This window comes from Quercus robur, chromosome 7, assembly GCF_932294415.1.
Source record: "Quercus robur chromosome 7, dhQueRobu3.1, whole genome shotgun sequence".
Taxonomy (NCBI): Eukaryota; Viridiplantae; Streptophyta; class Magnoliopsida; order Fagales; family Fagaceae; genus Quercus; species Quercus robur.
The window spans coordinates 7,009,884-7,081,972 of NC_065540.1; the positions used below are offsets into that span (position 1 = coordinate 7,009,884).

Sequence of the window (72,089 nt, forward strand, 5' to 3'; positions counted from 1 at the left end):
CATTTTCGACCCAATTTTTCTATCCCTATTTTTCATCCTCCCTGTTTTCATCCTAACCAAACATACCTTAAGGGTCCATTTGGTTGGAGGAGTGGAAAAGTGAAAAGATAGAAAATTAATAGGAGGATGGAAAAGTGGGAGGATAAAAAAGATTTAGTTTTCCCTCATGTGTGTTTGGTTAGAGAGGTGGAAAAGCAGGAGGTGGAAAACTCTTTTGTTTAGTTGAAAAGAAAAATGAGAGGATAGAAAATGTAGTTTATATAAATTGACTATTATACCATTGTTACATAATATGTAAGAAATAGATTTATTTGTTCTCATTAAATAATATAAAATTTACCGCATCATACATATAAATTTATACTATTATTTTTATTATTATAATGTAAAAATTACAATAGTGTACAACTGGCAAAAGATTTTTAATCAGGGTATTCTTAAAATGTGTGCAACAACTAAGCTAAGCAATTCAACTGAGCAAAACTTATAAATCAAAACTTGCACTAATATTGATAATGTGTTAAAATTACTCTAAGAACTCTTGATCTTAATCCTTCCATGGTTAAATTTTACATTTTTAAATTATAACAATATACTTTTGGCCGAAGGAGAAGAAACGGTACCTACTACATTCCAAGATTAGATGCCTTATGAATTGGCTCCATCTATAGCCCAACGACCCGTAAATATCTCCAACCACCTCAAGTTCAAAGCATCAAACCATTCCCATGTTGAAATCAGACAAATTAGTTTTGGCACAACCTACAGTTTGGATAGGACTGTCTTAAAATGGGGAGGAAAAAGTACTGAATGATGTACTTTACACAAATATCTTCACTTTATTCATCTCACCTACTCCTCACTTTATTCATCTCACCTATGACTTGATTACTTTGCTCACCACGTTTTTGTTGCCCACCTTTTTGTTTCCCAGTTGCCCAGTTAAGTTATTAGTGCAAGATTTGATTTATACAAGTTTTAGTGCAAGTTGATTTGCCTAGATGCCTAATTAAATTATTAGTGCAAGTTTTGATTTATAAGTTTTGACCATTTGAATTGCTAAACTTATTTGTTGCCCACGTTATAGGAATACCATGGTTACAAAATCTTTTGCTCATTTAAATTTATATGTACACTATTGTAATTTTTATATTATAATAATATAAATTTATATGTATGATGTGGTAAATTTTATATTATTTAATGAGTACAAATAAATCTACTTTTTATATATTATGTAACATGGGTATTGTAAGGACACGATTCGTAACGAACCGTAACAGTATGGGCTCGCACGTAAAAAGGCCCAAACAATATCATTTGTATAGCGTGGGTTTGAAAGGCTAGGCCTTAGTCACCAGGCGGTGAGTATTTTCGTGGTGTTCATACATGGCTATGTCATTTTCGCCCTAGGAGTCTTTCTCCTGGAGGCGGGATGCGAGACTCTGGTTTTTGACCATTTTTCCCAGCCACCGCTATGAATTACTTACTTTCCCTTTTATACTAGCCTGTGTTTTTTTATCCTTCGTCCACGTGTAGGATCGACATTCCAAGACTGATACTTGTCCCATCAGCCCGTACCCGGAGTGGTTGGGGGTGGTTGAAAAAGCTGGAGAGTATGGCTCTGTCATGTGCAGAGTATTGAATAGCAGTGAGAGTAGCTTTTCTCGGTCGTTACACTTTCCAACATACCCTTTTCTATTGGCACAGATATTTTAGATTTTTTCCTAAGTTGTTTCTATACCATTTTTGCCCTTTCTTCTTGTGAGACCTCAGACATGCCGAGGACTGAGTCGTCCTCGGCTGTGTCTCAAGGCTATTTTATACTTGTATTGCCGAACCCAGGCCATCACCTTCCTCGGCTTAGGCCTTTGGACCCCAACGAATAAATGGGCCTGGCCCACAAATTATTGGGCCCCACAATAGCCCCTCAAAACCCTACTGTCCAACCTCTTGGTTGGAGAGGAGGATTTTGGTAATGCCAAGCCTTTACTATAGCTCGTTTAACTCAGCCCTTTATTAATGTTTGGCGCCTCCTCATCTGCCTAGGAAATGTACCGGTCTACGAGACATTCCTCCGAATTTATTCACAACGCGTTCATGCCGTTTGGTTATCCAAAACGTGCTTTTAATAGTTTCCCTTTACGAGACCATTCAAATTTAACGGTTATTGATGGTGTGGGGAAGTGGAGCGGGCATTTTTTCGTTTATAGATTTTCTTGGAGGTCTGAATATATTAAATACCTTCCGTTTCGTCCCTCATATAAAAAGAAAAAGCAAGAGGTTATTTCTCCTGTACATGAACCCTTTTAATCCTCTCGAAATTTGAAACCCATAGATTCCTCCAGAGTCTGCTTTTACCCACTGGTTATACTTTAAGTTGTAATTTGTTCAAAACAGGAGCAAGTAATGAAGGAGCCATTCCCTTCTCAGAAATTCTATGTTCTTATGAAGCTAAAGATGGCTCGGTCGGGGCAGGGATGGCAGAGACTCAAAATACTTCTCACCCTCCTTTCAGCCAAAATCCGAAGTAGGGGCTCGTCGCGTCAAAATTTCGGCGCGACTGAGTTGGGGTCACCCATTATCAGTACTAGCCGCTCTCTTACGAGCATAGCTAACATGGCACCAGTGTGTTAGGAGTCAGGACTGACGCAGGGACTAAGTGCCCCTGCTTCTTCCTCTCTTCGTTCATTGATGCCTCCTTTTACCTCTCTTTCTTCTTCTTTCCACCGCCAGATCCATCCTAGCGCTTTTCCTTCTTCTTCTTCTTCTCCTCCTTCTTTCCCTTCATCTCCTCCATCTTCTTCTCCTCCTTCTTTCCCTTCATCTCCTCCCTCTTCTTCTGAAGAAGTTCCTCCTCTCAATATGGGCGCTACTGGGGCAGAGTTTGGAAGGATTTCGGAGACGAGTTTTAAAAAGACATCGGACTGTTCATTTGTTATATTGTTGTTGTTGTTGTTGTTGTTGTTGTTTTTTTTTTTTTTTTTTTTTTTTTTTTTTTTTATTGTTTTTGTAGCTTGTTTTTTATGTAGGCTTGTTTAATCCCTTCATTGTATGCTGTAACACATCTTCATATTAATAAAAGACGTCTTTGCTTTATTTCATATACCCTATCTTTCTTTTTTTTTTGAAATGGTTGTGCCATGAATAGATGTACTATCCTGGGACTTCTTTTTTGTTTTTATACTATAAATGATGCTTAGGGCCGAAATCCTAGTTTAATAAAAGGATCTTGCTCTGTGCTTGTTGGAATTATCTAGCATGATAGTGCCGTCTTGAACAAATGGTACTTAGGGCAGAAACCTTTACTGAGACAATAATGTTTATAATGAACTTAATAAAATTGTTCGGCAGAGTAATGCCGACCTGGAAAAGAAATACTTAGGGCCAAAATCCGAGTTAGTAAAAGGATCTTGCTTTGTGCTTATTGGAATTATCTAGCAAGATAGCGCCGCCTTGAACAAATGGTACTTAGGGCAGAAACCTTTACTGAGACAATAATGTTTATAATGAACTTAATAAAATTGTTTGGCACGGTAATGCCGACCTGGAAAAGAAATACTTAGGGCCAAAATCCCTTACCAAGATAAAAGATACTATTATGAACTTATGAGAGACGTTTGGCACAATAATGCCAATTTGAACAAATGACACTTAGGGTTGAAACCCTTGCTAAGGAAATCATATTATTATGAATTTAATAGAGTTGTTCAGCACTATAATGCCGACCTGGAAAAGAAATACTTACCCCAGGAATAGCCGAGATGACAGCTGAATACTCGGGGAGGTGTAGTAGGTAGTCATCCGAGGACATATAACCAAAGAATGAACAGCCTCTATAGGTTGCCGAGTAGGAAGGCGTTTCACCATTTGCCTAACAACTTTAATAGCTTTAACCTTTTATGGAAACTGAGCCGAGGATTGAGTAACTTAAAATTTTTGTTAAGTAGCTGACCTTACGAAACTCAGTTTTTCTTCCAAAACTCAGTTTTTCATCTAAATAGTTGGTTTCCCCATAGGTTTGAGTCCGAGAACCATACAATAACTTGATTCTGTCCAAAACTCAGTTTTCTCATCTAAGTAGTTGGTTTCCCCATAGGTTTGAGTCCGAGGACCATACAATACCTTGGTTTTGTCCAAAACTCAGTTTTCTCATCTAAGTAGTTGGTTTCCCCATAGGTTTGAGTCCGAAGACCATACAATACCTTGGTTTTGTCCAAAACTCAGTTTTCTCATCTAAGTAGTTGGTTTCCCCATAGGTTTGAGTTCGAGGACCATACAATACATTAGTTTTGTCCAAAACTCAGTTTTCTCATCTAAGTAGTTGGTTTCCCCATAGGTTTGAGTCCGAGGACCATACAATACCTTAGTTTTGTCCAAAACTCAGTTTTCTCATCTAAGTAGTTGGTTTCCCCATAGGTTTGAGTCCGAGGACCATACAATACCTTGGTTTTGTCCAAAACTCAGTTTTCTCATCTAAGTAGTTGGTTTCCCCATAGGTTTGAGTTCGAGCACCATACAATAACTTGATTCTGTCCAAAACTCAGTTTTCTCATCTAAGTAGTTGGTTTCCCCATAGGTTTGAGTCCGAGGACCATACAATACCTTGGTTTTGTCCAAAACTCAGTTTTCTCATCTAAGTAGTTGGTTTCCCCATAGGTTTGAGTCCGAGGACCATACAATACCTTGGTTCTGTCCAAAACTCAGTTTTCTCATCTAAGTAGTTGGTTTCCCCATAGGTTTGAGTCCGAGGACCATACAATACCTTGGTTCTGTTCAAAACTCAGTTTTCTCATCTAAGTAGTTGGTTTCCCCATAGGTTTGAGTCCGAGGACCATACAATACCTTGGTTCTGTCCAAAACTCAGTTTTCTCATCTAAGTAGTTGGTTTCCTAATAGGTTTGAGTCTGAGGACCATACAATACCTTGGTTCTGTCCAAAACTCAGTTTTCTCATCTAAGTAGTTGGTTTCCCCATAGGTTTGAGTCCGAGGACCATACAATACCTTGGTTCTGTCCAAAACTCAGTTTTCTCATCTAAGTAGTTGGTTTCCCCATAGGTTTGAGTCTGAGGACCATACAATAACTTGATTCTGTCTAAAACTCAGTTTTCTCATCTAAGTAGTTGGTTTCCCCATAGGTTTGAGTCCGAGGACCATACAATACCTTGGTTTTGTCCAAAACTCAGTTTTCTCATCTAAGTAGTTGGTTTCCCCATAGGTTTGAGTCCGAGAACTATACAATACCTTGGTTCTATCCAAAACTCAGTTTTCTCATCTAAGTAGTTGGTTTCCCCATAGGTTTGAGTCCGATGACCATACAATACCTTGGTTCTGTCCAAAACTCAGTTTTTTTTTTTTTTTTTTTTTTTTTTTTTTTTTTTTTTTTTTTTTTTTTTTTTTTTTTTCTTTTGGCGCGGGACCTTGGCTTTAGGGGAATTAGCTCCTCGGCTAAGCCCTTAGAACCATCCATGCGATTGACGCTACCAAGCGTAGCCCCTAGTCAACAGTCATAGCCCCTAGCGGAACTTTACACTAGAACTCTATAACCAGCTGTTAGAAATGACAAGGGAACTCTCTCGACCTACCGCCTATGCCAACACACAAGTCTTTCCCACAGACGGCGCCAATTGTAAGGACACGATTCGTAACGAACCGTAACAGTATGGGCTCGCACGTAAAAAGGCCCAAACAATATCATTTGTAGAGCATGGGTTTGAAAGGTTAGGCATTGGTCACCAAGCGGTGAGTATTTTCGTGGTGTTCATACATGGCTATATCATTTTCGCCCTAGGAGTCTTTCTCCTGGAGGCGGGCTGGAAGGCTCTAGTTTTTGGCCATTTTTCCCAGCCACCGCTATGAATTACTTACTTTCCCTTTTATACTAGACTGTGTTTTTTTTTATCCTTCATCCACGTGTAGGATCTACATTCCAAGACTGATACTTGTCCCATCAGCCCGTACCCGGAGTGGTTGGGGTGGTTGAAAAAGCTAGAGAGTATGACTCTGTCATGTGCAGAGTATTGAATAGCAGTGAGGGCAGCTTTTCCCAGTCGTTACACTTTCCAACATACCCTTTTCTATTGGCACAGATATTTTAGATTTTTTCCCAAGTTGTTTCTATACCATTTTTGCCCTTTCTTCTTGTGAGACCTCGGACATGCCGAGGACTGAGTCGTCCTCGACTGTGTCTCAAGGCTATTTTATACTTGTATTGCCAAACCCGGGCCATCACCTTCCTCGGGTTAGGCCTTTGGACCCCAACGAAGAAATGGGTCTGGCCCACAAATTATTGGGCCCCACAGGTATAATACTCAATTTATATAAACTACATTTTTTATCTTCCCATTTTTATTTTTAACCAAACAAAATAGTTTTCCACCTTCTCACTTTTTCACCTTTTCAACCAAACACACACAAGGGAAAACTAAATATTTTCTATCCTTCAACTTTTCCATCCTCCCATTAATTTTCTATCATTTTACTTTTTTACTCTTCCAATCAAATGTACCCATTTATAGTTATTCTTTTTTTTTTTTTTTTTGGGTTCATATATAGTTATTCAATATATGAACAACAAAAATGTTTTACCGTTGAAATTATCTGCAGAACTCTCATAAGCATTTCCGGCTGCCTCGGGTTCAAAATTCAAAGTCCAAACCGTGCACGGAAAGTCATGTTGAAATCAGACAAATTAGTATAGCATAACTTACACGTAAACTTAAGTCATTAGAGAACTAGACTACCACTACTCGCCTCAACCTCCCACGTTGTCAAATTGAATACAAAACAAAGTCTACCGAACATAACAATATTAATTAGTCATTCTAGACAACCCGATGTTGTAAAATATACGAAGTTCCTCAGCTGCATGCTTCTCCTACTTAACAAATAATGACACAGTCGCAGTAATGGCGACCTGACTTCGTACGAAAGAGTTAACGACCACCAGTAGGCCAATAATAATTCCCATTGAAAAGTCCGAGCTTTCTCTCAACAAAAAAAGGAAAAATAATACTAATAATAATAATAAAGAAGAAGAAGAAGAAGAAAAATCTTAGTCTAGTTTCCCCGCATGGACCGCCTTGAATTCCGCAACTGCATGCGTATAAAAGCCTATATATAGCCAACCAAGTTCTTCAGAGTATCACCATTCACCACCATACCACGTACACTCAAATTCATCATACTTGTTAGTTCTTATATACCACCAATTTAAAGTAACGATATCATACAATGATGAAAACTTTGGCACTCGGCCTCACCTTGGCCTTCTTTTTCCTATCTGGTATGCCTCCTCACTAATCAATATTTACAGCATCACTCTCTCTCTCACTCTCTCTCTCTCTCTTTCTCTCTTTAAATCCTCTAAAAGTGTTTAGGTTACGTTTGGTATCGACTGAAAAAGTCAACTTTTTTTTATTATTTAACATATTTTTGCTTCCAACTTTTAACTTTATTTATCATACTTTCAACAAAAAATTTCAAATTTCAATTAAATATGTTGTTCCTAAATAGACACTTACTATACACCAAAAGAATCACACGTTAGTTTTGCCCCATTCTTCTTCATATGGGAAGTGCAAAATAAAGTCATGAAACCTCACAAAGGCATAGAGTTCACACACATTCTTTTTATCACGACTCTTATTTATTTACTTTCGATAGTTAAAAAATAATATGGTAGTTCCTATAATTGTAGCCGTCGAATTATTATTAACCATGCATCATTATTGTTAGAAATACTGAATAATTGTATTGTATTTCTCAAGTAATAGAATCTACATAAGTGCCTTTATATAGGAGGCAGAGTATGTAGTACAAGTAAGTGTGCTATACAAGTAAACAAGGCGGGCCTAAAGCCCACATACCCTAATACACGTTAACAGCCCCCCTCAAACTCAGGGTGGATGTGAGACCAACTTGAGGTTGTCAACCAAAGTGCGAAGACGTCCCTTAGGATGTGACTTGGTGAAGATATCTGCAAGTTGATCTTTAGAAGAAACTGAGATCAGCTTGAGAGCACCATGGACAAGATGATAACAGATAAAATGACAATCAATCTTGATGTGTTTAGTCCGTTCATGGAAGACATCATTGTGAGCAATATGAATGACACTCTGGTTATCACAATAAAGAGGAGTAGCAGAGGATATGGATATACCTAAGTCTTTGAGAAGCCACTGTAGCCAAAGGAGCACAGATGTGGTATCAGTAAGGGCACGATATTCTGCTTCAGTACTGGAGCGGGCCACATGAGTTTGTTTCTTGCTTCGCCAAGAAATCAGAGAAGAACCAAGAAGAAAGCAATAACCAGTGGTGGACCTGCAATCAGTGGGATCTCCTGCCCAATCAGCATCAGAAAATGCACGGAGTACAAGAGGAGACTGAGCAGAGTAGAAAAGATCATAGAAGAGAGTGCCCTTTAGGTATCGAAGAATGCGCAGAACAGTAGCATAGTGAGTCGATCGTGGAGCAGACAGATACTGACTCACCTGGTGAACAGCATAGGAAATGTCTGGACAAGTGACAGTGAGATAAACTAGGCTGCCAACTAAGCGTCTGTAAAGAGAGGGATTAGACAACGGTTTCCCCCCTGACGGAGTTAGATGTGCATTAAGCTCAACTGGAGTGTCAACAGTCTTGCTATCAGTGAGTCCAGCTCGAGACAAGAGTTCAGAGGCATACTTGGCTTGAGTAATATAAAGTCCATCTGTAGAATGAGTGATTTCAAGACCCAAGAAGTAGCTGAGATATCCAAGATCTTTCATCTCAAATTGCTGACTGAGATCCTTGAGTTCTTGAATGCCACTGAGGTCATCACCAGTTATGATCATATCATCCACATACAGGAGAAGTAAAATAGTGCCTTTGTCAGTGTGACGAAGAAATAAGGTAGAATCATAATGACTGGCCATGTAACCTAAGCGAGAGATGGTAGAGCTGAATTTGGCAAACCAAGCTCGTGGAGCTTGTTTAAGGCCATAAAGAGCACGTCGAAGGTAACAAACCTTATTTGATTCAATAGAGAGACCAGGAGGAGGTTGCATATAAACTTCTTCACTTAAATCCCCATTAAGGAATGCATTTTTGACATCCATCTGAAAAAGGTCCCATTTTCTGGCAGCAGCAACAGCTAAGAGAGCTTGAACAGATGAGATACGAGCAACCGGAGTAAAGGTCTCTTCATAATCAATCTCATACTCCTGTGTAAAACTTTTTGCAACAAGACGAGCTTTGTAGCGTTCAATGGACCCATCAGAGCGAGTCTTAATCTTGTAGATCCATTTACAACCAACCACAGATTTCCTAGTGGGGAGAGTCACCAAATCCCAACTATGGTTTTTAGATAATGCATCAAGTTCCTCTTTCATTGCAATCTGCCATAAAGGGTCAGTGGAAGCCTCACGATAGGTGTGAGGCTCATGCAGTGTAGTAAGGGTAGTGTAACAATGATAATCAAGTAAATGTGTAGGAATGGATCTTACCCGAGTTGAGTGACGAGGTGGAATGTCTTGTGCAAGATCTTCAGGCGGAGCAGGAGCAGGGGACCCAAGCTTAGGGTTGGGTAGCTCGTCTTCAACCTGTGCATCTTCCACCTGTTCATTAAAGGGTGAACTAGGAAAGGGATCAAAGGTATCTAGTGGTTGGATAGAGAAGTCTATAGGAGGATCAGGAGCAACTATAGGAGGATCAGGAGCAGTTACAGAAGGAATATGTGCCTCATCTGGAAAAAGATCTAAAACAGAGGAGGAAGATAGGGAGGCACGGAAGTGAGAGAGCTCGACAAAGGAGCGATGTTCCCAAAAGACAACATTGCGGGAGATACGAAGATGATGAGAGACAGGATCATAACACTGATACCCCTTTTGAGTTTCGCCATAGCCAAGAAAACAACAAAGCCTTGACCTAGGCTCAAGTTTGTTATGCTCATGTGGCTGAAGAAGAACAAAACAAGCAGAACCGAAGGAGCGAATGCGGTGATAGTCTGGAGGTGACCCAAAAAGACGCTCATATGGAGTTTGATTTTGAATAACAGGACTTGGAATGCGATTAATAGTATGAACAGCATGAAGGGCAGCTTCATCCCAAAAAGGAGCAGGAACTTTGGCAGAGAGAAGAAGAGCACGAACAGTGTCAAGAATATGACGAAGTTTTCGTTCGGCTCTACCATTTTGCTGAGAGGTACCTGGACAAGTTAGTTGATGAACAGTGCCATAGGAATGCAAAACAGCTTGGAAAGTATATTGAGTGTACTCAAAAGCATTATCAGATCGAAAAATTTTGATACGTTTGGAAAATTGAGTTTCAACCATTTTTGCAAAATTAGAACATACTTGCAATAACTCAGAACGGTGTTTCATATTAAAAATCCAGCTATAGCGAGAGTAATTATCAACAAAGACAACAAAATATCGAGACCCACCAATATTAAAGACAGAGGAAGGCCCCCAAACATCAAAATGAATAAGGTCAAAGATATCAGTGGATATTGATTCACTAGAATTGAAAGACAAAGCTGGTTGTTTTCCTAACTGACATGAAACACAATCAAAATTTTCTGTAGACACTGAACCTAACAAACCTCTAGAAGCTAATTGTTGTACACGAGAGGAAGATGCGTGACCAAGTCGAGTATGCCAAAGTGCAAGGGAATGAGTAGAAGAAATTGTAGTAGCTGCAATAACAGAAACAGGAGCAACAAGTGAAAGACGAAGGTTGTCCACGGGAAACATACGCCCAACTCTAGGACAGGTCCCAAGCTCCTGTCCTGTCCTTGGATCCTGCACAATGCACCCAGAATAATCAAAGATAATGCGATAACCTAACTCAGCTAATTGTCCCACAGAAAATAAATTGTAAGAAAGGTCAGGAACATTAAATACACCAGGAACCGAGAGACTAGAGGTTGAAACGGAACCTATATTATGACCAGACATAGTGGAACCATTTGCTGTGTGAATATTAAGAGGGTGTGGTGCAGGTTTAAGTTCAGAAAATAAGGACGAGTGAGGAGTCATGTGATTGTAACAAGCAGAATCCATAAGCCAAGAGGAAGGAGACATACCAGATAAAGCTGAGAGAGAAGAGGAATAAGATGCATTACCAACCATACGAATGACATTGACGATGATATTTTTAAGGTCATTTGTGGACATGGTGAAAGTGCGTCCTGAAGACTTAGACTATGCAGAGATGGGAGCCATTGGTTGGACACTCTCAGTGTTAGCAACAGTAGCAGCGGAAATTGACACAGCTGATTTGTTGCAATGATAGCAAGTCTCAATATTGTGGCCAAAACGTTTGCAAAAACTGCAAAAAACGTTTGCTGAATTGTTGGCGACGATTATTGCAACAAGAAGAAGACCTGTCCTTATTTCTCATTTGGAAGCAAAATATGCAAAAATGGACTGTAAAAATGAAATCTACGCGAAAAACTGGGTAAGGAGTACCTGGACTGCAAAAAGTCAACTCTGGTCAAAAGTCAACGGTCAACCTGGTTAAAGTCAACAGGATGACGTCAGCAGGCTGACAGGGGATGACATCAGCAGATGATGAAGCACTGTCGTAAGTAGGTGACGTCAGTTAGGGCTGACGTAAGCAGGCGACGTCAGCTAGGGCTAACGTGGCAGGGATGACGTCAGCAAATAAGCCAGTGGCACGTGCAGCGCGTGAGGCGCGTGGACCAGCTTCACCGAAGATTCTATCGGTGCGTGACCTGTCCGATGATGCCGTTTCTTCTCCGATGATGTAGATCGAAGAAGGACGATTCTTATGGTGTCGACGACAACAAGATCGGAGATACCCTGGTGGCGTGTGAGGCGCGTGGATCAACTTCGCAGAAACTTTGACCGGCGCGTGGCGGCGCGTGGATCGTCAGATGTGGATGTTTTTGGCGGCGGTATGTAGATCGATTGAATATCTACACGATGATAGGTCTTATGTCCTAATCGGAGGTCAGAGGTGACAAATCCGATGATGGCAGTGGTTTTGGCGGCGAGGAAGAGCTTCTGGCGGTGGAGATTCAACCCTGAGGACCTCTAACTGCGGCGGAGCAGTTGGGAGATGGCACTGAAAGGGTTTACTGACCACAGAAGATGAGGCAGCGGAAAATACCGGCAAAACAAGACTACAAGACACAAGAAAATTAGAGCAGTGGCTTTGATACCATGTTAGAAATACTGAATGATTGTATTGTATTTCTCAAGTAATAGAATATACATAAGTGCCTTTATATAGGAGGCAGAGTATGTAGTACAAGTAAGTGTACTATACAAATAAACAAGGTGGGCCTAAAGCTCACATACCCTAATACACGTTAATAATCATGATACGTATGTGTATCTACGAACGTTGCATCACTTACTTCTATTTGCCACTTACAATATGGGTTAGGTTTTTCATGTTCGAAATAGTGACACAGATTTTGGTTTATATATGTTGCATGCAGGTGCCCACTCTGCTAGAATAGCTTTCACAAACAACTGTCCATATACCGTCTGGCCAGGAACCTTAACTTCAGATCAAAAACCTCAATTATCAACTACTGGGTTTTAGTTAGCATCTACAGCATCCTCAGCAATAGATGTTCAAGCTCCATGGAAGGGCCGGTTTTGGGCCCGAACCCTATGCTCCACAGACAGCTCGGGAAGGTTCAGTTGCGCTACTGCAGAATGTAGCTCTGGTCAGGTTTCATGCAATGGTAACGGTGCAGTTCCACCAGCGTCTTTGGTAGAAATCAACATAGCCGCCAACGGTGGAATGGACTTTTATGATGTTAGCCTTGTAGATGGGTTCAACTTGTCTGTTTTAGTAACCACACAAGGTGGAACCGGCGAATGTAAGGCCTCGAGCTGTCCAGCCAATGTTAACGCGGCTTGCCCAGCAGAGCTGCAAGTGAAAGGGTCTGATGGGAGCGTTATTGCTTGCAAGAGTGCTTGTACAGCTTTCAATCAGCCACAGTATTGTTGCACTGGTGCAAATAACACTCCACAAACTTGCCCACCCACAGACTATTCTCGGTTCTTTGAGAACCAATGTCCTCAAGCTTATAGCTATGCTTATGATGATCAGAACAGCACATTTACTTGCTCTGGTGCACCCAACTACGTTATCACTTTCTGTCCATAAATTAAGGAGAGGAATTATGCATTCCTTTCTCCTCAAATAGTAATAAGAAGCTGATAAGTTTCATGTACTAAGGCACATGTATGTATGTGTCAATGAAATAATTATTTGAATAAAACGTTACAAATGAATACTGCAAGAGAATTTTTATCTTTTTTTAGGAGCAGTGTGGTTGTGCTTATGAGTTATATAAACCGTGACTAGGAAACTTTTCCGTGCCACTCACTTGCTTTTCATGTTGTACACATTGAGATCAAGTCTGAATCTTTAACATGATGCCACTCACTTGCTTTTTATGTTGCCTTATTTTAAATTAAGAGTTAATAATCATAAAGATAAGAATCTTATTAGTAAGTAGCTAAAAAGTGGCTTTTAAACTCGCAATTATCCTTTAAAAAAATCAGAAAATCAAGCTAAGATTGCGCGAGCTACATAATTGGAGCCAAAATTTCCAAGGACACTAGTGTCGATTGTGCCTAGCATCATGTCAAATTCGGCTTTTGGCATATCATATCAACTCAAAATTAACTCAGTAACATGCATGAGGATTAAAACAAGTTAAGTGGGAAATTTAAGCCATACAATCCATTCACCCCTATAAATAGCGCCTCATCAAATGATAGTGGCTTTTATTTAGATTTTAGGATTTGCCCTTCGGATTTTCAGAATAACAAGGTGCTGTGGAAATTTCTAGAAAGCTTGGGTTAGACATTAGGTTGCTTTATGCAAAATCACTCCCCTTAAAATCCCAACAATCTTATCCTTCATTCCCCACCACATACACAATCACCATTATCACATGCACAATCGTCATATCTACAATCATCGTCTCAAATCCTACACACTATAACCTCATACATATTCAACACACGCAATTTCTTCCAACAATCAAGCGAAATATGTGGAATTTGAAAGAGGATGTGCATGCAGATTTATTTTTTATTCTATTTATTTTTCTTGGATGAACGTGAATACCGTATTTGATTGCTGATGATATGGTGATCAACATTGTGGTGCAAATAACTATATAGTCATGCATGAGATTAGGTATTAATTTCTGTAAATATCACATGATTAGCATATTTAAATTCATTTCTTTTATGTATAATTACATGTTGGATGAAATAGTGCATAACATAACATAGACCAATCTACGGATTGAATGGAATGGGTGTCTAACACCTTTCCATCTTTGTAATCTAGCATCTGGATTCAAATCTCGAGTTCATAGATTGAGTTCTTATCATTTTTTATTTCTTTTCTTAGATTGTAATTAGGAAACAAAAAAATGTATTCTTTTCTTCTTCCTTTTTTTCCTTTTCTTTAGAACGTAATTAGGACCAAATCAGATAGTTTTTATCTTTTTCTTTGATTCTTTGATGTAATCATATTATTTGTCATTCTAAGGTACACAAAATTATGTACCATATGTGTCTAATCTGAACCGTCTATTTATTACTAAAAAAACATATATTAAATAAGGCAATATCCCATATTAATGGTTTAAGTTAGGTAAATATCTTTCTCACAAAAAAAGGCGAAACTACAATATTGGTCCCTTAAATTTACCCTGTGTGCGCAATTGATCTCTCAAGTTTGAAGCGTGCGCAATTGGTTCCCTAAATTTTCAAAATGAGCAATATAGGTCCTTTTACTAACTGCCATTAATGGTGATATTTATGTGGCAAACGGAACAATGACTTGGCATTTTGTTTTAATGATGTGGCATATTTTTAATTAAAAAATTACAAACTAAAATTACACATGAGAAACATTATTTACCAAATTAAAAAACTATTTTCTACCAATTGTAAACACCCATGGATGACCTCAAATCTGCATTCACCTTCTGCAATTCCTCAGAACTGCTCTTTCCATCCCAGAACGATTCCAATGCAAACTTTAGCTCTTTCTTCAGGTCCATGCAAGGGTATCCAACAATATGTGATGCCATTGTTCGTTCTAAAATCAAATTAAAAAAATTAAAATTTTTTTTAAATGCTTAGTACTGCAATTCCTGGATCTGTTTAAGAAGAAACTAATCAATTCAATTCTTTCATATCTATATCTAACACATTGGTTGGTTTCAATTTCAATTATGTATGTTTTGCCCAGATCTAAATCTAATATCTGAAATCCAGGTCAGATCTAATGTGAATAGCAAAGACCAATTCTAGATTTGGAGGATAAATATGGATTCTCAAAGAGTTGAAAAATCATTTGGTAGAATTTTTTGCCAACTTTCACAACTCGTTAATTTATGTACAACTTTTGAAGTTGTAAGGTAAGCCAATCAAGGAAGTCAATACCGTACCAGAGAAATATATCATATCGGCCATTAAACAGGTACCGTTACTCTTACAAAATGTACCAGAAAAAATACTAGGTTGTAACGGCTTATTTCAGGTGTATCGATTGGTATTGGCGTTTCAGCCGATACAATAAAAAATATAAAAAATTGAAAAAAAAATTATTAAAAAACATCTTATTTAATCTAATATATAGGTTAATGTACTTAAACTAATATGTAGGCTTATAAAAAATATGTGAATTTTAACTTTTATGTTGATAAACATAAAATTTTATAAATTCAACTGGTATCAATTGGTACTGAAATATTTCGTTTTCCTGACCAAACTGAAACAATCTATGGTATGAGATTGACTCCCTTGAAACCAATACAAATTAGCTCTCCTCAACAAGAACTATAGAAAGAGTGATTTGGCTTAGATTTGGTAAGTAATAACTTTGACCACTTCAACATGATAGTAACACATGTGGAATTAATTTAGGTTGAGACTAGGTAGGATTAAGAATTTATAATATATATATATATATATATTTCACTAGAATTTTAATGCATCATATTTTCTTTGAAGGGTAGAGTATATAGTTCCATATGCAAATACAATTATAATAAATGCTTAATGGTAGAATATATAATTTTACCCAATTATAATAATCGCATATTAATAACTATCATAATTTTCGTATTTCATATTTTTGACAAAAATAAAATTCATATTATATAAAACTTTCATGTGCATTGCACAGGTTACCAAGAAGGTTTTTTTTTTTTTTTTTTCCCCAAAATTTCAAGGTAATTCTACTAGGAATTTTATTAAAAATCTTATAAATTTTGAAATGTGTAAATTGGATTTTGCAACCTCATCAATAATTTAAGATATAAAACAATTGCAATAGTCAAGATTTTTTTTTTTTTTGGGAACATTTTAATTATAAAATATTTAATAAATTAATCTGTTGAATTAAATGATAAAAGTGGAAGATTCGTGTGGTTAATGAGTCAAAATTGAGGAGATAATGTTTTATAGAAATCCTTAATAATTAGTGTTTATGAACTTTATGGAAGTGTTATCTTAAAAACTCTAAAGAATCTGAATTCTCAAGTGAACTCTTCCTTGATAGTAATAATGTTACGAACTTACAGTAGTTATGAACTATATAATATATGTGTCAAATTTTTTTAATGATATATTGGTTGGTATGCATAAATTTTTTTTTTTTTTGAGTAAAGGTATGCATAAATTTAAGATGATTGCTTTGTTTGTTTGTTTGTTTTTTTTTTTTTTTTAATTTTTTTTATTACAATATTTATGAACAAATTAAATTTATTTCTTAAAAAAATAAAAAATTAATTATTTTTGAATATACCTTTAATCTATGCATATTCTTGGATTCTAATAGGAAATGGTTAGTTAAGTTATATTTAATGCTTTATTAATGTTAAATAATATATTTAGGAAAAAAAATTAACTGATGTGTTAAGATATTGGTTTAAGAAATATTTTTTAAAAACATTTTTTATGATAAAAGAATAAAGTCAAAACTATACATATATTCAAAAAACCACACATAACCATCGTGTACCCTTGGTGCGGTAGTCACTCAATAAATATAAATGTTTATGGGGTGTGAGGGGTGAGGGCCGGGATCCAAGCCTCCAGGAGGAAGCTTCACACACATATATACTTAGATTAGGTTAGAGTAGAAATTTTATTTTGTATTAAAAAAAAACCACACATTGCAGTTGTGAGTATTTGAAAAATGTGTTTGTAAGTCAAGAAAATATAATCAGCGCACATGAAAGTTTGAAAATAGAGTCAAGAAGTTTGAAATAATCAATCACATAGATATTGATTGGTAACCCATAATGAAAGTTTGACTGATTATTGATCATCAATCTTGTGAAAAATGTGCATTACAACTCATAATTGAGCATTTAATAGAGTCAAGAAATTATTATCATGCCAATTATCAACTTATCAATAAATTATGGATTATAATCATCGTGCACCCTTGGTGCGGTAGTTACTCTACAAGTATAAATACTTGTGTGGTGTGGGGGGCAAAGGTCAGGATTCAAGTCTCTAGGAGGAGAAATTATAAGATCTACATGGTGGACAAGCGATATGGTCCACCATTCCATTAAAAAACTTCCACCTGTTTAAAATTATTAGTTAGAAAATTTTTTTAAACAAAAATTAATTACTGAGGCAGTAATTTTAAACAAGTGGAAATTTTTTAGTGGAATGATGGACAAGTGACGTGGTCCACTAGAGGACTCTATAATTTCTTCTCCAAGAGGGAGTTTCACATATATATAAACTTAGATTAGGTTAGAGTAGAAATTCTATTTTGTATAAAAAAATTTTAAAAAAATTATGGGTCATACTAATGGTTGCCCTTAGGACAATGGTTAACAATTCATTTTAGGAAAGTTTTAATATCATTTTTATGAGAAATGGAAAAAACTGTCAAACCATTAATTGTTTTTTTTCTTTTCCCATAAAAAATTTCTTTTAATGAATTATTAATCATTACCCTAAAGATATTTGTTAGCATTTCTCATAAATTAGTAACTTTTTTACTAAGTATCTTAGATGTGATAGTCGCTCTACAAGTACACCTTCTTATAAGGTGAGGGAAGCAAGGTCAGAATTAAAGTTTTTAGAAAGGATTTTCACATACATTTATTTCTCTTTATTGAAATAAATAAATAAATAAAAACAAAAGAAATTATTAACTTTTATAAAAGGAAAATAGATTCATAGAATCAAAAAACTATTAACGTGCTAATTGCTACCTTCCAAATACAGTCCCTACCTTTGTAATAAACACTCCAAACTTGTTTTTTTTTTTTTTTTTTTTTTTTTTTTTTTAAGACTCCAATCTTATTTATTTAATTGGTTATTCCAATTTACATATTTTAACTGAAAAACTAAGTTTCAATGGCGGGCGAAGCTCTCATCATCCTTCTCTCTTGTACCTTAATATTCATAATCATGGGGAGAAATTGTAATATTTATACGCCCTTCTCTTTTCTTTAGCTAAAACGAATTTATAAAATGGTACCGTATTACACAAAAAATATCACAAGAAATTTTAATTGTCAACGAGCCTTAATATTGATAATCATGAGGAGAAGCAAGGAGCTGAATTTGATCTTACTCTTGCAGTGCTAATCGTTCTTGTTATCTCAACTAAGGGTATTGATTCTCACGCACTTTTTATTGTATATTGTTTGAACATATTATCCACTTCTCTTTTTAAATGTAAAATTGCACGTGAAATCATGAAAATTATGTGTATAGAACATACATCAACAAGAGAGAACAAATACAGTTTAATTAACATAATTTTATTTTGTTTTATCATTTTTTCAGGTGGGCAATCTGGGGTAATCTTCAACTACGAGAACAAATGCAATGACCCTTTATGGTTAGGTGCAAGCCCGTCAATTGGTGATTCTGATCCTCAACAAGGTCCAGGGAACTTTGTACATATTCTGATGAATGGCAAGGTAGCATTTGGGCTAGGAACAAGTGCATTAGCAATGAGTCATTCTATTTTTCATGTGAAACTGGAGACTGGATTAGGCACAATGAGTTGCCAACCTCCACCACCCGCACTTACCCAGTGACCTTACTCAATTTCAATATAAACCAATCTGTGGTGTCCTATGAAGTGAGCTTGAACCATGGGCATAATAATGTGGCAGTCCGGATCGAACCCATTGGTGGGACTCTAGTCGATGGGTCTTGGCCATTTCCTATTGTGAATTATGTTCAAGATATAAGCAACATGTGTCCATACAAATAAATTTACTGGCCACAAATAAGGATGGCAATATATATATTGGTTGTTATAGTGCATGTGATGCGTTAAAGGATCCAAAATATTGTTGCACTGGGGATTATAGTAGTCCACAGGCTTGCCAGCCTGATGACTAATGAGTACTTATTATTGCACCAGATCTCAATCTTAAAGTGAATTTTGTCAAAATAAAATATATGGGATGGAAGCCTAAAATCAATCCAATATTAACTGCCCCTATTATGCTTCCATTGCTTTTCTTGTAAACAATCCCTTACTTATAATTTGGCTATTTCAATTTACATTTTCAACTCAATTTACATATATATTAAAAATATAAGTTGGAATTACCAAATAAGTTAAGCAAGGGAGAATTTATAGGAAAGGTAGGGTTTTTGTATTTTGAAGGAAAGCCAAGCGTGATTGGCAAGTTAAAAATTTATTGATTCTATTAAAAAGTTTCAGTGTGTATATATATAAATTGAGTTGAAAATGTAAATTGAAATAGCCAAATTAGTAAGGGATTGTTTACAAGAAAGGCAATGGAAGCATGATTGGCGAAGTTAATATTTGATTGATTTTATATAAAATATATATATATATATATGTGTGTGTGTGTGTGTGTGTGTGAATGATACAGGAATTGATTTGTATCAAGTCAACTTTTTAATAGAATCTGATGGAACACAAATTCGTCAGTAAGAGTGGGCAGATGGAATCCCCTGTAGAATATGAAGGTCCGCTTGATGAGGGCCACCGATGTGGTGCTTGCCACAACGTCTCCGATGCCAAAGTTAGGATAATGGACAAACACAATAAAGAAGTAGAATGTGCTTTCAGAGTATTTTTGCATATATATTACCTTCTGTTGATTGTATGAAAGCTTTATACCTGAGGCCTTAGGGGCTAACCGTTGAGGCTGTTAATGCTCTCAGAAGTAACGCCCCTGGTCCAGTAATGAGACTTTTAAGAGGCTCCCAACGGTTTGCTTGGTCGATTTAGTAACTGCTCAGGTCATTGATTGACTACATTGAATGACTCCCTGCCTTCGTCAGTGATGATGGCTTTCTTTGTTGTTTCTGATGACCTCGTCATGGATGATTCCTTCGTCATTAATGTTATCTTCGTCAGTGGGACGTAGAATCGTCATTCCTGTCAGTTGCCCCCCAGGTTCTGGGGTCGTCGGTGACACGTCATGACGATCACAGAAGATGAAAAGTTTTTCTTGTGACTCTTGGGGTTCTGTTCCGCTTTTAATGCTTAGTGGCGGTGCTACACGCAATCATGGCCACGTGGCGCGTGATGATCTGTGGAATTAATGGCATGACCCTTGGGTTTCCCGCTGGTTTTTCAATCGTTTTTTGGCCCACACTTAAAACTTCTCCTTTTTAATTTTTCGTCTACTTCTCAGAGAGCAAAAACAGACCAATTCTTCAGTGATACTCTGAGCATTTTCTTGAGACTTCCTTTCTTCTCCAAATTGCCTTGCGCTGTGCTTCTGTTGTTCCGCCATTGGAGGTACGTTTCTCTTTCCTTTTTCTTTCTTCTTTTTCTTCCTTTACTGTAGCATAATTTCTGATTTGCTATTCCCTTTTGCTTCTCTTCTGTTGTTGGTCCTTGTTTTTCTTTTGGGGTTTTAGTTTCGTACCTTATTTTTCTGCCCTCCGATTTCTGCATTTTCCATGGTTGATAGCTTGGAGGGTAGGATAGCTTGCCCGTCGATCTCCTTCCTTTTTGCGCGTCTAGGGGGGTCTTTGGGTAATTACCCATTTTTAGAAAATTTTGTGTACGAGGGCAATAGTTTGAGCGTGGTTTTGGGCGAATTATTGCCCTTGCTCCGTCAATCGCTCAATTGGTTCGAGGGTTTAGGAGGGAGAGGACTAATGTCTGAGGTTAGGTCTAGTGACCTTGAGACTGGGCTATCATCCAGTGGTGACCCGGCTGAAGGAGATACAGCCGTCTCTGGCCCTCGAGAGGTTAGGGCTTTTTATGCCCTCAATGAGATTTGTGGTCTGGATGCTGAGACCGTAAATAGATTCAAGGATAGGTTTCAGTTTCCGTCTAGGGTTCGCGTTCGTCTACCTAGGGAAGAAGATAGGGCCTGTCACTTTTTTCCAGGCGAAATATGCTTTTACGAGTTAACCTTTACCTGCGGGCTTAGGCTCCCCGTCCACCCGTTCCTGATGGAACTTTTAGATCACTTTGGTATAGCTCTCGAGCAGCTCATGCCTAACTCGTGGAGGATCGTTATCAACTGTATGCAAATATGGTTGGCCTCCAATGGGGATATGATCAGGATAGGCGAGCTCACCTACCTGTATCGTTTGAAAGAGTCTAAGGAGTGGGGGTATTATGAATTAATCCCTTGGGAAAGAAAGACTAGGATCGTCAAGGGATTGCCCTCGTCATTTAGGTATTGGAAGTCGCGCTTTTTCTTTGTGTCTGGGGACGACTTCGAGACTCAATCCAGCAGTGATTGGGGTGATATCCCGAGGTTGCTCCGTCGGTGGGGAACCCCAACCTTAGGTGCGTCAGTATTTCTTCCCGTCGTTTCAATTTTGCCAATTTTGAGGCTCTGGTCTTGCTAACTTCTTTATTTCTTTGTTTGGTATAGTTAAGAGACGGCCTAGACTGAAGAGTCGGTATAAGGAACGCATAGAGACTGCGATCGGGTACGCTGAGACGATTGAAAGCTGGGACGAACTGATTGACCCCCAGTCTCTTGCATTTTACAACCTTGGTCCTGACCCGTCTCCTTCCGTTCTTCGTTAGCTTGGCATTGAAGGCAAAAAGAGTAAGTTTTAACTTCGTCAATGCTGATTCTTCTTATGTATACTTAAGTAATTTTTGACAGACACTTTCTTCTTGCAGAGATGACGACAAAATTCAACAAGGATATGTACGCAAAGATGAGATCAAAGAAGGACGAACCCCTGTCCAATCTGGGGAAGAAGGTTGTGCGAGTCACCGGGAAGGGTCCTGCATCCATCCCCCTTAGCATAGTTCCTCCCATAGCTTCCGAAACGACGAGGACTGCCTCCCCGACCGTTTCAATAGAGGAGATTCCTACTCCCGGCTCCAAAAGGCCGCGTGTGGCTGGCAAAGGGAAGGAGAAGACTGATACTCGTTCATCCACAATATGGGATGACGAGTCATTGGCCGTAGAAAGAGCTCACGAGGTCGTCACTTCAACGGACTTGAAGGCTCTCTCTGACTTGTCCTTAAACGATGTGGCCTCTCGTCATGTCCACAAACTCGTCCAGGTATGGGGTTCTTCCCTCTTCATCATTTTTTTTTTTTTTTTTACAGACGACTTCATAATTCCCTCCAAGTGTTGGGAGAGAGTCTCCATATTACCGCTGAGTACCTCACTCAAGGGGCCAAGGTGGCGTCTCTGACAACTCGGATGGAGGCCTTGGAGAAGGAGAACTCTGACCTGAGGACGAACCTGATCACTTCTATGGATGAGGCAACGACATTGAAGGAGAAGGTCAAAGTGCTGGAGGACGACCTCAGAGTTGAGTGCGGGTTGACTCACGAGAAGGACGAGCAGCTTCTTGCAGCCAAGGAGAAACTTGTGACCATCGCTGCTCGATCCGTGGAGGCTTTCCAGACCACTGACGAGTACAATACCGTGCTCTTCAGTTGGTATTTCAAAGGTTTTGAGCTTCTCCGGAGGTATATGATCAAGCATCTTTCTGGAGTCAACCTGGAGAGTCTGGATTTGGAAGAAGTTGACAAGGAAATGGCTCTGGAGGAGGCGGCTTCATCTTCTGCCCCTGGTGATGATGCACCTGAGCCTGTTGCTGACGTACCGGCCAGTGAAGGCACAGCTGATGCCTGATTTAATACTTAGAAATTTTCCCTTTTGTTTTATGGTAGGTGCCCGTCTTGTTTTGAGCCTTTTCTTTTTGTAAATCTAATCTCAAAACAGTTAATTTTATTTTGAAAACAATGATAGTGGCCCAGTGGTTATGGGCTTGAGTGAAGCGTACTTACTTTTCCTCTAGATGTTTTGATTTACATCCGTCTACAGCTTTTGTGCTTTGTTAATCAGTTGTTGCATCCTGTTTTGATTTGATGTACTGCACTCTTTTTTCCGTCAAATAGACTCCTGCCACTTGCAACTGCCAGGGGGTACTGCCTGGGTGGCTCGTGTCTGTCCAGGCGGACTCTTGTCCCTTGTTTTTTTCTTTTTTTATCTTCAGTAACTTACATCCGTCAAGGCGGAATCTTGTTACTTAGTTTTTTTTTTATGGTTGTTAGTAACTTACATCCGTCAAGGCGGAATCTTGTTACTTAAGTCTTTTAACCGTCCTACGGTGGTCGTTAGTAATTTACATCCGTCAAGGCGGAATCTTGTTACTTAGTTTTTTAATCATGGTTGTTAGTAACTTACATCCGTCAAGGCGGAATCTTGTTACTTAAGTCTTTTAACCGTCCTACGGTGGTCGTCAGTAACTTACATCCGTCAAGGCGGAATCTTGTTACTTAGTTTTTTAATCATGGTTGTTAGTAACTTACATCCGTCAAGGCGGAATCTTGTTACTTAAGTCTTTTAACTGTCCTACGGTGGTCGTCAGTAACTTACATCCGTCAAGGCGGAATCTTGTTACTTAGTTTTTTAATCATGGTTGTTAGTAACTTACATCCGTCAAGGCGGAATCTTGTTACTTGATCTTTTAATCATCCTACGATGGTCGTCCGTAACTTACATCCGTCAAGGCGGAATCTTGTTACTTAGTGATTTATAGACCTCATGGTTGACCAGTACTGCTTGCGCAAAAACATCAGAGGAATAATACTTTTATTAACTTCAAGAACGAATGCATTCGTGTATTACATTTACTCATGGTATTTCTTTAAATGCTCAATATTCCAAGGACGAGGGAGCTTTTGTCCGTCCATAGTTTCCAGATGGTAACTTCCCTGTCTAGAGTAGTGAACGACGCGGTAAGGCCCTTCCCACGTAAGGCCCAGCTTCCCTTGAGTAGGGTCTTTAGTTGCTATAGTGATTTTGCGAAGGACGAGGTCCCCTATGTCCAGTTGCCTGAGTTTAACCCTCTTGTTGTAGTACTCGGCCATTTTTTTTTTGATACTTTGTCATTCTACTGGACGCATTGTCTCTTACTTCATCCAAGCAATCCAGGTTGAACCGCAGTTCCTCGTCATTGAGTCCATCTCTGAAAGTTCCTCGTCTGATGCTTGTTACTCCAACTTCTACTGGGATTACTGCCTCTGTGCCATAGGTAAGCCTGAAGGGTGTCTCTCCTGTTGGGGTTCTGGCTGTAGTCCTGTATGCCCACAGGACACTAGGTAGTTCTTCTGGCCAGGCACCTTTTGCTTCGTCCAGCTTGGTTTTGATTATCTTGAGCAGCGTCCTGTTTGTTACTTCCGTCTGTCCGTTTGCCTGGGGGTGTCCCAGGGATGAGAACTGATTCTTGATCCCGAGGTCCAAGCAGAAGTATCTGAAGCCTTGGCTGTCGAACTGCCTCCCATTATCAGATATGATCGTCAAGGGAATCCCGAACCTGCAGATTATGTTTTTCCACACGAAGCTCCGGATCCGAGCCTTAGTGATGGTTGCTAGGGTCTCTGCTTCAACCCATTTTGTGAAATAGTCAATAGCAACTAGAAGGAATTTTACCTGACCTTTACCTTGGGGCAGAGGACCGACGATATCGATTCCCCATTGTGCGAATGGCCATGGGGAGGATATGGTCGTTATCTTCTCCGCTGGAAGCCGTTGTACATTCCCGTACCGCTGGCATTTGTCGCACCTTCTGACGATGTCAGCAGCATCCCCCTGCATGGTTGGCCAAAAGTACCCTGCTCTTATCACCTTGTTGACTAGGGATCTGGAGCCGACATGGTCGCCACAGACTCCTCCGTGTACTTCTTCTAGGATGTATTTGGCCTCATCCTCGTCGACGCACTTTAGATAAGGCATAGAGAAGCCTCTCTTGTACAAGACGTCATTTAGGATCGTGAACCTGGCCGCTCTCTTTTTGACCTTCCTGGCTTCGTCAGTATTCTGAGGTAGGTGCCCGTCTCGGAGGAAGGATATTATGGGCGTCATCCAGGTGTCTGTGCTCTGGATGGTGAGCACCGCAACCTCTTCAATACTTGGGTGTTTCTGGATCTCTATTGCCACGTCTGTGCTCGTCCCTCCTGCTTCTGATAACGCTAGTTTCGATACTTCGTCGGCCCCAATATTCTGGTTTCTTGGTATCTGGACGAACTCCACTGTGTCGAACTCCTGAGTTAATTGCCTTGTCAGTTTAAGGTATTTCTGCATCCTTTCTTCCTTTGCCTCATACTCTCCACTGATCTGTCCGATTACCAGCTTTGAATCACTCTGGATCAGCAAATTTTTGGCACCAAGAGCTTTCCCAAGCCTCAAGCCCGTCAATATTCCTTCATACTCGGCTTCGTTATTGGTGGCTGGGAACTTTAGTTGAACCCCGTATTTCATCATTTCTCCGTCGGGGGTGGTTATCACGACCCCTACTCCCCCCCTCTTTTGGGCTGACGAACCATCTGTCTGTATTGTCCATTTATCAGCTTCGTCTGTAATTCCATCTTCATCTGGGAGAGTGAATTCAGCGATGAAGTCAGCCAGAGCTTGTGCCTTGATAGCTGTTCTTGGATGGTACTCGATGTCAAATTGGCTGAGTTCGATTGCCCATTGGACCATTCTCCCTGCTGCTTCTGGTTTGTTCATTGATTTCTTAATTGGTTGATCCGTCATCACAAGGATAGGATTTGACTGGAAATATGGCCTGAGCTTGCGCGAGGCTACTATAAGTGCAAATGCAATCTTTTCGATCCTTGGGTACCTGAACTCAGCTCCTTGAAAGGCTTGGCTGACGTAGTACACCGGGAGTTGCTTTTTGCCTTCTTCTCTAATCAAGGCTGCGCTTACTGCCGAGGTTGACACCGCCAGGTACAAGTATAGGTTCTCTCCTCCTTTGGACGGGCTCAGGAGAGGTGGACTGCTCAGGTATTGCTTCAGCTCTTGGAACACTGCTTTGCATTCGTCGGTCCAAGCAAAAGCCTGCTTCAGGGTTTTGAAGAAGGGAAGACATTTGTCTGTGGCCCTAGAGACGAACCTGTTTAGAGCTGCTATCCTTCCTGTGAGTTTTTGTACATCTTTGACGGTCTTAGGTGAGGCCATGTCAATGATTGCTCGTACCTTCTCTGGATTTGCTTCTATTCCTCTCTAGGACACCATGAATCCCAAGAACTTTCCCGAGGCTACCCCAAAAACACATTTGCTTGGATTCAACTTCATCTGGTGTTTTTTGAGGGTTGCAAAAGTCTCCTCTAGGTCGTCCAGATGAGCGAGCTCTTCCTTACTCTTGACGGGCATATCGTCTACGTATACCTCCATGTTTCTGCCAATTTATTGGTTGAACATTTAGTTTACCATCCTCTGATATGTAGCTCCAGCATTTTTCAACCCAAAAGGCATCACCTTGTAACAGTAGAGTCCTTGGCTTGTGATGAAGGCGGTCTTCTCCTGGTCTTCTTCAGCCATCTTTATCTGGTTGTATCCTGAGAAGGCGTCCATGAACGTCAATAGCTTGTGTCCGGCGGTGGAGTCCACGAGCTGGTCTATCCTTGGTAGAGGGAAGCTGTCCTTTGGGCATACTTTGTTCAAGTCGGTGAAGTCTACACACATTCTCCACTTTCCATTTGCTTTCTTTACCAGGACGACGTTGGCGAGCCATTCTAGATAGTATACTTCCCGGATGAATCCAGCCGTCAAGAGTTTGGTTACTTCCTCTGCTACTGCCTGATCTCGTTCTGGAGCGAAGGTTCTTCGTCGTTGCTGAACGGGCTTCCTGCTGGGGTCCACATTTAGCCTATGCTGGATGACTTCTGGAGATATGCCTGGCATGTCCTCGTGACTCCATGCAAAGACATCTAGATTCCCTTTAAGGAACTTTATGAGTTTCGCTCTCATCTCGGGGCTTAGCGTCGTCCCTATCCTGGTTGTCCTGTCCGCATTTCCTTCTACCAATTCCATTGCTTCCAGGATCTCCATCCCGTCTTCCTCTTTTTCTTCTATCGTCCACGTGTGGTTCTCCTTTCTTGCCAGTACGGCCTGATAGCACTCCCTTACCAGGACTTGATCACCCTTCACTTCACCCACACCGTTGTCTGTTGGGAATTTCACCTTCAAACAGTAGGTTGACGTTGCCGCCTTCCACTTGTTTAGGGTAGGCCTCCCAATGATGACATTGTAGGACGAGGGGCAATCTACCACCAGGAAGTCTACTTGTTTGGTCAACTGCAATGGATAGGTCCCTGCTGTCACCGTCAGAGTCACTATACCCCTAGGGTAGACCCTGTCTCCACTGAAACTGACGAGCGGAAAGTCAAAAGGGCGGAGCCTTTTTGGATCTAATTTCAACTGCTGGAAGGCTGGGAGGTAGATGATATCCGCTGAGCTCCCGTTATCAACAAGGATCCTTCTGGTATTGAACCCTTCTATATTCAGCACTATGACCAGGGGATCGTTGTGAGGTTGCTTTACTCCCCTGGCGTCTCCTTCATTAAAGGACATGTCTTGGTATGTCCGTCGGTGCTTGGACGGAGGCATGGTGTGGACGCTGTTCACCTGTCTATGGTACGCTTTTCTGAGTGATCTAAATGATCCCCCTGAGAATGGTCCTCCTGTGATCGTGTTTATCTCCCCGATCACTTTGCGTGGAGGCTGGGACGGATGGTCGTCATCCCGAGTGAAGGATTCATGTTGTGTCCTGTTGTCGTCTCTGAACTTGCTATATTCTCCTTTCTTTACATACTTCTGTAACTTTCCTTTCCGTATTAATTCCTCTATTTGTTCCTTCAGGTCTCTGCAATCTTCTGTGTTGTGGCCGTGGTCTCTATGGAACCGGCAATACTTGTTCTTGTCACGTACGTTGGGGGACGAGTGTAATGGCCTGGGCCATTTGAAATAATGCTCGTCTTTGATCTGCGTGAAAATCTTGTCAACAGGCATAACCAGAGGAGTAAATTTTACCTGACGAGGATTTTTGTCGTCCTTCCTCCTATTCCCGTCATTGTTCCGACACTCTGATCTGTCTCTCTTTTGCCCTCTATGGTCGTCTTCCCGTTTGTACTTGTCTCCTGGCCTTTCAGTATCTTTTATGGCAGCTAGGGCATCTTCCGCTTTCATGTACTTTTGTGCCTTCAGGAGCATCTCAGCCATCGTCTTCGGGGGGTTTTTTGCAAGAGAGGCCACGAGGTCTCTGGATCTCAACCCCGCTTTGAAGGTCGTCAGCTGCACCTTGTCATCAGCTTCTTCTACTTCCAGAGTTTCTCGGGTGAATCGCTGGACATATGACCTCAGAGTCTCCTTCTCTCCCTATCATATGGTGAGCAAGTAATCTACTGGTCTCCTTGGGCATTGTCCCCCTATGAAGTGATGCAAGAATGCACTACTCAGCTGATCGAAATTGTCTATGGACGAGTTTGGCAACTTGGTAAACCATTCTCTTGCAGCTCCTTTGAGAGTCGTCGGGAAGGAACGACACAATATCTCATCAGGTGGTTGCTGAAGACCCAGAGTCGTCTTAAAGGTATTAAGATGATCCTGAGGGTCCTTGAGTCCGTCGAATGGCTCTAATTGAGGCAGGCGAAACTTTGACGGCACGGGGCAATCAAGTACTGCTGTAGTGAAAGGCGAATCCGTAGCCCTTATCATTTTGTCTACACTCCGGTCTGTCTTTTCTTTGATAGCGCTCCTTAGTTCGTCCATTTCTTTCCTCATCTCCCGAAGAAGATCTGAGTTCTGTTCGTTCGGAGTAGTTGGTCTCCGGGGGGTTTCTCTTCGTTGGCTATTCCCCTCTTCCTCCGTGTTACCCTTGGACCGGTTTTCTTCCTGTTGAGCTTGTTGAACCTGCTGGAGCCGCAGCTTCATTTCCTGGTTCTGTCTGGTGAGTTCCTCAATGGTGGCTGCAAGGGCTTGAACTTGCTGGGCCAAGGTTGCTGAGTCTGGGTTGGATTCCATCTGGATATGGAGAATTGATGGAAACTACGTTTTCGAGTATGAATCTGAAAACTCGTCCCCACAGACGGTGCCAAACTGATGGACACAAATTCGTCAGTAAGAGTGGGCAGATGGAATCCCCTGTAGAATATGAAGGTCCGCTCGATGAGGGCCACCGGTGTGGTGCCTGCCACAACGTCTCCGATGCCAAAGTTAGGATAATGGACAAACACAATAAAGAAGTAGAATGTGCTTTCAGAGTATTTTTGCATATATATTACCTTCCGTTGATTGTATGAAAGCTTTATACCTGAGGCCTTAGGGGCTAACCGTTGAGGCTGTTAATGCTCTCAGAAGTAACGCCCCTGGTCCAGTAATGAGACTTTTAAGAGGCTCCCAACGGTCTGCTTGGTCGATTTAGTAACTGCTCAGGTCATTGATTGACTGCATTGAATGACTCCCTACCTTCGTCAGTGATGATGGCTTTCTTCGTTGTTTCTGATGACCTCGTCATGGATGATTCCTTCGTCATTAATGTTATCTTCGTCAGTGGGATGTAGAATCGTCATTCCTGTCAGAATCAATCAATTTTTTACTTGCCAATCTCGCTTGGCTTTCCTTCAAAATACAAACCCTACCTTTCCTATGATTGGTGAAGTTAATATTTGATTGATTTTATATATATATATATATATATATATATATATGAATGATACGGAAATTGATCTGTATCAAGTCAATTTAATAGAATCAATAAATTTTTAACTTGCCAATCACGCTTGGCTTTCCTTCAACATACAAATTGTCAACTTGGAAGTTTTTCTATTTCCATATATTTCCTTTAGAGTTTAGTACAGTTATATATAGATACAAAGAGAGGATTTTTAGGAACCTATTCTAGGCTATACACATTTTTGGCTAAGATCATGGATGACCCTTGAAGTATGGGATTTACATTAAAGCAGGATTCTCTAATTTATCTAATTAGACAGCTCACGCCAACACTCCCCCTCAATTTGGTGCATAGATATCTCTTATGCCCAACTTGTCAAGTGAGTTGTAGAAGTTCCTTGTAGACACTACTTTTGTGAGTATATCTTCCAATTGGTCTTCTGATTTAACAAATGGAAGCTGAATAATCTTTTCTTCAAGATTCTGTTTGATGAAGTTTCGATCCACCTCAATGTGATTAGTGCGATCATGTTGGACCAGATTGTAGGAGATATCAATGGCTGCCTTGTTATCACAGAACAAGTTCATTTCTGAGCTAGGAGCAAAGCCAATCTTAGCTAGCAGCTTTTTAAGCCAAAGAAGTTCACATATACCCTCGACCATTCCCCGAAATTCAGCTTCAACACTAGATAATGCAACTACCTTTTGTTTCTTGCTCCTCCATGTAACAAGATTGCCTCCCACAAAAGTAAAGTACCCTGATGTAGATTTCTTGTTTGTGATGTTCCCTGCCCAGTCAGCATCTGTGTAGCCATTAACATTCAAATGATCATTCTTTGAGAACATAAGTCCTTTCCCAGGAGAGGACTTCAAATAACGAAGGATTCGCATTACGACATCCATATGGTCTTCACTCGGGTAGTGCATAAACTGACTCATTACTCTCACAGCATAAGCAATATTTGGGTGAGTATGAGATAAATAGATGAGTTTAACAACTAACCGTTGATACCTCTATTTGTCCAATGGCACTTGGTCTACATACTCTCCAAGTTTATGATTTTGAACATTTTGAATATCAGCAAGTTTACACTCTAGTAATCCTACTTCTGCTAGCAAGTCTAGTATATATTTCCTTTAAGAAAGAAATATGCATTGTTTCGACCTTGCTATTTCAATCCACAAAAAATACTTAAGCATTCCCAAGTTCTTCATCTCAAACTCAGTTGACAATTGCTCTTGAAGTCTGAAGATTTCTTCTACGTCATCCCCTGTAATGATTATGTCGTCTACATAGACTATGAGAGCTATTACTTTTCCCATTTGATGTTTTAAAAGGAGTGTATGATCAGAATTACCTTGTTGAAAGCCATATTTCCTCATTGCCGAACTAAACCTACCAAACCATGCTCGAGGTGATTGTTTTAGTCCATACAATGCTCGTTATAGCCTACATGCGATCTTTGCCTCTGAGGTAGCATATATCCATATAAATTTCCTCTTCAAGATCGCCATGGAGGAAGGCATTTTTCACGTCTAGTTGGTGCAGTGGCCAATCTAAGTTTGTTGCAAGAGATAACAAAACTCTAACAGGTTTTAGTTTGACTACAGGTGAGAAAGTTTCCTGATAATTTATACCATATGTTTGTGTATAACCCTTTGCCACTAACCTCGCCTTGTATCGATCAATAGACCCATCAGCTTTATATTTAATGGAGAAAATCCACTTGCACCCCACTATCTTCTTCCCTTCAGGCAGTACACCTAATACCCATGTGTTATTTTTCTGCAACACCTCCAATTCTTGTTTTATAGCTTGAACCCATTTTGGATTCGATAAAGCTTCTTCAACATTGCTCGAAATTTGACACAAGAAGAGTGTATGTGCAAAAGCCTTGAAAGGTTTAGATAGTCTTTAAGTAGACACATAATTGGCTATTGGATACTTGGATCGCCATTCTTCTATGTCTGGGGAGTATCGATTTGGTGGCTTACCTTGATTGTGTCTGAAAGGTAGAACATAACCCACAGATGTATCTATAGCATTAGTTTGTAAAGGTGTGGTAGGAGAGCTTACCTCAGAATATTCTCAGGAGGAGGGTCGTCGAGTACTAAAGAGTGAAGGGATTCCTCAGATTTTACATCTTCCAATGATTCAGGTACAGGTTCAGCTTCAGTTCTTGGAGGTTCAACCATGTTGTTCACATCATTTGGATGTGCTAGATTATCACCAACATCCAGCACTTCAACATCTAACTAATTCCATTCTTCACCATGGATCTCTGCGTGAAAAGGGGAATTGGATATCGGTGATGGAAAAAAGGTGTTAGATTCTAGGAAAGTAACATCCATGGTAATGTAGGTTCTTTTGGCAATGGGATCGTAGCACTGATATCCCTTTTTGTGTACTCCATACCCTAAAAATAGACACCGGACAACGCATGGATCCAACTTAGTTTGTTGATTATTATGGAGGTGAACAAAAGCAACAGAGCCAAAAAATTCGGGGAGGAATCATTAAAACAACAGGTAATGAGACATGATTGAAAAGCACCTTTAGTGGAGTCTGAAACTGTAAGACTTTTGCGGGCATACGGTTCGGTAAATGCATGGCTGTGGCAACAGCATCACTCCAGTAACTATTCGGCACATGTGCATTGATCAATAAAGTATGGGCAGTTTCTAAGATATGCCAATTCTTCCTTTCAGCAGTACCATTTTGTTATGGGGTTTGTGAACATGAGGTTTCATGGAGAATACCATGACTATTGAACTATGTCTAGAATTACTGATTAACATATTCTCCTCCATTGTCAAAATGAAGGATCTTAATTTTTGCAGAAAATTGTGTCTGAACCATGGTATGAAATGATTGAAACACAGCAAATAATTCATCTTTGTGTTTTAGTAGGTAAAGCCATGTCATTCTTGTGCAATCATCAACAAAAATTACAAACCAACGATGACCAGAAGATGTAGTTACTGGGGAATGTCCCCATACATCAGAATGGACGAAATCAAAAGGCATCACACTTTTATTCATAATCAGGGGATAAGAAGCCCTATGACTTTTGGCTAATATACAAGTATCACATTTAAAATTTAAGTGTGTCACATTGGAAAAAAAAAAAAATCTGGCAGTAAGTGCTTCAAATACCCAAATGATGGATGCCCAAGTCGATAGTGCCATAACCAAATTTGTCTTTCATTTTTATTAACTGTGTGATGCATGTGGTTTGCTCTGCCTGAACTAAAATCATCCACGTAGTATAATCCCTCCCTCTTAGTACCACGCCCAATTATCTCCTTAGTGAGAATATCCTGAAGGAGGCAAAAGGTAGAATACATCAATACCACACAATTAAGATCTACAGTAACTTGACTCACAGACATTAGTCTATTTGAAAGAGAAGGTACAAGTAATGTATTAGCTAATGAAAGGGAAGGAGATAAAGTCACTGTTCCAGCTCCTGTAACCGGATAAGTAACTCCATTGTCATTCGCAACACGGCTCCATCTTGGCTGAGTTGTATGGGAGAAATCATTTAAGTCAAATGTCATGTGGTCTGTAGCTCTAGAGTCAAGAATCCAATCATCATTATCACTGTGAGTAGAGATATGGAGTGCCTTACTACAAATAACTGGGTCATGTGGAGGTTCTACTTGAGAGATGAGGGGTAACGAAGGATCACATGTGACCACAGCAGCTCTCCCAGTGTGATCATCAATAGTAGAAGCTTCACGTTTTTTTCGTGCTTGAAAATCGTTCCACCAATCTTGGTACCAATGTAGTTTGAAGCAGGTGTCACGGGTATGTTTGGAGTTGCCACAATGGGTACACTTCATGCCATTAGATGAAGCTTTGGTTTTGGATGATGAGTTGGACTTTCTGCTGCTCAGAGAAAGAACCCCTAGTTTTGGTGGCGTCTAGTAATGACTTCCCTTGATCCTTTTGGATGCCATAACTGCTCGAGGAGTAGTATCTGCACCCGATATCATCACAATTTGCCTAACATCTTCCCTATGGACAAAAGTGTAGGCCTGTTCCATTGTAGGGAATGGTTTTAATTGGAGCACATCACTCCGAGTTTTATCTAGTCTATCATCTAATCCACCAAGGAAAGTATAAACCCGATCTTCCTATAGAATCGAGTTGTATTTTTGTATGTCAATAGCACACTCCATTGGGTTAGGACGACGAAAATCAATTTCTCACCACAACCCTTGAAGATCGTTGTAGTATTTTTCAATGGATCCACCAGCCTACCACATGCGAGTAACACGATGCCGGAGATCATAGACTTGAGACGTATCTGTCCCATCAAAATAGGTTGTAGCAGCAACATCCCAAACCTATTTTACAGTTGGGAAGCGGATAAAATTAGCAATCAAGGAAGGGTCCATCGAATTGATCAACCATCCCTTGACAATGGCGTTTTCGGTTCGCCATCTCCTGAACGAGGGATCGGTTTCTGGAGGCTGAGGGGAATCTCCATTGATATATCCCAACTTGTCTTTGCTAGAGATATACATCTCGACAACCTGGGACCATAAAGCATAGTTGGATCCTTCCAACTTGATACCGATTGGAGAGGTTGAAGAATCAGCAAGCAGTGGTTGTGGTGAGGTCTGGTCTCTAGTCAAGACCTCCGTCATTTTTGTTGTCAAGTCGTTAAGGATGGATTTGGTCTAGGGAATAAGAGGCTGTGCTAGGTCTCCGGATTCCACCATGGATTCTAGCCTGTCTGGGTTTTAATTTTCTTGGTTTATTTGTTCTGGTCACACGGTGGTTTGAGCAGAGGTCTTAGGGACTTGCTCTAATACCATGTCAACTTGGAAGTTTTTCTATTTTCGTATATTTCCTTTAGGCTCCGCTTGGGCGTTTATAAGGGAAGGGAATGGAATGGAATGGAATGATCATAAGAGAATGGAAATGAATGAAATATAATGGAATGTATTTAAGTAAGGAAAATGAATGGAAAAGAATAGAATGGAATTAAGTAATCTTGATTGGATGTTTTAAAATAAATGAATGGAAATGAATGAAAATGAATGGAATGTAAGTAATCTTGTTTGGAAGCAACATGGAGGGAATGAAATGGAATCATTTTATGATAATATTACTATTAGACCCCTATTTTAAAATAAAGAATTGAATATATAGGAGTATTTTGGGAGTTTTAGTAAAAAAATCATTAAATCTTAATATATTCCCTCCCATTCCTCCCAATTTCGGGGGGAATGAAATTTTGAGGTTTTAAGGGAATAGAGAGAAATGAGTGTTCCCTCCTACCCATTCCATTCCCTCCTACTTAAACTTCTAAATAAGGGAATGAGTTTTCCATTCTCTCCATTAAAACTCTCAAACAAGAGAAATGAAGAATATTCTAAAATGATTCTTTTTATTCCTTTCCATTCCATTTCATTCTCTCCTCCCAAGTGGAGCCTTAGGCTCTGTTTGGGAGTTCATAAGGGAAGGGAATGGAATGATCATAAGGGAATGGAATGGAACGGAATGGAATGGAATGTATTTAAGCAAAAGAAAGGAATGGAAAAGAATGGAATGGAATGGTAAAGAATGGAATGGAATGGAATTAAGTAACCTTGATTGGATGTAAAGGAATGGAAAGGAATGGAATGTAAGTAATTTTGTTTGGGAGCAACATGGAGGGAATGGAATGGATTCATTTTATAACAATATTACTATTAGACCCTTATTTTAAAATAAATAATTGAATATATAGGGGTATTTTGGGAGTTTTAGTAAAAAAATCATTAAATCTAATTCCATTCCCTCCCATTCCTCCCAATTTCGGGGGAAATGAAAATTTGAGGTTTTAAGGGAATAGAGAGGAATGAGTGTTCCCTCCTACTCATTCCATTCCCTTCTACTTAAACTCCCAAACAAGGGAATGAGCTTTCCATTCCCTCTATTAAAACTCCCAAACAAGGGGAAGGGAAGAATATTCTAAAATTATTCTTTTTATTCATTTCCATTCCATTCCATTCCTTCCTCCCAAACGAGGCCTTAGAGTTCAGTACACTCATATATAGATACAAAGAGAGGATTTTTAGAAACCTATTATAGGCTATACACATTTTTGGCTAAGATCATGGATGACCCTTGAAGTATGGGATTTACATTAAAGCAGAATTCTCTAATTTATCTAATTAGACAGCTCACGCCAACACAAACCCTACCTTTCCTATATATAAATTCTCCCTTGCTTAACTCATTTTGTAATTCCAACTTATATTTTTAACTCAAAAGCAGAGGTTCAATGGCTGGCGAAGCTCTCATCATCCTTCTTCTCTTATTCATTACAGGTAACTGATTGATACGCCCTTCTCTTTTCGTTTGCTACATGATAGTATATCACAAAAATATCACAGATATGTGCAAATTTTAATGCACCTTAATTTTGATATTTATGAGGATGAGGACAAGCAAAGAAGCTAGAGGTATAAGTTAACATGTGAATTAATATTGTTTCCATTATGAACCTTAAACGTGAGAATGACAATATATTGACTTTTATCAAGATCTCACTGTCTAAGTGGTTTAGGCAAACTGGCAAAGTGATATCAACTTATCACGGATAAAGTTCTTGAACGTATCAAGTTCAATAATCCTTAAGCCTATGTTTTATGTTATTGACTAATAGTGTGGTAGTTAAAGTAGGGGGTGAGGGTTTAATGTCACACATATTCCATGCACATTATTTATTTCTCGTTTTAATTGTGGATATCAATAAGAGATGTGCACGTCATACATGAAAGTTGAAACAATATTTTTCAAAAGTAATATTTACTGTCTAAGTTTGAAACAATATTTTTCAGGTGGACAGTCTACGGTGACCTTCAACTACGAGAACCGATGCACTGAGTCTATATGGCTCGGTGCCACCCCATCAATTGGTGATAGTGATCCTGAGTTCCCTTCAGGAACTTCAAAAACACTCCAAATGCCTGATCAATGGAAGGGTTTCATTTGGGGGAGGACCAAGTGCAGCCTCAATGCCACAAATTATTTTTCATGTGAAACTGGAGATTGTGGTGGCAACAAAATTTGCCAATGGCCAGTACCCAAGTCCCCAGTGACCATACTTAATTTCACTATTAACCAACCAGTACAAACCAATCCCCTTGTGGTCTCCTATGAACTGAACTTGAACCATGGGCATACCGTGCCGGTCCGGATCCGACCCGTTGGTGGGTCTCTAGTTGGTGGTGGTACTGGACCATGCCCTGTGGTGGATTGTGCTAAAGATTTTAGTAATGTGTGCCCATCTAACTTAGTGGCCAAGGGCAAGGATGGTCGCTATGTTGGTTGTCTTAGTGCTTGTGATGCTTTAAAGGATCCAAAACATTGTTGCTTTGGAAATTTTGCTAGTCCTCAGACTTGCCAGCCTAATGAGTACTCAAGTATCTTCAAGAAAGCATGTGGTCTAGCCCACACTTATCCCGGTGATAAACAACCTCCAATTTATAGCTGCAGTGGGGCAACGAGTTTCAGTATCACCTTTTGTCCCGCATAAATTAGCCATGTTTGGTTTTTTTTTTTTTTGGTGTGTGTGTGTCGGGGGTGGGGGGGTGGGGGGTTGGTCTCTTTTGATAGAATAAAACAATGCGGCTGTTTTGTATCTTTAGTCTTGACAAAATAAAAATTCTTGAAAAGGAATATTGGGTAGATTCAAATGTTACAATGGTGTGAATAGTGCAATTTCTATACTTCTAATGAGATGAATGATGTCATACTCATGTGAATGAATATGCTAGGTCAAAGAAAATGCTAGGTCAAATGCATGTGTATGAGTGTATCCCAAAATGAATACTCAATTGACAATATTTTAACCATACATCTAGGGTTTCACAATTTGAAAGCACCACTTGATTATTTAAGGATTAAATCAAGAAAACCACAATATAATAAATTACCTTATTATTGAAATGAAATTTGAATTACATTGTCTTAAGAGTCAAAGTATTGTAATTTTTTTGTAAGACAATGTAAGCAACTTCCCCAGAATGTGATTCACGCATTATGGCTTCCGGCTGTATGGGACTTTGATCCAACTTGGAGTTTTCGCCAAGTTAACCACTTCTCCAAGTTTTTAGATTTGGTACACCACTTTAATTGAGGAAAAAAAAAAGGATCTGGATGTTTTTGCAATTGGTTCTTTAGAAATAGCTAGACTTCGGGAAGAAGACAAATCCTTTCCTATTAATGATGTGATCCCAATGGCCAAGCAAATCCTCTCTGATTTTATTTGGGCCACCCCAGATTCCCAGTAAAACGTTCTCCTCCCACTACCTTAAATGCAGATCGGTTTGTTGGTCTTCTTCGATAAACTCTTTGACAGTTTTTAGACCCCTTAAACAATTGATTTAATCTAGGTAATTAGTCAAATTGTTACTTAGTCCAATTAAATAAGTCTAAGTTATCACAATAACAAGATCAAATCATGTAAAGCAGCGGAAAATAAATAACACAAAATATGATCATCCAGGAAAACCAAATCGGTAAAAAAACCTGGGGAGGATTTGACCTAGCTATCCTCAAGGTAAACTTGAATCCACTATCTTGAAAGAATCGAAGTTCATACAATAAGACTTACAAGCCCCCACGTTCGACTTCTTATTACTACCAACCAGTAGAACTTACTTACACGATCACGTGCAAGCTCCGAATCCACGGACTCCTTCTTTCTTGGATTCACCACCAGATATAAGCACACCCGCTTGTGTTTTCTTTAGGCTTCAATGGTAGCAACTGAATTGATCATCAAGGCGTAGATAAATCTTCTCCTTGAAAACCCTAAGTTTGTGTAAAGGAAAGCTCCTCTAGATCTCACAAGAGATTTACACAAATCGCAATTATGAGCAACACTAAAACGTGGCTAAGGTCTGCCTTTTATATTTAAGACAAATAAGAAACCCTAAAAACGTTTTAAAACACTTAGGGCTGAGTTGGACGAATCTGCAGAAAAACATTCTGCTTGAGCTTCGATCGATCGAGCCTGTCTTTCGATCGATCGAGCCAGGCCGAAAGGCACAATGCTTCCTGCTTTAACTCGATTCCAACTTTACATAAAATCACAACTTTGAGCTACACTAAAAACACTTCTAAAACATTGTTTTGATCATGGTTTGCCAACAATACAAATTAGAGTTCTAAATACATAAAATCCTAAGACTTTAGAACCTAACAAACTCCCCCTTTGACAATCCGTAACAAAACACAACTAGAAGCTCAAAATTTATAAAATAAAAAACCCTTTACAAAATAATGCTTAAAAACAAATTCAATCCTAACTACTATCCATCAGTTGCAAGTGTAGACAACAGCTCAATTGAATCAACCTGTATATTTCCTGAAACACTTAAACAAAATGCATAACCGCATGTGTGGAAACAATACAAGTAAACAAAATAACTTTTTGATTTCAAACAACACACAAATAAAGACAAATATCAATGAATAACTTATAAATATAAATCAATAAGCAGTTTGAAACAAGAAACATATAGAGTACCAACAAAACATAAAAACTCCCCCTAACATGAATATCCCAACAAAAACATAGCAAGAGCTAAAAATGTAAAGTACAAAGTGAAGCACCTAGATACAATCTAAACTCCACAAGCTCCAACCAAAATAAATAAAACTCCACCTGAAAGCAAAAACTCTACAAAAGTTCTCTCCCTTTTTGTGACGGAATGCCAAAGGGTAAACAAGATATCCATCATCAAAAGGGAGATGGTCTAAACTGCGCCAACTCCGCATGCAAGGCACGGATCTCATCGAGCACTTCCACCAAAATCTATCCTTGAGCCGCCTGAATGGTCAAGACATGATCCAATATGCGACGAATGTCTGAATCATCCGAAGCAATCGGTGGAGGAACATCAGCATCAGCAGCAGCACCTGATCTCTCAACAGCATCAATACCTGTAGAAGAGGGAGGAGGGGGAACAGCACTAGATGACGCACCCCTAGGACGAGAAGGAGCAACTTTCAAGTGAGCAGCCCTCTGTCGAAGGAAAGTGGCACCTATGGAAGCAATCACATGCACAGGCTCACCAGACGGAAAACCATCTAAACCTAAAAAGAGCAAAATCCTATGAATAAAAAAAGGATGAATAAGTGTATGCCCTACGACAGAACTCCTATGAACCTCATTCAAATAACGAAGGAACAAATAAGGAAAATTGATCGAAGCACCAAAAGCAAAAGCATACAAAAACACACATCACTCTAAAGTAGGGGTGTGCAAAAAACCCACCGACCCGACCCAACCCGACCCACCAGGTTGGGTCGGGTTTTAAGGTTTGGTGGGTTGGGTTGGGTTGGGTTGTAAAATTTTTTTTTATAGTGGATCGGGTTGGGTTTGTGTCATAAAATTATAAACCCGTTAAACCCGACCCGACCCGACCCGACCCGCCTATATTTAATATATATTTAAAATATATTTAATAATTTTTTTTTTTTTAAAAAAAACCTGTACTGCTTAACGTGTAACACCATACTCTGCAATTCACATCAGTTCTGAGTCCTCTGACTTCTGATAATTGCTGCAAATTGACATGATAACTCATAACATAGAAAAAAGTGAAATGCTTCCCAAACGTGTACAACTTGTACTTTGGAGACTATGACTAATACTATCACATATATATATATATATATATTATATAATAAAAAATCCAATGGCTATGAGCTGTTTTAATATATATTTAAATATTTTATATAATTAATAATAAAAAATTCAAAAACCAGCTGATAAAGTGGAATGCTTAACGTGTAACACTATACTCTGCAATTCACATGAGTTCTGAGTTTTCTGACTTCTGATGACAGCTGCAAATTGACATGATAAAGTAGCATAGAAAAAAGTGATATGGTTCCCAAACGTTTCAACTTGTACTTCGGATTACTATTTAGTTCTATTTCAATTCCTTAACAAAAAATTCAGCCTTTAGAGCACTTTTGAAAACTATGACTGGAGAGTGTTTACTGTTTAGTTCCATTTCAATTCCTTAACAAAAAATCAGCCTTTAAAGCACTTCCTGATTCTTCGATTCCTACTAATACTATCATATATATATATATATATATATATATATATATATATATATATATACATACTAGTCGCTGACCCGTACGATGCACGGAAAAACTATTAGAAAATAATAAAGCATGCATATATTAAAAGACAATTTAAGTTCATGTGTGCTTGCAAGGGATACATACCTAAATAGTTCTTGCGGTAGAAATAAAAGCCTTATCTTTGAGATAAAGAACTGATGTAAACAAACTAACCTTACATAAAACAAATTAAAAAAAAAAAAAAAAAACATAAAACTGATGTCACGGGAAATTCAGCCACATAGTAGTAATATATAAATCTCTTAAAACCTAAACCTAAACATAATGACTAAATATATAAACAAACTAACCTTACAAAAGCTGAACTTTATAAGCTAAAATCTATACCGTGTATTGTAAATCTTGAATGCTTTAGGGCTTCCTACGTCTGGAGAGAGAGAGTTTGCAGAAATCGTGGTTTTATATTTCTTAACTTGAGAGAGGGGTAAGGTTGTTAGGGTTTTGTAGATCTTGAATGCTTCAGGGCTTCCTACGTCTGGAGAAAGATACATACTTAAATAGTTCTTGCGGTAGAAATAAAAGCCTTATTTTTGAGATAAAGAACTGATGTAAACAAATTAACCTTACATAAAACAAATTTAAAAAAAAAAAAAAAAAACATAAAACTGATGTCACGGGAAATTCAGCCACATAGTAATAATATATAAATCTCTTAAAACCTAAACCTAAACATAATGACTAAATATATAAACAAACTAACCTTACAAAAGTTGAACTTTATAAGCTAAAATCTATACCGTGCATTGTAGATCTTGAATGCTTTAGGGCTTCCTACGTCTGGAGAGAGAGAGTTTGCAGAAATCGTGGTTTTATATTTCTTAACTTGAGAGAGGGGTAAGGTTGCTAGGGTTTTGTAGATCTTGAATGCTTCAGGGCTTCCTACGTCTGGAGAAAGAGAGAGTTTGCAGAAACCGTGGCTTGTGGCTTTATATTTCTTAACTTGAGAGAAGGGTAAGGTTGCTAGGGTTTTGAGAAGTTATAATTTTTATTTATTTTTTATTTTTTATGCTGACGTGGAAAATTGTGGTGTCAGTAAAGGTTTCGGTTTTATTATATATATAGATTATATAATAGAAAATCTTATAGCTATTAGTTGTTTTAATATATATTTAAATATATTATATAATTAATAATAAAAAATTCAAAAACCAGCTATCCAGCACTTGGTTTCCTCCTATCATACATAACCTTCTATTAGTTTCCAGACACACAAATGACAAACCTAAGGAATAATATGCCGCCTCTCTCTTCCCCTCCCTTCTCAGTTTCTCACATAGTCAGTTAGTCACATTTCACTCCTATTTGAACTTCAACACACTCTCCCTCTGCTGAGTCACTACCGTCCATCATCTATCATCACTGCCTCGGCGGTAGTTCTATCTTTCCGGTGGTAGTTATCTCTTCCAGTCTTAGGTAAAGTTTCTCAATGTTTTCTCTCTCTCACTCACTCTATCTGTTTATCTCTCTTGCTGTGGTGGATCAATGTTTAGCTTTTACTTCATTGATTTCTTAATTTTCATTTGGCTGATTTTTAAATGTTTTTGCTTTGTCTCAACATACAAGTGTATTTCTTACCGTAAAATATTTTCTCTTGTGGAGTTGCTGTGTCCCTTTCTCTTTATCTTGCTTTTTAGGTTTGTCTTTGTTTGGCCCTCTTCCTATTGTTTTGACTTTTGCTGTTTAGTCATTAGTATTATTTGTCTTATCTTTAAGTAGTTACATTATTCTAATCTTTTGGTTTTTTTTTTTTTTTTTAAATATATTTATATTTATAAATGGCATCTGAAACTCAATGCGGCACAAATGAGGTTCCAGTGGTATCCACTCCTGCAAATGAGGCTCCTCAAATGGCGACAACAGACACTAGTACTGTTGCCTCAAATCTCCCTCCCATAGAAGCAGAAGGTATAAAAAAGCCTAACCAAACGTCATATGTATGGAGTCACTTCATCTTATTAGAAGGTGAGAGAGCTGAATGTAAGTATTGTGGTAAAACTTATGCTGCTGGGTCAAAAACTTATGGCACTACCAACTTAAGAACTCATTTGGAATCTCGGTGTAAAAAATATCCTTATGGTAAAAAGAATATGCAGGATAAAACTCAAATGACTTTAGCTTTTAAACCTAAAAAGAGTGATGATGCGGAGGGTACTAATAGTAATAGTCTTATTGCTGTAAGCTACAATGAGAGCATGTGTAGGGAAGCACTCGCTAGGATGATTATTGTGGATGAATTGCCATTTAAATTTGTTGAGCATGAAGGGTTTAGGTACTATAGTAATGTGTTGCAGCCTAGGTTCATTGTCCCAACTCGCACTACTGTTGCGAGAGATTGCATAAGACTTTATTCAATAGAGAGGGATAGATTGAAAATATTTTTAAAAAAATCTACTCAAAGGATTTCCCTCACCACTGACACTTGGACTTCAATCCAAAATATTAATTACATGTGCCTTACTGCCCATTTCATTGATGATGATTGGCAATATCACAAAAGAATTTTAAATTTTCGTCAAGTCCCTAATCACAAAGGTGAAACCATTGGAAAAGTAGTGGAGTCATTGTTGCTTAGTTGGGGCATTGATAAAATTTTCACCCTCACAGTTGACAATGCAGCCTCTAATAGTGGGATAGTAACCTACTTGGATAGGATAACTAAAGAGTGGGGTGCTTCTATCTTGGATGGTGAGTTTATGCACATGAGATGTTGTGCACACATTGTGAATCTTATTGTGATGGAAGGTTTGAAAAACCTTCATGAGTCAATTGTTAAAGTCCGTAATGCAGTAAGGTATGTGAGGTCCTCTCCATCTAGGTATGATAAGTTTAAAGCATGTGTGGAAAAAGTGAAGATTGCTAGTAAAGGTTGTGTATGTCTTGATGTTCCAACTAGATGGAACTCGACCTACATGATGCTAGAGAATGCAGAAAAATTTCAAAGGGCATTTGAAAGATTACGTGTTAATGATGCACAGTATATTCGTTACTTCTTGGATGATGGAAATGGGAAAAAAATATTAGGACCACCTGATTTTGAGGATTGGGATAATGTGAAGGTGTTTGTGAAATTTTTGAAGTTGTTTTATGAAGTTACATTACGATTTTCTGGTTCTCTATATGTCACATCTAATGTATTTTTTCATGAACTTTGTGTGATGAAAATTGAATTGACAAACTTGTGTGAAAGTGAAGATCCTCTTTTGAGTATGATGGCAAGGGATATGCATGAAAAATTTGATAAGTATTGGGGGGACATTGAGAGGCTTAATTTGATGATGTTTGTTGCTGTTGTACTAGACCCAAGGTACAAGTTGAGGTTTGTAAATTTTTGGTTTGCCAAATGGAATTCAGGAGCAGTGGCAGATGACATGACAAAAAAGGTGAAAAAGACTCTTGTTCGTATGTATAAGCACTATTGTAACTGTGATGGGTATTCAAATGGGCAAGGTCAAGATGGCTCTTCTTCAAACAATGTTGAGACTAGACCTATACAAGATCCCCACACATTGGTGAAATCTATTTATAAGAAGCATTTGGCAATGGATAGTTTGGAAAGCAAATCAGAGGTGGAAAGATATTTGGCTGATTGTGTGGAAGAGGATTCTCCAAATTTTTGTATATTGAATTGGTGGAAGGTGAATTCCTCAAAATATCGGCTTCTCTCAAAAGTAGCTCGTGATGTGTTAGCCATTCCTCTCTCTACAGTTGCCTCTGAGTCCGCATTTAGTACTGGGGGTCGTGTGTTGGATCCATTTTGAAGCTCTTTGCTGCCTAACACAGTTGAAATGTTGATTTGTGCTCAGAATTGGTTAAGAGCTACTGATATAATTGATCTTCAAGAAGCAATGGAAGAAGTTGAATCCTATGAGAGTCTTGAATCAGGTAATTTTTCAACTAAGTATTTTTTTTTATGACTGTAATTTTTAAATTGTCATATAAGCCTTTTGGGTTTTGAAATTCCACTTTATAATTTATTGTTTTTTTTTTTATTTGTCTCAGAGTTTGCATCTCAAAGCACCATAACAGTGGAAGAGGAAGATTAGTTGGAAATTGGAATGCTGGAATCTGGATAGCTTGGATATTGTAGTTCTTAGTGGGACTAGTATAGAATTCTTTTGAAATCCACTTGTAGAAAAAGTTCTGTATATTTTGTTTATAAACTCTTGATATATTTTGTTTATAACTGGCTCAGGAACTTAGGATGCTAGTTCTGTATATTTTGTTTACTGACTCAGTTAAATATATTTTGTTTATAACTGAGTCAAGAACTTAGGACACTAGTTCAATAGTTCATATATATTTAGTTTATCAACTTAGATATATTTTGTTTGTAACTGAGTAAAGAACTCATATATTTTGTTTATAAGTGAATTAAGATATTAGTTCATTTATATTTTGTTTATTATATCAGTTGGATAATTGAGTTGGAATATTAGTTTATATATTAATGTATATTTTGTTTATCAATTTAGGTGGTAAATGTGATATATTTTTTTTGGCTCAATTTAATAATAGAAATAAAAAAAATTGTCCAACCCATGGGTTCAACCCGACCCATGTGGGTCGGGTTAGGTCGGGTTGAACCCATGTGATGGGTTGGGTTGGGTTGGGTTGAATTTTTTTTGACCCACCATGGTGGGTTGGGTCAAAAAATCACCATAACCCGACCCAACCCGACCCATGCACACCCATACTCTAAAGGGATGGTGTGGAAGTGAAAAATAGGCCACAAGGAATGACACGCTATCCTAAAGAAGAGATAAGTAGTCTCGGTAAGCTCAGCGGATGTGATCCAAGAATCAGAACCCCACTGGATAGATGACCCAGTTATGCATGACATGACTACATCTAATGAGGGTGACTTATCATAGGGATAGTCAGGCTTCCGAATAACCAGAACCCCAAGAGCCTTAGCCACTACCCGAGGGGTAATGGTAAACTCTACACCTCGTATTCAACTCCGAACAAGGGTGTTGGAATCATAGACGTGGCAAGAGAGGTTCGAGAAGAACTCTCTAATCAGGGCGGTCGGGGATGGATGATCTATCTCTAAGAGAGACAACCAACCTCTAGACTCAAAATTGGCCCTAATAGTTGGATCAAGCTCATCTAAGACCACAGCTCGCTCAACCCATATCTTGCGCTTACGGTTTAAAGTCTCATAGGCCTCTTGACACTTATCATTCCTAAACTTCTCAACCCTAGTGGGAGACTCAGAGGAAGTGGAAGTGGTCCTATGGGTTCTAGTTTTCCTAAGCATGGTGCTAGGATAACAACCAACACATAGAGAGAGAAAAAAAACAAAAACCAAGGGCAGACTGCAAGTTAGCATAAAAACAAAATATAGAATAAAAATCTATATGATGCATGAACATGTTAAATGACATGATGCATGTTCTAATGCAGTGCAATTAAGTCCAACAAGTTCAAATTCACAAAATTCGGCTTGAACATAGAGGTATTAACACAAAAACCCCAAAATTTGGAAAACCACTTGATCAATTTGAAAAATATTGACGAATTGATCATCACTGAGAGAATTACAAAAATAATGATCAAATACATCAATTTGACAAGCCAATTTCATCAATTTAAGCCAATTAGACAAAAATCCCCAATTCGAAACAATTTCAAACCCTAGAATTTCCAATTTTTCAAAAACTACAAAATTGATCAAATTAAACTACAAGAATCATCATTATAGCATTCTAGGACAAAAACCCATTGATCAATTTCACAAAAATAGGTTCGAAACATCAAAAACCCCAATGTATTGAAAGTGCCAAAAATACCCATAATTATGCATGAAAAATGCATGAAAACATGAAATAAAATGCAAAAGGAAGGGCAAAAGAGACTTACCAGCCTTCAAGGACAAAAACCTTACAAAAATCGTGGAGGAAAACGACAAAAAATTGATGGTGGAGCCTTTAGCCAACGCGGAGAGAGAGAAAAGTTGAAAAACTTTTGAAGAAGTCCTTTTGAAAAGGACAATCTGACCTTTTAAAAAACATATTTCATGAGTTTCGATCGATCGAAAAACAGCCTCGATCGATCGAAACAGACAGAGACTCTCTAAAAAGCAATTTGAAACAAGTTCGATCGATCGAAAATCAGTTTCAATCGATCAAAACAGACAGAGACTCTCTCTATCAAATTTAAAAATTTTCGATCGATCGAAAAATAGAATGGATCGATCGAAATAGGTAGAGGCTCACCAAGTTTTGAGGAAAAAACAAAGTTTTTGAAAAATATTTAGAATTAACTCAAAGCATTGAAATATAAGAACAAAAATGCATGAATATGTGATGATATGATTTTCAAAACAAGAATTTTAAGCCCAAATTCCTCAAAACAAAATTTCTTGCATAGTCCAAAAATTTTCAAGCAATAAATTAATTTTGCACAAAATTCAAAGTATTTGCAAAACTTGGTTGATCAGACCATAAACACACACAATAACATGTACAAAGTTTAGCAAAGAGTAACTCGTGTAGTGTGTGCAACTAGCAAAAGCTTGAGATACATGTGAGGTGATATGTGAATAGTAATCAATCACAAAGTCTACAAAATTCATCACAAAGAATTTAAAAAAGACTATCACCTAAAGAGTTACAACATATAACTCCCACATCTCCTAGATCATAAGCTTGTAATCATGTAAGTTTCTTGTATTTATGCCTCATAATATACATACCAATTTTAAGTCATGTGAGTTTGGCATCAAGCCTAATAGTATACAACAATTTTAAGTATTAAGCAATTTAAACCGAGGCTTCACCTTATGTTCTTTTTTGTGCATATGCTACACTTTCTTGAGCACAAAATCTTATGATATGCACTAAGGCGTTCATGATTAGCTAGTGAACAGTGGTGAGATGGTTATTTATGCATTTCTCTAAAAGTTCAAGTCAAACATTTAAAAACATGTGACTTTAAGATTAAGACAGTATAATCAAAAACCATAAACATCTTTCCCACACAACATGCACTACAAAGTTTCAACTAGTAAAGTGCAATAAGTAAGCTCATCAAAACTAAACAAGGTACAAAAAATATGTTATATATGAAAATAAATTGACCAACCTTGTTCTCAAAAACCAAGAAGAATAGTACAAAAACAAAATTTGCTTCCTTTTTCTTCCCTTTTTTTTTTTTTTAATATTATTATTATTATTAAAGGAAACACCTAGAATGAAATGCATGAATGTTATGCAATGCAAATCCTAGAAAAATAAGAACAAAAACAAAGAACAATAGTCACAAAGGGTAGAACAATGAAGCACAAGAACCAAGTTAGAAAGACTCAGTTAGATCAAGTCTTTTGCATCCAAAACCTTTTAGATACACCATGAGCATTGGAGTTCTTATTCACATGAGAATGATTACCAACTCCAGGATTAGAATAAAGGTTTAAAACCTTTACCAAATCACCAATAAGTACCATAGGATCAAGTGCTTGAGGCACAAGTACTTTTGGTTTGTTTGCTCTCTTTGCAGCTTGCAGCTTGTAATAGTTTAGACAAATGTGTCCTGACTTACCACAAAAGTGACAAACCCATGCAGGCTTATCATGTGTCTTATCCTTAGATACGGTAGGCTTCTTAGATTTGGACTCTTTCAGATCAACCTTAATCTTCCTAGATGATAAAACTTCTATGGGTTTGACAACCTCGCTCATAGGGGGTTTGACAGTTTCACTCACTATCTCACTCACAGAAGGTTCAGAGGAAGAAGATGAAGGAATAAACTTTGTGAAATGGGGACCAGGCACAGAGATGCTTTCAACATAACCTAATCCAGTTTTGTCAAAAGAAGACTTTTAAACACTTAACATTTGATCAAGTTTAGAACTAGCAGATCTAGCAACAGATAAATTAAGTTCCAAAGATTTTACTTTATCAAGCAAAAGCATGTTTTCAGTTTTCACATTGTTCAAAAGATTATTAGCATCAAACAGTTTGACAAGCAAATTCTTCTTTTCAAGCTCAAGAGATTCAATTTTCTTCAGGCCAAGTTCAACATTCATAGCATCCTTTGCAGCAACTTTGCAAAGTTTATTATAGGGCTCTTGAAGATCTGCATCTTCAGAGAGTTCCCCATCAGAAGGGTTCTCTTCAATAGATATGCTCTCATCGACTACAGCAGTAGCGGTGAAAGCAATGAAGTTTTCATCCTCATCGCAGTCAAACTCATTATCAAAAACTTCACCATCACTAAGAGTTATAGCCATAGCCTTACCCTTAGACTTCAAAGAGGTTAGACATTCAAATTTTATGTGTCCATACCCTTGACATCCAAAACACTGAGATCCCAAGAAATTATTGGAAGATTGACCTACTTTTTCTCTAGGTTTATCATTGTTGTTAACCTTAGTGGGATCATTCTTCCTAAAGTTTCTAGGTTCAGTAGTGTTTGTGCCTCTTGCCTTTCTATTACTATTCCTGAGAAAGTTTCTAAAGTTCTTGGCAAGGTAGGCAATCTCTGTAGTAGAGAGCTCATCATCAAATCCACCACCTTCAACATCATTAACTGACTTAAGAGCCATTGATTTGGATTTGGTAGTTTTGGTTAGATCCAACTCATAGGATTAAAGAGATCCTATAAGTTCATCAACAGGGATGGAGTCCACATCCTTACTTTCAGTAATGGCAGTCACCTTGGGTCTAAAGTCTTCAGTCAAAGATTTAAGAATCTTCCTAACAATATTAGGTTAATCATAGATTTCACCCAAGTTAAAAGCAGAATTAACAATATCATTCAATTTAGCATATAATTCAACAAACGATTCATCATCAGACATCCTAATTAGGACTTTTAGTGACGGGGCTACAGTGACGAAATGAGTTTCGTCACTAAAAGTCCAATTTCGTCACTAAAGGTCCTTAGTGACGAAAAACTAAACTTTTATTGACGAAAAACTAAACTTTTAGTGACGAATTTTTTCGTCATTGAAAATACATTTTGTTGTAGTGTAATGCTTTCAAATTTAGAAGTTAATTGCTGCAATTTATTGATTTTGACAGCCTTTGTGCCTTAATGCACAGTCTGGAGGATATTCCAAGCAGTATGAGCGATCTCAACATTAGAGATTCTCTTAAATTCCTCCATAGAAACAACTTCAAAAATCGCATTCATAGCCTTGCTATTAAACGAAATTGCTTCTTTTTGAGAAGTTTCCCACTCACTAACAGGAGTAGTGGGCTTCTCCCATCCGTATATAATAGAGTTCCACACTCTCTCATCAATGGATTTCAAGAATGCTTTCATCCTTACTTTCCAGTAAGCATAATTATTCCTATCAAAGTGAGGAGGAATAACTAGAGAGTGTCCGTGTTCCATGACAACAAGGGTCAAGGATTAGCTCAGTGATCAAAAGATCAACCACAAAAGAGCTACCTGCTCTAATACCACTTGACAGTTTTTAGACCCCTTAAACAATTAATTTAACCTAGGGAATTAGCCAAGTTGTTACTTAGTCTAATTAAACAAGTCTAGGTTACCACAATAACAAGATCAAATCATGCAAAGCAGCGAAAAATAAATAACACAAGATATGATCACCCAGGAAGACCAAACCGGTAAAAAAACCTGGAGAGGATTTGACCTAGCTATCCTCAAGGTAAACTTGAATCCACTATTTTGAAAGAATCGAAATTCATACAATAAGACTTACAAGCCCCCACGCTTGACTTCTTATTGCTACCAACCAGTAGAACTTACTGACACGACCACGTGCAAGCTCTGAATCCACGGACTCCTTCTTTCTTGGATTTACCACCAGATACAAGCATACCCGCTTGTGTTTTCTTTAAACTTCAATGGTAGCAACTGAATTGATCATCAAGGCGTAGATAAATCTTCTCCTTGAAAACCCTAAGTTTGTGTAAAGGAAAGCTCCTCTAGATCTCACAAGAGGTTTACACAAACCATAATTATGAGCAACACTAAAACGTGGTTAGGGTTTGCCTTTTATACTTATGACAAATAAGAAACCCTAAAAACGTTTTAAAACACTTAGGGCTGAGTTGGACGAATCTGTAGAAAAACATTCTGCCCGAGCTTCGATCGATCGAGCCAGGTCAAAAGGCACAATGCTTCCTGCTTTAACTTGATTCCAACTTTACATAAAATCACAACTTTGAGCTTGACTAAAAACACTTCGAAAACATTGTTTTGATCATGGTTTGCCAACAATACAAATTAGAGTTCTAAATACATAAAATCTTAAGACTTTAGAACCTAACACCCTTTAGTCAAAGTTTTTTTTAATTTTTTAATAGAAAGTCAAAGTTAATTTTGATGGTTCAACGTTTAAGGAGTCGAGAAGCATGGATTAGGGTGGTTGTTCGAAATTCTCAGGACTTGGTTTTAGCGCCTATTAAAGAGAAAATACTCTTACCCCACTTGGTTGCTAATGTAGAATCCATGGCAGTAGTGAGGGCTTTTAAGTTTTGCTCAAGACCTTAGTCATTCATCCATTATTTTTGAGGGTGAATCCGAAGTTGTAAGGACCGGATTTAAGTTCCTAACCCAAATGATGGTTGGACCTAGGTTCAAAAAGCCCAAAACAATGAATTTGTAGAGAGTAGATTAGAAAATTGGGTTAAAATGAGTTGGATCACGGATGAAGTGGGCTTAGTTGACAAGAACAAAGAAGCGGATTGAATTAAACTAGAGAAAATCGTACTCAACGCAGTCCGAGAAGACCAATTCTTATATATTCCTTACAAGTTTGATTACAGAGTTGGTTCTTGATTGCTACAGTGTTTCTCTTGTCATTTTTCGATCCCCCATCCATGGAGGATCTCTCACATTATATAATTCCCTTTGGACCATCTTGATTTTACACTTGTTGATCATTTAAGCTACTACTCGAGTGCTTGTCCCATCAGACACAGACCTTTTGTGGTTTTTTTTTTTCCAATATTTATGAAAAAATTAACTTTATTTCTTAAAAAAATAAAAAATTAATTATTTCTGAATATACCTTTAATTTATGCATATTCTTGGATTCTGATAGGAAATGGTTAAATTATATTTAATGCTTTATTAATGTTAAGTAATATATTTAGGAAAAAAAAAAAACTGATGTCTTAAATATTGGTTTAAGAAATATTTTTTTAAAAAAATTTATGATAAAAGAATAAAGTTAAACTATACATATATTCAAAAAACCACACATTGCGGCTGTGAGTATTTGAAAAATGTGCTTGCAAGTCAAGAAAATATAATCAACGCACATGAAAGCCTGAAAATAGAGTCAAGAAATTTGAAATAATCAATCACGTAGATAATGATTGGTAACCCATAATGAAAGTTTGACTGATTATTGATCATCAATCTTGTGAAAAAAATGTGCATTACAACTCATAATTGAGCATTTAATAGAGTCAAGAAATTATTATCATGCCAATTATCAACTTATCAATAAATTATGGGTCATACTAATGGTTGTTTTTAGGACAATAGTTAACAATTCATTTTAGGAAAGTTTTAACTCCACTTTTCTAAGAAATGGAAAAAGCTGTCAAAACATTAATTGTTTTTTTTTCCCCCATAAAATATTTCTTTAAATGGATTACCTTTTCTACTGAGTATCTTAGATGTGATAGTCGCTCCACAAGTATACCTTCTTATAAGTTGCAGGGAGCAAGGTCAGAATTCAAGTTTTTAGAAAGGATTTTCACATACATGTATTTCTCTCTATTAAAAAAAAAAAAAAAAACAAAATAACAAAACAAAACAAAACAAAAATAACAAAACAAAAACAAAAAACAAAAAAAACAAAAGAAATTATTAACTTTTATAAAAGGAAAATAGATTCATAGAATCAAAAAAATATTAACGCGCTAATTGCTACCTTCCAAATACAGTCCCTACCTTTGTAATAAACACCAAACTTTTTTATTTTATTTTAGAAGACTTCAAACTTCTTTTTTTTTTAATTGGAATTTACATGTTTTAACTGAAAAACTAAGTTTCAATGGCGGGCGAAGCTCTCATCATCCTTCTTCTCTTGTACCTTATATTGATAATCATGAGGAGAAATTGTAATTGAAATTGTAGTATTTATACGCCCTTCTCTTTTCTCTAGCTAAAACGAATTTATAAAATGGCACTGTATTACACAAAAAATATCACAAGAAATTGTAATTGTCAACGTGCCTTAATATTGATAATCATGAGGAGAAGCAAGGAGCTAAATTCAATCTTACTCTTGCAATGCTAATCATTCTTGTTATCTCAACTAAGAGTATTGATTCTCTCGCACCTTTTATAGTATATCGTTTGAACGTATTATCCACTTCTCTTTTTAAATGTAAAATTGCACATGAAATCGTGGACATTATATGTATAGAACATACATCAACAAGAGAGAACAAATACAGTTTAATTAAATAATTAACATAATTTTATTTTGTTTTATCATTTTTTCAGGTGGGCAATCTGGGGTAATCTTCAACTACGAGAACAAATGCAATGACCCTTTATGGTTAGGTGCAAGCCCGCCAATTGGTGATTCTGATCCTCAACAAGACCCGGGGAACTTTCTAAGGTAGCATTTGGCCTAGGAACAAGTGCACCAGCAATGAGTCATTCTATTTTTCATGTGAAACTGTAGACTGGATTAGGCACAATGAGTTGTCAATCTCCACCACCCGCACTTACCCAGTGACCTTACTCAATTTCAATATAAACCAATCTGTGGTGTCCTATGAAGTGAGCTTGAACCGTGGGCATAATAATGTGGCAGTCCGGATCGAACCCATTGGTGGGACTCTAGTCAATGGGTCTGGGCCATTTCCTATTGTGAATTATGTTCAAGATATAAGCAATGTGCGTCCATACAATTAAGTTTACTGGCCACAAATATGGATGGCAATATATATGTTGGTTGTTATAGTGCATGTGATGCGTTAAAGGATCCAGAATATTGTTGCACTGGGGATTATAGTAGTCCACAGGCTTGCCAGCCTGATGACTAATGAGTACTTAAATAGCTTTAAGAAAATATGCAATCTTGCCCATACTTCTCCAGGTGATAGCCAACCTCCAATTTATAGTTTCAGTGGGGCAGAGAGTTACAATATGACCTTTTGTCCCTCATAAATTTGCCTTGTCATTACGATGATAAAGTCAATGATTTCTGGATAAGTTGATAATTGACAAGATAACTTGTGCTTGTGGTATGATTCAAAAATTGATTTGTACCAACATGGAAGCCAATTTAATAAACTCACCAATTTATTAACTTACCCATCATTCTTTTATACAAGATAAAAATTTTACTCAAGTCTAATGTGTGTGAATCTTCTTCCTAAAAACTTCAATTTCAGCCCTTTCCCCCCCCCCCCACCCGCCCGCCCGCCCGCCCACCCACCCACCCACACAAGAACTTAGTACTTGTGGAGTGACCATCATGTCAAACATGCGTAGAAATCCCATAATTCTTTTCTAAAATTAATGAATTTGTTTCAATTATATATGGAAGCCTTAAATCAATGAAATTAATCCTTCCAAATAGAATCTATTAATTTGTATATGCGGCAAAAATGGACTGAGATTCGGTGCAATATTGCTATTGTACTATGCAATTAACTCTTAGGTATGAGAGAGAAAAAAAAAATAGTCGCAACCCCACACAATGCTTGGGAATAAATAATTGTTTGTACTATAATATAATTTTTAATTTTTTGAATATAATTTGTTCTCCCTAAAAATTAGACAATTTCTATTTGGTCTAATTAGGTCTACTTCGGCCTAATTTGGTTCACTTGGTCAATTTCAGTCCCCCTTTAGTTCATTTTAGACTAATTGGTCCTTAAATTGATTTTTTTGCAGGTTTAATTTTTAGGTTTAGCTCATAAATTTATTTATTTTTCTTAATTTTTATGTTGAAAAGTATGAGATATTATTATATTTGGTCTAAACTATTTAGTTTTGAATTAAAAAAATACAAAGATAATACTAAAATAGATATTAGAAATATGAGTAATAAAAATGATAAATATTCAAAAGTCTTATTCGGTCCACATTGGTTCTATTCTGTCTATTTTGTCTTATTTGGTCCTATTTAGTCCATTTTGCCCATTAAACTTCTATTCTGTCCATTTGGTCCTATTTTGCCCACAATGATTCTAAATATAAAGGTTATAAATATACAAATGTAATCTTTAGGGCAATTATTTATTTGTTTTAATGTCGTTACTTTTAAATGAATTGCATAAGGTTGATTATACATTTAAGCAAAAGAGCAAGACTTAGATACAGTACTTAAGTGCTATTCGTTAGGTTCTCCTCTTAAGATTCTGTTATGTGGATTTTTTCTCATAAGATGAAACTTTTTTTTTTAAGTTAAAGTATCCACATGTCAGAATTTTAAGAGAGGAACCTAAGGAACTGCACATAAGGTATTGTACCTAAGTTTTGTCCTAAGCAAAATAAATAAATATATACATATTTGTATGTATGTATGTATGTATGTATGTATGTATGTATAATTTTTATTTAAATAAATTATTCAAATTATTCATTCTCTTGAAAGTGATTATCATGATATGTATAACCAAACTCATATCAAACTTATACTCAATATGTATAATTTATTCTCTAAATTTTATTGTAGAGATAGAGAGACTACTTGTGATGGAGAATTAAAAAATACAATATGAAAAGGTGTGAACCCAAAATAGGGTTTTAAAAATTACAATGATTCAACAATATAAAGTAGAGTTGGAAGAAAGAATAAAAAATCAAGAGAAAGAGAATAACCACTTCTTCAAGAGAGAATGTGAAAGAGAATAATAAGAAATTTATATAAAATAATATGAGATGAAAAAAAGTAAAAATAACTAATAGTAAACACTAAATTATCTAAGTCATGTTATGTAATAAAATAACATTATATTCTTATATACTATCCTTATAATGCAATATGATAACATCTATGAAATCAAAGAGAATAAAAAAGCTAACAACTTAAAAACACAAAACTTAATCATATCAACCCAAAGTAGAGTTCCAAATAATACAAAAAAAATCATCAACCTAAAGTAGAGATGCAAGAAAAATATAATAAAATCCACTAAAAATGAAGGAAAAAAAAAACGAGAGAGAAAGAGAGAGAGAGGGGGAGAGAGAGAGATAACATTTTGTATGTGAAAAAACTATGAATAGAATGGAAAAGAGAATCGTAAACAAATTTATGGTAAGAGGAGGGGAATAATAAAAGCAAAATATAAAAGAAGATAAAGGGACGGAGGAAAAGTGATATTAAGGTAGATATATATAATACATAGTGGGGAGATAAAAAATGTAAAAAGGAAGGGAAAAGTTAGAGAAAGTACAACAATAAGTTATTTGAATAAAACATATACCAAATAAGTGAGATGGACACACATTATATTTTCTTTGAATGCTATCGGAATGAATCCATTTACCTCCAACTGTGGGAGCTTTGGAAGCGTTGGCTTGCAGGAGATCCATCGTATTTGCAATTGAACTTGGGCTTCAGGATGTGGTTTTCGAAGGCGATTCAGAGGTTATCTTTAAACTCCTCACTGCAGAGTAGCCTTGCATGTCAGCATTTGGGCACATTATTGAAGAATCCCGCTCCCTAGCAACAACATTCAGGTCGGCTACTTTCACTCACACCAAGCGCCAGGGTAACAACGTTGCAGACAAACTCGCTAAGCTAGCGAAGAATTTGTATGAACCACAAGTATGGTTAGAGGACATTCATCGTAATGTAACAGAGCTTGTAACTGCTGATAGAATTTTCCTGCATGTTTAATGACAAGTTCTTTCCGGTTTCTCAAAAAAAAAAAAAAATTATAGTAAAATACTTATTAATAACTATCATAATCATGAAATTTCATATTTTTACCAAAAAAAAAAAAAAAAAAAAATCATATTATATAAAACTTTCATGTGCATTGCTAGGGTTACCAATTAGTTTTTCAAAATTTTCAAGGTAATTCTATTAGGAAGTTTTTAAAATCTTATCTATCCATTTTGAAATGCATGAATTTAAATTTTCAATTATCTCATTAATAATTTAAATAATAAAAATTTGCAATAGTCAATATTTTTTGTTGTTGGAACATTTATTTAATAAAATAAAAGTTTATTAAATTAATTTGTTGATTTAAATAATAAAATGGCCATGTTAACGAGTGATGATGCAAAGAAAATTAGTAGGCTGGATGCTCTGGGCTTCAATAGACTAGTAATTGCTTGGAAGGCTTGAAAAGAAATATACACGATCAAAAGTGACTGGGGTAGACTGGCTAAGAACCCTCTGATGCTCAAGTTAGTTTCTCTCTTAAATTCTAGAGTTCCAACTTTTTAGGTGTCGTGAAAAACTTACCTCCAACTGATGTGGATGAGTGCTTATATAGTGTGCTTTTGAAGCAGTTACTTGTCTCATAAATTCCCCTATATTTAGGGAAGAACATCTCCAACAAGAGAGCTAAACACAAAATGCTCTCTACTTTAGAGAGCAAACCCACAAAATAGACTACTGGTCATTCTCCAATTGACTCTCTATATCCTGATTTTTTTTTGGCTCATGAATAGTAGCTCGTCAAGTTTGATGGACTACTATTCATTCTTCAAATATTTTTTTTTCTATTATAATAATAAGGTATTGAATAAAAAAAAGTTGGAAGATGTGTAGTTGTTAAAAAAGAATAAATAATAAATGAAGAAATAATATTTAAATGAGATAGAGAATCTGTTGGAAAATGTATTTGAAAAAATGGATAGTTAAAAGGTAAAAGTCATTGTTCATTCTCCAAATAGTACAAAAATTTACCAAATCTGTTGGAGATGCTCAAAGTCAGAAGGTTTAGGGTTAACTTCCACAACTGCTATAGGAGTTAAAGCATCTCCAATAGGCTCTCTAAACCCAAAATTTGGAGAGCAAATCCATAAAAACGTGCTCCTGCAGTCTCTCTAATTCACTGTTCATTAGCAAAAAATTGGTTGCTAATGAACAGTAGCTCTCTAAGTCTGATGACCTATTGGTCATGAGCAAAATAATTAATTCGAATAAAATATTCAATTATCAATTAAAATATTGAATTTTTACTCAATAATCACAATGGTAACAACAAAACTATTCTAGATCTTTTCTCTCAAACATCTATAAATTCAATCTTAATCAAAATACAAAATCAAAAACACAATCTTAAAATTAATCAAATCATAACAATAAAATCAAAAAAAAAAAAGAAAAGAAAAGAAAAAAGGAGGCAGAAGCCATCTAACCCATGGTGGAGCAAGCAAGCAACCCATGGTGGAACAAAAAAGAGACAACGCTTGCCTATGTCCTTCGATCAACGGTGGAGCAAGCAATTGCTTGTTCTTAATTTCTCTGTTTCTTATCACTATAGAGAGTGTTCTAGAAAAGTAGAAATAGAAAAGGTAAAAAAAAAAAAAGGAGAAAGCTAGAGAAAGAATGAGTGAGCTGGAGAAAGTGAAAGTGAGATCCGGAATGAGCTAGAAAAAGAAAAAGAAGGGTAGATAGAGATGAGAGTGGGATAGGTGTGTGGTGGGAAAAAAAAAAAAGAAGTATGGATGCAATTAAGTTTGGAAAAATAATATAAAAAATAAGAAATTTCAATTAAGAAATGCTATTACAATATTTTCACAATAAATTTTAAGTAATAGATTGTTATTAGCTAATATTTGTGAATAAAAAAATAATTTCAGTGATGGATTCAAATTAGAACTAGTAACAACTTTTCATATAAGATTTTGATGTGATTCTTGTGAAAATATTACAAAAAATATTGTGGATATAACATTTTTCATTGAAAAACATAATTGTTGGGAATGAATATAGGAAGAATAAATGATGATAAAAAAAGAATAAAGAATGAATGAAGAAATAATATTTTAATGAGATGGAGAAAAAGATAGAGAGTTTGTTGGAAAGTATATTTGAAAAAGTAAGCAGGCAAAAAATAAAATGAACTGCTCACTCTCCAAACAATACAAAAAATTGAAGTGGCTGTTGGAGATGCTCTTAGAATGTTTAATCTTATATTCTACAACTATCATTGGAAGTTAAGTACTTAACAGAAAGTTATAGCGATGAATCAGGATTTTGCTTGTGTTTCAAAATAGTGACACGTGGCTTGATTCACTAGTCTTTTGTAAGAAAATCTTTCTAGAAATTTCCCAAGTGTTGGGGGTTGTCCAGGCGCTTTCCTGATGGACGACCCTCATGCCCATGGACGACCATCCTACAAGGGATTACCATTCTTGTCTTCATGACTTGGACGACTCTCATGGACAAATTGGAGTTGATTCAATTTTCAGTTGGTGCTCTTAGGATAATTATTAATAAACCATATTAAGAAATCTTTTAACACCATTTTCATGGAAAATATAAAAAGCTACTAGAAAAATTAATTGTTCTATCATTTTCCCATTAAAATGTTTTTAAAAATAAATCCTAAACCAATACTCTAAGAGCATTTGTTATTCGTTAACATTTCTCAATGATAAAAGTGAGCTTCGTGTGGTTAATAAGCATAAGTGTGGAGTTATCTTAAAACCTCTAAAGATTCTTAAGCCAATACACTTCCTTGGTAGTAATAAATATATATATTATATTACAATTATGAACTGTTTAATACTATATGTGTCAAAAAAATTTAATAATATATTGGTTGTTGTGCATAAATTTAAGATGATTGTTTGTGTTTTCTGTTGTTGTAATATTTATGTATAAATTGATTTTTTTTTCTCCTATATATACAAGATAGAAATTCTATTATAACATAATCTAAGTGTATATGTGTGTGAAACTCATTCTTAGAAACTTGAACTCTAACATTTACTCACGTACCCCACAAACATTTATACTTGTGAAATAATTATTACGCCAAGAGTGCGTGGTGGTATGTACAAAATGACTTTATTTCTTAAAAAAAATAAAGAAATTAATTAATGCAGTATTAAATATACCTTTAATTTATGCATATTCTTCGCTTTTGTTAGCCTTGGTTAAAACATATTTAATGCTTTATTATTATATAATATTTTTAAGTAAAATTTTATTGATACTTTAAGGAAATTAGTTTATGAAATATTTTTTAAAACTTTTTTCTAAAAAATAAAGTCAAACCCCTTTTTTTTTTTTTTTTTTTTTCAGGTGGGTAGGTAATCTTCAACTATTTCAAATGGGCAAACTGAGGTAACCTTCAACAACGAGAACAAATGAAATGACCTTGATTAGGTGCCAGACCGTCAACTGGTGATTCTAATCCTCAACACGATCCGGGAACATTATATATATTCTTCAACCTGACGAATGGCAAGGTAGCATTTGGGCTAGGACCAAGTGCACCAGCAATGACTCATTCTATTTTTTATGGGAACTGGAGACTGGATTAGCCACAAAGAGTTTCCAATCTCCACCACCCACTTGCCCAGTGACCCCACTCAATTTCTATATAAACCAATCTGTGGTGTCCTATGTAGTGAGCTTAGACCATGGGCATAATATGGCAGTCTGGATCGAACCCATTGGTTTAGTGGGACTGTAGTCGATGGGTTTGGACCATAACCTATTGTGGATTGTGTTCAAGATACAAGTAATATGCGTCCATCTAACTTAGTAAGGGATTGTTTACAAGAAAGGCAATGGAAGCATGATTGGCGAAGTAAATATTTGATTGATTTTATATATATATATATATATATATATGAATGATATAGGAATTGATTTGTATCAAGTCAACTTTTTAATAGAATCAATAAATTTTTAACTTGCCAATCAGGCTTGACTTTCCTTCAAAATACAAACCCTACCTTTCCTATGATTGGCGAAGTTAATATTTGACTGATTATATATATATATATATATATATGAATGATACGGGAATTGATTTGTATTAGGTCAACTTTTTAATAGAATTAATAAATTTTTTACTTGTCAATCACGCTTGGTTTTCCTTCAAAATAAAAACCCTATCTTTCCTATATATAAATTCTCCCTTGCTTAACTTATTTGGTAATTCCAGCTTATATTTTTAACTCAAAAGCAAAGGTTCAATGGCTGGCGAAGCTCTCATCGTCCTTCTTCTCTTGTTCATTACAGGTAACTGATTCATACGCCCTTCTCTTTTCTTTTGCTAGATGATAGTATATAACAAAAATATCACAAATATGTGCAAATTTTAATGCACCTTAATATTGATATTTATGAGGACAAGCAAAGAAGCTAGAGGTATAATTTAACATGTGAATCATTGTTTCCATCATGAACCTTAAACGTGAGAATGACAATATATAGACTTTTATCAAGATCTCACTGTCTAAGTGGTTTAGGCAAACTGGCAAAGTGATATCAACTTATCACGTATAAAGTTCTTGAACGTATCAAGTTCAATAATCCTTGCGCCTATGTTTTATGTTATTGACTAATAGTGTGGTAGTTAAAGTAGGGGATGAGGGTTTAATGTTCTAACAAAAAAAGAAGTATGGGGTGATGAGTAAAGTAGTAACTTTCACACATATTCCATGCACATTATTTATTTCTCGTTTTAATTGTGGATATCAATAAGAGATGTGTACATCATACATGAAATTTGAAACAATATTTTTCAAAAGTAATATTTACTGTCTAAGTTTGAAACAATATTTTTCAGGTGGACAGTCTACGGTAACCTTCAACTACGAGAACCGATGCACTGAGTCTATATGGCTCGGTGCCACCCCATCAATTGGTGATAGTGATCCTGAGTTCACTTCAGGAACTTCAAAAACACTCCAAATGCCTGATCAATGGAAGGGTTTCATTTGGGGGAGGACCAAGTGCGGCCTCAATGCCACAAATTATTTTTCATGTGAAACTGGAGATTGTGGTGGCAACAAAATTTGCCAATGGCCAGTACCCAACTCCCCAGTGACCATACTTAATTTCACTATTAACCAACCAGTACAAACCAATCCCCTTGTGGTCTCCTATGAACTGAACTTGAACCATGGGCATAACGTGCCGGTCCGGATCCAACCCGTTGGTGGGTCTCTAGTTGGTGGTGGTACTGGACCATGCCCTGTGCTGGATTGTGCTCTAGATTTTAGCAATGTGTGCCCACCTAACTTAGTGGCCAAGGGCAAGGATGGTCGCTATGTTGGTTGTCTTAGTGCTTGTGATGCTTTAAAGGATCCAAAACATTGTTGCTTTGGAAATTTTGCTAGTCCTCAGACTTGCCAGCCTAATGAGTACTCAAGTATCTTCAAGAAAGCATGTGGTCTAGCCCACACTTATCCTGGTGATAATCAACCTCCAATTTATAGTTGCAGTGGGGCAACGAGTTTCAGTATCACCTTTTGTCCCGCATAAATTAGCCATGTTTTTTTTTTTTTTTGGGGGGGGGGGGGGGGGGGGGGTGGTGGGTGTGGGGAGTGCTCTTTTGATAGAATAGAACAATGCGGCTGTTTTGTATCTTTAGTCTTGACAAAATAAAAATTCTTGAAGGGGAATATTGGGACTCAATAGTGCAATTTCTATACTTCTAATGAGATGAATGATGTCATACTCATGTGAATGAATATACTAGGTCAAATGCATGTGTATGAGTGTATCCCAAAATGAATACTCAATTGACAATATTTTAACCATACATCTAGGGTTTCGCAATTTGAAAGCACCACTTGATTATTTAAGTATTAAATCAAGGAAACCACAATTTAATAAATTACCTTATTATTGAAATGAAATTTGAATTACATTGTCTTAAGAGTCAATGTATTGTAATTTTTTTGTAAGACAATGTAAGCAACTTCCCCAGAATGTGATTCACGCATTATGGCTTCCGGCTGTATGGGACTTTGATCCAACTTGGAGTTTTCGCCAAGTTAACCACTTCTCCAAGTTTTTAGATTTGGTACACCACTTTAATTGAGGAAAAAAAAGGATCTGGATGTTTTTGCAATTGTTTCTTTAGAAATAGCTAGACTTCGGGTAGAAGACAAATCCTTTCCTATTAATGATGTGATCCCAATGGCCAAGCAAATCCTCTCTGATTTTATTTTGGCCATCCCAGATTCCCAGTAAAACGTTCTCCTCCCACTACCTTAAATCCAGATCGGTTTGTTGGTCTTCTTCGATAAACCCTTTAGTCAAAGTTAATTTTGATGGTTCAGTGTTTAAGGAGTCGAAAATATTCTCAGGACTTGGTTTTGGCGTCTATGAAATAGAAAATACTCTTACCCTACTTGGTTGCTAATGTAGAATCCATGGCAGCAGTGAGGGCTTTTAAGTTTTGCTCAAGACCTTAGTCTTTCGTCCATTATTTTTGAGGGTGACTCCAAAGTTTTGCTCAAGACCTTAGTCTTTCGTCCATTATTTTTGAGGGTGACTCCGAAATTTTGCTCAAGACCTTAGTCTTTAATAAAAATGAATCCTTCTCCTCCTATGATCACCTCATGTAACGCATAACCTTGCTAGACATGTTAGCGCTTTATCAGTGAAGATGGAGGATGTTTCTCCACACATCAATAATGTATTCATAGCCAACTTTGACTAATCTCATTTCTAATGACAATGCTTGGTTGAAAAAAAACTTGAAAAACAAACAAATTAATTCTCACAAAATAATAAATTCATTTCTCCAGTCACAAAACTAACCACAACTAAATTTTAACAAAATCTATTTCCAATGGAACTAGTTAGAAAACAAAGTTCAAGTCCTATATAATTTCATTTTCTAGTCATAGAAACCACAACTAAATTTTAACAATATATACATAAACCAAACACAGCAACACTAAACCATAATGTACATTAAAGCTCCCATCACCACAATTTCTTGGTTTTCATTTGGTGGCTTTTGGTTTGCTAACACTATTATACTACCATGTCATTCCCCTATTACATACTAAGTTGAATTTTAAGGCCTTGTGAGCACCCTTACGTGTAAAAGGTGCAATTCTATGTGGATCCATCCTAATTGGCACAGGAGTATGCCACTAGCCTTATTATGGGTGGGAAGTCGATCACCATTTGTGTTTAATTTTTTTTTTTTTTTTGGAAACCGATTTGAATCTTTATAAAGAGCTCTAACAAATCAAAAATGGGTTCAAAATTAGAGTACGAACTTCAGAAGGTATATGGCACCCAAATCTCCTTAGTTGAGTTGGTTGATCTTCACTTATGGACTTCATAGTCATGTTTCAATAAGGATCGCCCTAGCCGAATATAAAAGCCCAAATCCTAAACACATCATTTGCGAATTAAAAAATGAATATTCAATCCCTAGGGTTTTGAAAGCTACCATGTTCTCAACACATCCAAATTCTTAGCATGCTTCTAATAAGGTTCAATCATCTAAGCCTATTTCTAACAAGATTTAAACATTCTAAGCAAGTTGCTAACATAGGTTGAAGGATAAATGAAAAATGAGCAACATTAAAACAGAAGAAAAAAAATTTCCTAAGTTTCTAAAAGAGCCTACTTTGGAATGACTAAGGTGGTGTGCATAGGCCTCCTAGGGTGCGTATGTAAGGTTAAGGTTGCATAACGCGGCCTAAGGTAGAAGGCCCTATTCTAGCCTAAACATGCTTCTAGTCATAATACCAAAAACTAGAAAATTAATAATAATAATAATAATACTATGGTTGAGAAAAATATAGAGCAAAAAGCTAAAGAAGAAGTAATAAAACTAAAGAAAATTTCTAAAAAATATAAAGAAAAAAATTGTTAACTATGCTCTATGTTAGGACATATGTGAATCATGTTAGGAACATATGTCAATATAAAATTGGTTAATCCTTTGACAAAATGCACTTTACTTGTATTTGGGTAGATTTAGGATGTGTTTAATGCTTCAAGGAATAAGGTTTCAAGTTTAAGTGTTAAAGTCATGCAAGTTTGTCCAAAAATCAAATGGAGAAGTGCTGGATTTTAAAGCTTGACAGCTAGTATCTATCGAGGTTTAAAAAGCTATTCTAGCTCGATGCTCGACAACTGCTTAATAGATAAGGTATCTATCGAGGTTTATGGAAACCAGAATTTCAGATATGATTTCACTCCAATCTGTGAATAGATATTTGGGCTTTCTTTTCTCACAACTCTAAACATATATAAAGATTGTTTTAAGGGCCGTCACAACTAATGCAACTCAATGCAAAAAATTTTCACAAGCATATTGTGAACGAGAGACATATGTCCTAGTTCATCTTTCTATTCAAGAAGTTACTGTGTTTGTACGCCATAGGTTTTTGTAACCATAAAGCTTCGTAATCTTCATCGTATGGATAAATTAAAGAACTTTGTAGTCCATCTTTCTCAAGTTGGTGAGTAAGCTAGGTATTGGGATTCACATATCGAATTGGTTAGTCACGTACTAGGAGCTGTGCATTGAAAAAGAGAAATTGTCACTACATAACAAGTCTAATTGGGTATTAGGGTAAGGGTTCAACTGTAGGTTGGTATAAGGTACTTGAATTTCTTCACTTGTAACCGCTTATTGTGATAATAGTAAATTCTAGAGAGTTGTGACTTTAAAATCATCCGGTGGGGTTTTGGCCGTGTAGGTTTTCCCCATTCGTAAACAAATTACCATGTCAATTTATTTTCCACTACATTTTTAATTTAGTTGGTGATTTGTTTGTGCTATCACGCTTATTGCATGTTAATTGAATTAATTAATTAACTGGCTAATTAATTGATTAATTCATTATAAGAGATCAATACATTCTTGGCCTATCACTCTAAGCAAGAGCCAAAGCTTTGATTTAATCATTTCCCTTTTATGTAGTGAAGGACCAAAAACCAAAAGAGGATTTCCACATCGACAATAATTTAAATGGGTACAAAATGATAATAGTTAACTTTTTATTTTAATTTTTAAATATTAATGATGTGGTAAAATCTGATCCACATATTTCAAAATGTATGGATACAAATTTTACTCTAAGAACTCTAGATCTTAATAATTCAATGGTTAAATTATAATTTTTAAAGTTATGACTATTTTTTGGACAAAGGAGAAGAAACTAAACCTACTAGATACTGGGATTAGATGCCTTATGAATTGGCTCCATCTGCATGCTGCAGCCCTCCGACTCATAAATAACTCCAGCCACCTCAAGTTCGAAGCATCTGTTGAAATCAAACATATTAATTTTGGCACAAACAAAAATACACATTCGTTTTTCGAATTAAAAAACAAATATTTCTATCCCTAAGGTTTTGAAAGCTGCCACGTTCTCAATACATCCAAATCCCTAGCATGCTTCTAACAACATTCAATCATCCTTTGTAGATGCCCAACGAATTGGCTACATATGCAGTGTCGTAGTGTTGTTGTGGTTCCACCTTTGTACCTGTTATTAACTAGTTATAATAACCAAGTTAGAATTTTCTTGAGTTACTAATCTAAACAATTTAAGGGTCTAACATTAACTAGTCTAAGTGAGTCTAACTTTTTAAAGAGAGAATAATAAGACTAGTCTAAGATATGTTTTGCTGCTGTTGCTCCACCTTTGTAGCCTGCCCTTGAAGATGTTAATTAGACGAGGGCAGTTGTCCCTACAACTCACTTATAGGTACATGTATTGTTAAAAAATACAAAGCTAATCAAATGCAATAGAGAGAGAGAGAGAGAGAGAGAGAGAGAGAGAGAGAGAGAGAGAGAGAGAGAGAGAGAGAGAGAGAGAGAGAGAGAGAGAGAGAGAGAGAGAGAGAGAGAGAGAGAGAGAGAGAGAGAGAGATTGTCAATAAGACATATCACTAAATTCAATTCACAGATACCTAGAAAGAAGAACTAGATGTAAATAGGCATCATTGATGTCAAGGTGTTGAGTGGAGATTGTCAGTTTTTAGACCCCTTAAAACACAATTGATTTAACCTAGGTAATTAGCCAAGTTGTTACTTAGTCCAAATTCCAAGTCTAGGTTATCACAATCAAACAATCATATCATGCATAGCAGCGGAAAATAAATAAGACAATGATATGATCACCCAGGAAAACCAAACCGGTAAAAACCTAGGGAGGATTTGACCTAGTTATCCTCAAAGTAAACCTGAATCCACTATCTTAAAAGAATCGAAGTTCATACAAAAGAACTTACAAGCACCCCCGCTTGACTTCCTAATGCTACCAACCAGGAGAACTTACTGACACGACCACGTGCAAGCTCCGAATCCACGGACTCTTTCTTTCTTGGATTCCCACCAACTATAAGCACACCCGCTTGTGTAGTCTTCAAGATTTAATGGCAGCAACTGAATTGATCATCAAGGTGTAGATAAATCTCTTCCTTGAAAACCCTAAGTTTGTGTAAAGGAAAGATCCTTTAGATCTCACAAGAGATTTACACAAACCGCAATATGAGCAACACTAAAACGTGGCTAGGGTTTGCCTTTTATACTTAGGACAAATAAGAAACCCTAAAAACGTTTTAAAACAAATAGGGCTGAGTTGGAAAATTCTGCAGAAAAGCGATCTGCCCGAGCTTCGATCGGTCGAGCCTAAGCTTCGATCGATCGAGCCAAGCCGAAAGCCACAGTGCTTCCTGCTTTAAACTCGATTCCAACTTTACATTGACATACAACTTTGAGCTAGTTTTAAACACTTCTAAACACATTGTTTTGATCATGGTTTGCCAACAATACAAATTAGAGTTCTAAATACATAAAGTCCTAAACTTTAGAACCTAACAAACTCCCTCTTTGGCAATCCGTGACAAAACACACTTTAGAAGCTCAAAGTTTACAAAATGAAAAGCCCTTTACAAAATAATGCTTATAAACCAAATTCAATCCTAACTACTATCCATCAGTTGTAAGTGTAGACAGCAGCTCAATTGAATCAACTTGTATATTTCCTGAAACACCTAAACAAAATGCATAACTGCATGTGTGGAAATAATACAAGGAAACAAAATAACTTCTTGATTTCAAACAACACACAAATAAAGATATATATCAATGAATAACTCATAAATATAAATCAATAAGCAGTTTGAAACAAGAAACAAATAAAGTACCAACAAAAGCATAAAACTCCCCCTAACATGAATATCCCATAAAAAACAAGGTTAACTCCCCCTAAACAAAACAAACAGGTCATCTATTTCTCCCCTTTTTTGTCACGTATTGACAAAGACTACCCAATCAGAAGGTAGACAGAAAACATACGCAACAAAGTAAGAGAAAATAGAAACAACTCCCCCAATGAAGAGCAACAACTCCCCCTAAGAACCACAAAGGTTAAAAAAAATTTCTCCCTCTATAAAAATAGGAAAAACAAAACAAGTTTTGGGAAAAACAGTTTTGGGGAAAAATAAAGGGAGTGGGAATAAAAAAACACAAACAAGTTCTTTTAAAAAAAAAAACTAAGTTGAGGATACACATGAAGAAAAAATATTCTCTCTTTCAATAAAATGCAAACATGGCACTATGTGACCCATAAACAGTTGCATAGTTGAAAAAATATTTGCACATTGATTATCCATCATATCTTTTAAGAAAAATATTTTCTACAGTTCACACATAAAAATAGCATATACTAAAAAGTACATAACTCAAAAATTAATCAATCAATTTTTAAATCAAGTTGAGTACCCAATTTAGCAAAGTGTATGCATGTTATGTGTGAAAAAAATGAGAGATATGACTGCAAAACTGCAAGATGGATACAGAAAACAATGCAATGCATGTGAATCCTAAACATAAATGATGCATGAAAAAAAATCAAAATTTTGAAAAACAGAGCAATTTAATGCAGAAACTCCTCAAAGCACAATATTTCATAAATAAAATGCATAAGTATGAGATTAAAAGTTTTTCAAAACACTTGAATTTAACCCAGATCTTCCAAAAACAAGTTTTTCAACCAATTGTCCTCAAAAACTCAAACATTAAGCACATTGTGCATCAAAATCAAAGAACATGTAATCTTGGATGGCCACAACAGGATCACACACAACATAATGTACCAAGTTTAGCAAAGAGTAACTTGTGTAGTGTGTGCAACTAGTAAAAACTTGAAATACATGTGAGGTGATATGTGAATAGCAATCAATCACACAGTCTACAAAAATTCATCATATAGAATTTAAAAGAGACTATCACCTAAAGAGTTACATCATATAACTCCCACATCTCCTAGATCATAAGCTTGCAATCATGTAAGTTTCTTGAATTTATGCCTCATAATATACACATCAATTTTAACTCATGTGATTTTGGCATCAAGCCTAATAGTACACACCAATTTTAAGTACTAAGCAATTTAAACCGAGACTTCACCTTATGTTCTTTTTGTGCATGTGCTACACTTTCTCGAGTACAAAATCTTATGATATGCACTAAGGTGTTCATGATTGGCTAGTGAACAGTGGTAAGATGGTTATTTATGCCTTTCTCAAAAGGATCAAGCTCGACAGTCAAATAACATGTGACTTCAAGATTAAGACAAAGTGATAAACACCATAAACATCTTTCCCACTACAAAGCTTCAACTAGAAAAGTGCAATAAAAGCTCATCCAAGCTAAACAAGGTATATAAACATGTTATGTAAAGATAGTATGGCCAATCCTTGATTATAAATCCAAGATGTGAAATATAAAACACAAAAATCTTTTTGGTTTTAAAAAATTTATGACAAAAAACAAAAAGTACACATTATGCTAAATGAACAATGCAAATGCAATGCATGACAGTGCTTAACTAAGCTATAGAGGGTACACAAACAAGAAATATCAATTTCTTAATTAACCCATGAGTACATGTGCAAACTAGTATATACTCACACAAAATCAGAAATAGCTTAGCACTTATTTAACACATACTATTCAAGTTTCTCCACAATGTCAAGCATGTTCTAAATCAAGAGAGAGATATCATAACTCATGCAATCCTCAAGAAAAATAAAACTAGACACAAAATAAAATATTTTTGTCTTTTTGAAAATTTTTCAATGTTTTTGGATTTTTTTTTTATAAGAAAAACTAAAAAACAAAACAGCAAAAACAAAACATGTCCACAAACAATTGAAAGAATTAAATCAGGGACAAGTCAGCAACACTCACCTTAGAGAATTTTTTCTCACCCATATAGCACGAGTCTTCGGCTTTGTAGGTGAAAATCCATGTGAAGCAGAGTGTATTTGAGGGATTACACCAATCTTCTGAGAAAGACTGAAATCCTGCAAATTCCTTTCAATAGTCAACAAGCTCAAATTTTTCAAAAGAATATAAAACAATTTATATGGACTTATGGCAGGAGAAATATCATCATATATCCTAGATTGAAACACTGAATGCTTAAATTTCAATTTATAACAATTAGGATGAATGTGACCACGGACACCACAAAAGTGGCAAACAGGAACAAATTTAGGAACATCAGTATTCCTAGTGGGGTTTCCGGTCACAGGCTTTGGTTCTTGCCTCAGCAAAGAACAATTTGGTCTAATATGACCAACAACACCACAAAGGTGACAAGTAGGCACAAAAACAGATTTATTATGCTCTCTAACAATAGGTTTAGACTTAGGTTTAGAAACTTCAGCGTCAACATCAAAACTTTTACCTTTGTCTAACTTAGCAAAATAAGCCTTTTCTTTATTATTCCTCTTAAAAGGAGGGATATAAACTTTCTCAGTTTTAGGCTTAAGAGAAACAGAAACACTTCTGTTATCAACAACAGGCTTGGTACTAGTCAAATTTTCAATTTTGGTCCTAGATTCAACTAACTCTTGTTCCAAGCTTTTCATCTTCTCATCTTGAGAGGAAATTTGATTTCTCAAAAATTCATTCTTTTTATTGGATTCATCTAATCTAACAACCAATTCCTCTTTTTCAAGATTAGCCAATTTTAACTCTTCCTTGAATTTCTTAGCAATTTATATAGATTTCAATAATTTCTTACGAAGAGTTTCATAGGCATCAATAAAATCAACAGAAGCATGAGCAGAAACATGATCATAAAAACACTTCAAATTATCCATGACAACAGGGGTCAAGGATCAGCTCTTAGATCAAAAGATCTAAAACAAAAGAGCAACCCGCTCTGATACCACTTGTCAGTTTTTAGACCCCTTAAAACACAATTGATTTAATCTAGGTAATTAGCCAAATTGTTACTTAGTCCAAATTCCAAGTCTAGGTTATCACAATCAAACAATTATATCATGCATAGTAGCGAAAAATAAATAAGATAATGATATGATCACCTAGGAAAACCAAACCGGTAAAAACCTGGGGAGGATTTGACCTAGCTATCCTCAAGGTAAACCTGAATCCATTATCTTGAAAGAATGGAAGTTCATATAAAAGGACTTACAAGCACCCCCGCTTGACTTCCTAATGCTACCAACCAGTAGAACTTACTGACACGACCATGTGCAAGCTCCGAATTCACGAACTCTTTCTTTCTTGGGTTCCCACCAGTTACAAGCACACCCGCTTGTGTAGTCTTTAAGCTTTAATGACAGCAACTGAATTGATCATCAAGGCGTAGATAAATCTCCTCCTTGAAAACCCTAAGTTTGTGTAAAGGAAAGCTCATCTAGATCTCACAAGAGATTTACACAAACCGCAATATGAGCAACACTAAAACGTAGTTAGGGTTTGCCTTTTATACTTAAGACAAATAAGAAAATCTAAAAACGTTTTAAAACAAATAGGGCTGAGTTGGAAAATTCTGCAGAAAAGCGATCTGCCCGAGCTTCGATTGGTCGAGCCTAAGCTTCAATCAATCGAGCCAGGCCGAAAGCCACAGTGCTTCTTGCTTTAAACTCGATTCCAACTTTACATTGACATACAACTTTGAGCTAGCTTTAAACACTTCTAAACACATTGTTTTGATCATGGTTTATCAACAATACAAATTAGAGTTCTAAATACATAAAGTCCTAAACTTTAGAATCTAACAGAGATATTTGCCTAGCAAGCCAAGAAATAATGTTATTTGGTCCAATTTTATCTTCTTCTTTTTTGTTATCATTTGGGTTATAGATTATTCGTGCA

The 72,089-nt window shown here is 36.8% G+C and overlaps 3 protein-coding genes and 3 pseudogenes across 3 annotated transcripts; all 6 read left to right on the forward strand.

Annotated features, from left to right (window-relative positions):
- Positions 1-7,065: 7,065 nt before the first annotated feature.
- Positions 7,066-13,280, forward strand: LOC126691967 (thaumatin-like protein 1; annotated as a pseudogene).
- Positions 13,281-18,432: 5,152 nt separating this feature from the next.
- Positions 18,433-19,380, forward strand: LOC126690956 (thaumatin-like protein; annotated as a pseudogene).
- A 16,816-nt stretch (positions 19,381-36,196) lies between these two features.
- Positions 36,197-37,454, forward strand: LOC126690958 (thaumatin-like protein 1). The gene is made up of 2 exons (XM_050386054.1): positions 36,197-36,242; positions 36,756-37,454. Exons 1-2 carry the CDS (start codon positions 36,197-36,199, stop codon positions 37,451-37,453), a joined length of 744 nt encoding a protein of 247 aa, XP_050242011.1. The 3' UTR covers position 37,454.
- A 5,406-nt stretch (positions 37,455-42,860) lies between these two features.
- On the forward strand, positions 42,861-45,375 carry LOC126690959 (zinc finger BED domain-containing protein RICESLEEPER 2-like). Its single transcript, XM_050386055.1, has 2 exons — positions 42,861-44,967; positions 45,085-45,375. The coding sequence occupies exon 1, from the start codon at positions 42,861-42,863 to the stop codon at positions 44,841-44,843; it is 1,983 nt and encodes a 660-aa protein (XP_050242012.1). The 3' UTR covers positions 44,844-44,967; positions 45,085-45,375.
- Positions 44,871-54,198, forward strand: LOC126690960 (thaumatin-like protein 1; annotated as a pseudogene).
- A 6,957-nt stretch (positions 54,199-61,155) lies between these two features.
- Positions 61,156-62,449, forward strand: LOC126690961 (thaumatin-like protein 1). The gene is made up of 2 exons (XM_050386056.1): positions 61,156-61,201; positions 61,752-62,449. Exons 1-2 carry the CDS (start codon positions 61,156-61,158, stop codon positions 62,447-62,449), a joined length of 744 nt encoding a protein of 247 aa, XP_050242013.1.
- Positions 62,450-72,089: the final 9,640 nt, after the last annotated feature.

Excerpts from the sequence above, each read along its gene's own strand:
- LOC126690961 (XM_050386056.1), top strand. The coding sequence starts at position 61,156 with ATGGCTGGCGAAGCTCTCATCGTCCTTCTTCTCTTGTTCATTACAG. Across the intron at positions 61,202-61,751 it reads TCTTCTCTTGTTCATTACAG|GTGGACAGTCTACGGTAACC; the intron begins GTAACTGATTCA and ends AATATTTTTCAG.
- LOC126690958 (XM_050386054.1), top strand. The coding sequence starts at position 36,197 with ATGGCTGGCGAAGCTCTCATCATCCTTCTTCTCTTATTCATTACAG. Across the intron at positions 36,243-36,755 it reads TCTTCTCTTATTCATTACAG|GTGGACAGTCTACGGTGACC; the intron begins GTAACTGATTGA and ends AATATTTTTCAG.
- LOC126690959 (XM_050386055.1), top strand. The coding sequence starts at position 42,861 with ATGGCATCTGAAACTCAATGCGGCACAAATGAGGTTCCAGTGGTATCC.